This window comes from Hirundo rustica, chromosome 27 (assembly GCF_015227805.2).
Source record: "Hirundo rustica isolate bHirRus1 chromosome 27, bHirRus1.pri.v3, whole genome shotgun sequence".
Classification (NCBI taxonomy): domain Eukaryota; kingdom Metazoa; phylum Chordata; class Aves; order Passeriformes; family Hirundinidae; genus Hirundo; species Hirundo rustica.
Window position 1 is genome coordinate 4,882,295 of NC_053476.1, and position 65,260 is coordinate 4,947,554.

A 65,260-nucleotide genomic window follows, 5' to 3' on the forward strand; every position below is an offset into this window, starting at 1 on the left:
GAGTCATTCCCAGCCCGTTCCCAGCCCCGTTCCCAGTCGTTCCCAGCCCCATTCCCAGTCATTCCCAGCCATTCCCAGTCGTTCCCAGCCCCATTCCCAGTCATTCCCAGCCCCGTTCCCAGCCCCATTCCCAGTCATTCCCAGCTGTTCCCAGCGCCGTTCCCAGCCCCATTCCCAGTCGTTCCCAGCCCCATTCCCAGCCCCGTTCCCAGCCCCGTTCCCAGTCGTTCCCAGCCCCATTCCCAGTCATTCCCAGCCATTCCCAGTCGTTCCCAGCCCCATTCCCAGTCATTCCCAGCCCCATTCCCAGTCATTCCCAGCCCCGTTCCCAGCCCCGTTCCCAGCCATTCCCAGCGCCGTTCCCTCGGTTGCAGGCGCGCTTTGACGCCGGCGAGCTGATCACGCAGCGGGAGCTGGTGTCCCGGCAGGTCAGCGAGGACCTCACCGAGCGAGCGGCCACCTTCGGCCTCATCCTGGACGACGTGTCCTTGGTGAGCCCTGCTCCCCGCTCCAGGGGATCCCGGCCCGAGGATGGCGCGCCGGACGCTCGGACGCTCGGACACATGTGTCCGTGTCGGGACGTCGTGCTCGCAGCTCTGCTTTTGTCCTGTGACCTTGGGCAGCCCTTGGTGGCCTCGGCCGTCCCTGCAGGGGTTTTCTGAGGGTGACCCATCGGGCTGCAGCTGCTTTTGGGGTTTGGCAGCAGCTCCGCAGGGGAAGAGGCGCCGGGAGGCGAAATTCCCGCTTGGGCAGCAGAAAACTCCCACTGGTTCCTCTGCTGAGGTGGAGGGGGCTCTGCGCTCCCACCTCCCTTGGCAAATGGAATTTATCCCTCGTAATTAAATTAAGAGTTGTAACCAGGCTGTGGGGCTGTCCTGGGATCCTGCCGGGAGCCTCCTCCGCGGGAGGGGGACTTTGTTTCTGCCACGCTGTGTCTGGAACTTTCCCACGGCGGTGGGAATCGTCCCTGCCCTGAGCCGCTCCGGTTTGTGTCCCCAGACGCACCTGACCTTCGGCAAGGAGTTCACCGAGGCGGTGGAGATGAAGCAGGTGGCGCAGCAGGAGGCGGAGCGGGCCAGGTTCATCGTGGAGAAGGTAACCCGGGCTCCCTCCTCCCCTCTCCAGGGCTTTCTCTGGGGTATCCTGTCCCAGCCTTCCTGGATGGAAAGGTTTTCCGCGATCCCAGCGGGAGGCTCCTCTGTTTGCTGCTGGATCCATGCTGGTTGATCTCTGGGAGCCCCCGTGGCGTTTCCATCTCTTGTGGCATCTCGGATTTCAGCTGAGCGGAGCCCTCTGGGCTTGGGAGCGTCCCCAGGGACCCACAAAACAATCGGGATCTCGGGGTGGGATGGGTGCGTCAAAACCCGGCAAAATTCACCTGGAAATTCTGGAAATCGCCTTTTTTTCCTTTTCCCACCGCAGGCGTATTAGCTATATTTTTTTTTCCCCACACAGTGGCAACAAACCAGTTTAAAGAACACCACCTTAACCCCCAAACACCTTTTTAATTTCTGTCCTGACCCTGGCTGGGTGGAACCCCGCGGGTCCCTCCATCCTTTCCCCTTCTCCCGGTGGATCCGGGCGTCGCTGTAGGACAGGAAAGAAAGATGAGAGACTCTAAACAAGGCAAAGAGCATAGGAAAAAAAGGCTTCATTGTCCAATTCTTATTACTTTCTATAAGGTGTTCTGATACAGGCCCAACGTAGGGAATAGGGAGGACACACCTCTAATTTCATTGGTGAAATTAAAGAAACGGCAAAGCACCTCCTGGAGAAAGACTGTTTTGGGGAGGGAGGGTTGTTTTGCCACGGTTGTCTAGAGGTACGAGGGTTGTTTTGCCACAGTTGTTTAGAGGTAGGAGGGTTGTTTTGCCACGGTTGTTTTGAGGAGGGAGGGTTGTTTTGCCACGGTTGTTTAGAGGAGGGAGGGTTGTTTTGCCAAGGTTGTTTTAAGGAGAACCTTTCCCGAGAAACTTTTCCTTGGGGAAGAAACCTGCCCGGAGGCTGAAGTCCCTGAGAGCCAGGAGCGTGCGCCCACACGCGGGTGTTGTTTGTTTGGTTTCCCCCCGCAGGCCGAGCAGCAGAAGAAGGCAGCGGTGATCTCTGCGGAGGGAGACTCCAAGGCTGCGGAGCTGATTGCCAACTCGCTGGCCACGGCCGGGGACGGGCTGATCGAGCTGCGCAAGCTGGAGGCGGCCGAGGACATCGCCTACCAGCTCTCGCGCTCCCGCAACATCACCTACCTGCCCTCGGGACAGTCCGTGCTGCTGCAGCTGCCCCAGTGAGGCTGCCGCGGGGGAAACCCCCGGGAAAGGAGGGGGAAAAAAGAGAAATCATCGCCGTTTCCTAGCGGAGGAAACGGAAATTTGGAGATCGGAGGGATTTTAGGGGGGCGTTTTTTTGGATGGGTGATCGAATAAAAGTGAACGCTGGCGACGCCCAGGCCTGAGGTTTGTGCCTGTGGGTGGCTTCAGTGAGGCGGGGTTTGGGGGAAAAAGGTGGGAATTCAGGGAGTGAGAGTTGGGGATCGCCCCATTCCGGGCTGCTGGAGCGCCAGGAGCGGACATGCCCTGGAGTGAAGGCCAGGTGAGTCCCTGCATCGACCTCAGAGCTGCCTCAGGGCCTTTTCCTCCTTTTCCAGGGGTGCCCTTTTCCCTCTTTTCCTCCTTTTTCCCCCTTTCCTCCCTTTTCCAGGGGTTCCCTTTTCCCTCTTTTCCCCTTTTCCCGGGGGACAGCAGAGCCCCGAGCCCCCCCTGCCCAGGGCTGGGGACAAAACAGCACAAAGCCAAGGCTAGCCAAAGGGAAATTTGATTTTTAATTTTTCATTTTTTGGTGGCTTTGTGCAGAGGCTGCTGGCTCTGATGGCACAGCCGTGTTCCCCAGGATCCCAAGGAAAAAAGGGAAGAGGCCGCAGCGCTCTCCAGCCCCGGGCGCCAGGAGCTGGGTGTGAGCCCTGCCCCGCTCCTCGAGGCAGTTAATCTTTAATTGTGCCTTTCAACCGGGAAAGGAGGAGAACGGGGACGGGAATTTCCTCTGCTGGAACTTCTCAGAGCCCCTGAGCTCGGCGCTGGCTCCCCAGGACAGCCGGGGCTTCCTGCGGCGGAATCCAGCAGGAAAATCCCTTTGTTTCCCTCCTGCTTCCTCTCCTGGTGCCCCGGGGCATCCTGAGCAGGAGATGTGGGAGACAAACCGGGGTGCTGGCAGAGCTGGAGGCGCCTCGGCTTCTCTTCCCAGGATCCCTGAGCAGCACCAGGCTCCAAGGGCTCTTCTCCCCTTTTCCCTCCAAGCTCCGAGGGCTCTTCTCTTTCAGGGAAGGACAAATTGTCCCAACGGTGTCAAATCCTGCCTGGTTCAATCCCTAAGGCATCTGGAGGCCTCAAAAATCGCCGGGCACAGGGAGAAGGGCCAGAGCTGCTCCAGGAGCTTTCCCAAGGATCCTGCTGTCAGGAATAGGGATGAGGCAGGGCTGGAGCTGCTCCAGGAGTTTTCCTGAGGATCCTGCTGTCAGGAATGGGGATGAGGCAGGGCCGGAGCTCTCTGCCAGCTCACGTGGGCCTGCAGGGCTCGGCACTGCCAGAGCATTCCAGCCATAAATCCCTGTGGAACAGCCAGAGCAGGGTCCCTTGATTCCACAGGGATATCTGATTGATCCCCTCGGTGCCAGGAATCCAGGGATGTCTGATTGATCCCTTCGGTGGTGGCCGTGCCTGTGGCTCTGCCCCTCCTCTGTGCCCCTTTGCTGCACGTCCCTCAGATCCCAATTTTGGGAAAGGGGCTCCGCGGCTGCTTCTTGTGCAGTCACCTCCCAAGGAACAACAACAAAAAAACTCCGCTCTCCTTCTCCCTTCCCTCTCCAAGGCAGGAAATTCCAGCACATCCTCACGCACTGAGTTATCCAGCACCTCCCTGATTTTCCTTCAGGAGCTGCGCTGCTCCAGGGGCGTTGGGATGGCACGCAGCAGTGCCCAGGCACTCCGAGGGTTTTCTTTTCCCAGGTGAGCACATCCAGCCGCCATGGGGACAGCTCTGGAGCGGCTCAGGCAGCAGCAGCTCCCCGCGGGGCTGGGTCAGTGTGCTCTCTTCTGCTCCGGGAGCAGCCGGGGCGAGGAGGAGAACGGGGAGCATCGCTCCGATCCCACCGCGGGCCTTCCCCAGCTCACCCTGCCCTTTTCGCTCCCTCCTGGACTTTGCCTCCGTGAGCCCAGCTCAGCTCCGGGGTTTTTACGCTCAGGAACCCAGAGCAGGGTCAAACACTCCAGATTTTGGCATTTGTAACTCCGGGCGAGCCGGGGCGCCAAGATTTTTTTTGGCAGAATCTCAAATCCGGTGCCCTCCGCAAACGGTGCCGGCGTTTGCCAGGTGAGGGAACAAAGCACTGGCAGAGGTCGCGTCCCGAAGGATTTCGGAAAGGACCGCGAAGCTGAGGGCAGCGCTCGGTGCCCTTCCCCATTCTCGGTTTGTTCTCGCTCGATGCCTTCAGGGCTTTGCCAAAGGCAGACCGCAGCAGCGCCCTGCCCTCCCACACAGCGGTTCCGGGGCCGCGGCCGAGGCTCCGCAGCTGCCCGGGGCAGGCGGCGGCAGCTCCGCACAGCCGGCACCTGCCCAAGGCGCCGCTCCCGCGGCTGCCGTCCATCGGGGCGGCACGGCCAAGCCGCGGCTTAACCCGGGTTAAGTTTGGTTAAAAGGAGAGGAATGTCGGAGCGAGCTTTGGGAGGCGGGCTTTGGCACCGAGCGGCTGCTGAGGAGGATCTGGGGCTTTACCGGGGCGGCCCCGAGGGCACGCGAGTCCCGGGGGCTCCGTGAGGGCTCAGCCCGGGGCCGCCTCAGCCTCGCCTGCGCTAATCAGGGCGGGCTCGCTAATTCCCCGCGCGGAGCAACGTGCGGCCCTGCCGAGGCCCCTCACCCTCGCGCATCCCTCGCTCACCTGCCCGCGCTAATTAGGGCACGGGCGTTAATTATCGGCGGTGGTTAACGAGCCCCTTCCCCTCCCCGCCGCGCATGCGCACACGCCCCCGTCTCACCTGCGCCCCGCGCGCCGCCGCCTCAGGTGAAGCAGCGGCGGGAAAGGGGCGGGCGCGCGGGAACGGCCCCCGGCGGCGCATGCGCACAGCACCGCCCCCCTTCCCGCACGGCCTGTGGGCGCCCCGTGCGCGACCCCGCTGCGGCCGTGCGCGCTCCCGCGCTCCGCTCCCTCTGTGTGTGTAACTCCCCCCAGGTTATCCGTGCGCGCACTCGCCGTGCGCGCTCCCCTCGGCCTGTGGGGTGTGTTTTGTTGTTGTTTTTTTTTTTTTTCCCCACCCCCCCGCCTAGCACGGTCCGTTCCCTCCCCGCCTCCGCGCGCGCTCCCGCACACGCGCACTTATTACACGCTCACCCCCCCCCCCACACCCCCCCCCCGCTCCCGCACCTTCCCGGCCCTTCAGACCGCGGCCCGGGCGCGCTCCCGCCGCCAGGGCGCGCATCCCCCCTCCGCCTCCCACCGCGCACCGGGGCGCGCCCCCGCCGCCCCTTCACCCGAGCCCCGCGCGCGCGCGCCCCGCGATGACCGGCGGCGGCTGCGGCGGGCGGCCACGTAGCGCTGGCGGCGGCCCAGGGGCAGCGGAGCGCTTCCGCCCCCCCGCCCGCGCCGGCAGCGCCTGGGCCTTGAGCGCCGGCCCCCTGCCGAGGCGGCGGCGGCGGCGGCGGCCACCGGAGCGCGGGGGCCGAGCGGAGGGGCCGGAGCGAAGGCGGCTGGAGGGAGGGGCCCCGGCCGCCGCTGCCCTCCGCCCTCCGCCGCCGCGCCCGCCCGCGCCCCCCCTCCCCGCGCCGCCCGGCATGGACGGCGGCGGGGGCGGCCCCGAGGGCACCGGCCTGGGTGAGTGCGGGGCCGGCCGCGCGGCCGCCGAGCCCCTTCCCCCTTCCTTCCTTCCCCCCGGGGCCTGGCGGCGCAGCCGAGCGGAGCTAGGCCCGGCCCGGCGGTGGGCGGCGCGGGGAGCGGGGCACGGGCGCCTCAGGGCCCGGAGCGGAGCGGGGACAGCGGGGGAACCGCGGGCGGGCGGGCAGCGGTGAGGCCGAGGGGCTCCGCTCGGGGTCGGGGGGTTCCCCTGGGGCTGGAGGCTCTGCCCGGGGTCCGGGTGCTGCTCAGGGTCCGGGGGCTCTGTTCGGGGTTTGGAGGCTCGGTCCGGGGGCTCTGCCCCAGGTCGGGGGGCTGTGCCCGGGGTTGGAGGCTGTGCCCGGGGTCTGGGGGGTGTCTGCCCCGATTCGAGCCCCAAGTCCCGGGGGCTCTGCCCGGGGTCCGGGGCTCTCTCCGGAGCTCTGCCCGGGGTCCGGGGCTCTGCCCGGGGCTCTGTGTCCCATCCCCGCGGGCACCGGGCAGTGTCACCTGCCTGGGGGAGGGGAGGGCAGGTGAGTTCCCGGAGCAAAGCCGAGGGCAGACAGCATTCCTGCGGGCTCGGGGCTGGGGTTTGCGCTTGGAGCGTGTCCCCTCGGGCCCTGCCCTGTCCCGGTCCGTGTCACCCGCGCACGGGGGCCCCGGGACAGGCGGCGGTGCCCGGTACCCGCGCTCTGGGTGTAAAATCGGGGCTGTTCCTCTCGTTCGCAGCCTTTCCCTTCAGGCGTTCTCCCCTTCCCTGCGCTCCCGGCTGGCGTGGCGGTGCGTGCGCCCCGGGGTTGGGATTTTTTTTCGGCTGTGATTTTTGAGCGCGGCTTTGGGTGTCCCGGTGCAGGGGAAGAGCCGAGGGTGGCATCTCCCCGGCTTTACCAGAACGACGCCAAAACCTTCAGTCGCAGGGGGGAAGCGATGGAAGGGGGAAGCCCCGGAGGTCCCGCGGGCAGCGGGGATGTGAGGAAGGAGTTTTTTATCCTCCCGGCTCTGCTGGCAGCGCTGTGGGCAGGGGATGGAGGAGAAGAGGATTGGGAAGCACCTGGGTTGTTCCCAGCTGGAAGTTTTATCCTGTTTCTCTCCCTCTTTCTGCCTGGTCTGTGCTAAAAAATTGAAATTTTTTAAGGTGGTTTTGAAAGGGTTGTGGCGTTGCCAAGCGGGGTTTTAAAAGGGCTTTGTGTGCCTGTGATATCTGATAATCTCCCTCGTGTTTATCATATCTGATAATTCACCTCCCAGCGCTCTCCCCCCGCTTTTCCCCCTGCACCTCCCTACCTGTGTGCCAGGTGCGTTCCTCCGCTGCTTGTGTGGATTTTAATTTCCACCTCCTGCGCTCCGGAGGGATGCAGAGCCCCGGGCGGGCAGCGCTGGAATTCCAGATGTGATCGCAGCGTTTGGGTACACGCTCGGCAGCAGGGACAGAAATTCTGAGAGCTTTTGCGGAGGCTGCGTGAAAGAAAAGTGCAAATTCATGAGGGCTTTTATTTTAATTTTTTTTCCAGATAAAGCAGTTGCGTTTCCTGGGCTGCCAGGGGGGGTTGAGGGTTGGGTTTTGATTTTTATTTTTATTTTCTGCGAGGGGAAGCTCAGAGCTGCAGGAATGGGGGTTTGGGGCCATGCCTGGGTGTTTTGTGGCTCGGGGTTTATTTGTTAAAACACCTTTGGAATTCTGATTCTGACATTCTGATCAGAAGAGGCGTTGGAGATTGTTGTGAGTTGCGAAGGGTTTGATTGACTTTATTATTTAATAATGATCTGAGGGATCTTTTCAGTGATGTTTTCAGAGGAAAGTGATGTTTTCGGGTGGATTTCAGAGGAGATCGTGCTGTAGGAAGGGTGGGAATAGGGGGAGAATCATCCCCAAATAGAAGATATCGGGGTGCTGTGCTTTCCTCCTCTCTGCCAGAGTCACGGAATGCAGCGATTTTACCCCGAGAGCTGCAGCCTCACCGAAAAAGGGGAAGTTTTTATCTATCCCAGGGCTTTTTTGGGGCTCAGCACAGCAGATTCCAGGTGGGAACACCTTGGGAAGGATTGCCAGGTTCCGAGATGCATTTTTGCAGTAAACAGGAAGAGCAGGGACGTGCCCAGAGCGCACCTGAGATGGCACAGGTGGATTTCTGAGGCTTACAAAACTCCTCTCCTCACTGACCTATTTATTTCTGTGTCGCTCTCAGGGGGCCTGGCCAAAAAGGAAATAAAAATTAAATTTATTCCTGGTTCCATTAAAAAAAAATAAAGAGGCAGAACTGAAAGGAAGCTGAAGAGAGGGAGATTTCTCTAGTGTTCTGTGAATAATTATGATATTAGAATATTTTATACCTCTGTTTATTTTATTGATAGTATATAATCGTTATATATATATAGGCTTTATAATAGTTTAGTTATAGTATATAATATAATATATAATATATAGTATTTTATATATATTATGTGTTGCATATAATATATTAACATATGATTTAATATATATAGAAAATATATATAAAATTATATATGCTATACATTATATTATCTATAGCATATAAAATACTTTATTTTTCTAAACTTCTGCCTGCTCTGCTCCCCCCCCTGCAAGATCCAGGCCTTCTAAAAGGGATTTTTAAAGATAATTTTACTTTTCAGAACGGCATTCATTTGCATTTTGCTGAATCTGTGCCATTTGCCCTTTCACAGATTTGTTATGTGAATATTCGGGGGTTTTCTCCCTCAGTAATTAGGGAGAAAATGTGGATTTTTCTGCAAAGTTCATTTGACTCTCGGGAAGTTTTGCACTTTGAATATTAGAGCAGATCCAGGTGAGACCCCCCTGCCCTGTCCTGAGCTCCCTCATGGGAACGTGGTTCCGTTTTTCCAGTGTTTTCCACCAAAAATGTGCATTTTCAACCCGTTCCTCCTTGGATCCCAGTGCCTCATCCCCAGCTGCTCCCGCTGTAAACACAAGGCCTTAAAAACCTTTCCAGCAGCTCCTGGGTTGGAGCAAAATTTAAGGAATCTCTCGGCCCCAGGGGGTGTTTGGGGTGGATTTGGCACCTCAAAGAGCATTTTAATTTTTTAAAATTTTTAAAATTTGTTTTTAAACAATTCCCCATAGCAATGATGCAAGCTCCATCCCAAGCTGTGCCTTTTCGGGGAGTGTTCCCCGGATTTGGGCGCAGGATTCCTGTCCTTCTCCCAAGGTTTCTGTAAAACCCCCGAGCCCGCAGTGCCCCATTCCCAAATCCCAGCTGTTTTCCGGGTGATTTTGGACCTGGAATTCTGTGGGCTGCTCCTCCCTCCTGGCAAACAGGGAGTGAAACTGGCAGGGCCCCGGGTGCCAGGAGGAGATTCCTGCCCTTCCCGACACCCTTCCCTCGGGAGGTTTCACACTGGGACTTTTCCCAGGATTTCCCAGCAGCTTTTCCAGCACCTTCTGCTGGGCCCTGCTCTCTTTGGGATTTTTTTTTTCCCCTGGAAATGGGAGTTTCCCCCCCTTGGAAATGTTTTCTTTTCCCCCCCCTGGAAATGTGGGTTTTAGGGAGGCGATGGGAGAGGCGGGGGAGCTGCTGGGATTGGGAAAAAACTGGGATAAAATACAGAGGATCAGTGGGGAGAGGGTTTAAGCTTGAGATTTGTAAAACCTAGGAAGGTTTTTTTGGGATCAGCCAAGGAATTTTGGGTCTCCAAGCCCAGCCCTGGCACCCTTAGGGACTCGAAGAGGTGCAGTCCCTGCCCAGAGGAGTTTTATTGGGATCTCATTCCCAGTAAATCCATGTGGGGCTGGAATTTTGTTGGGAACTCATTCCAAATAATCCCTGTGGGGCTGGAGTTTTGGTGGGATTTCATTCCCAGTAAATCCATGTGGGGCTGGAGTTTTGTTGGGATCTCATTCCCGATAAATCTGAATGGAGCTGGAGTTTTGGTGGGATCTCATTCCCAATAAATCGCTGTGGGGCTGGAGTTTTGTTGGGATCTCATTCCCAATAAATTGCTGTGGGGCTGGAGTTTTGTTGGGATCTCATTCCCGATAAATCCCTGTGGGGCTGGAGTTTTGTTGGGATCTCATTCCCGATAAATCACTGTGGGGCTGGAGTTTTGTTGGGATCTCATTCCCGATAAATCCCTGTGGGGCTGGAGTTTTGTTGGGATCTCATTCCCGATAAATCCCTGTGGAGCCGGACGTGCTCGGCCGCATCCTGTCAATATCACAAAAGCCAGATTCGTGTTTTTGCCCCAAAGGTGACGTTTTGCTCCCAGAACAAACGCTGTGGGAACGTCTCCGGAGCCTCGGGAAGAGCGGGAATTGCCGGAGATAAATCGGGAATTGGGAGACGCCAGGGCAGGTCGGGGATGGGCGCGCGGAGCTTTGGCAACGCCCGGTGGAATTTGGGTCACGCCAGGATGGAGCAGCCCGGAGGATCCCGGAGAATTCGGGAATTCCGCGGTGAAATCCCACCGGGAGGTGTGAAACCGGACCCGCCGCGGGTGGATTTTTTAAATGGGATTTTGGCTGGAGAGCCCAAAAATTTCCAGGTAAAGACACCTGAGAAAGCTCCTGGTGCTGATTTTTCCATCAGCACTGAGGAGAATTTGGGAATTCAGCTGCTAAAATCCCACTAAAAGATACAAACCCGGAGTTTTCAGGGGTGTTCTTGTGGGATTTTGGAGGGAAATCCCAAAAAGGTCAAGGTGAAAACGCCAAGGAAAGCCGTGTTCCCCATTCTACCCACTGCAAAAGTCTAATTTAGGAGGCTGGGCGTAAAAATGTCTTAATTTTTGCCAAAATCCTGCTGAAGTTGAGATTTTTGCTGCCGGGGAGCGTCCAGGTGGGAATTCCAAGGTGGCTTTGGGGCAGGATATTCACACTTCGTTTGCTCTTCTGCATTTCCAAGGACACTGAGACATTTCCAGGGCCTCTTTGGGGGGAAAAATGCTAATTTTGGGTAAGAGGTCTTGATGACAAATTTCCTTTTTGAGGCTTCCACCGTTCCTGCACCTCGGGGTCAGTGATGCTTAATGGGAAGTGCCATAACTGAAATAAAATCTGAATAAAAATCTTAGCACAGCTTTAATTTTCATCAAGATACATCGGCAGAGAGGGGTGAGAAAAAGAGGTTTTAAAGGAAAAAAGGGAATTTTGGCACCTGTTTGGACACTTTTACAAATTTAAGGGGTCAAAAAGAGCTTTTTCTTTTTGTCTAAAAATGACCAAATAATGATTAAAAAGTGATAAATGGAAACGCGATCCAGGGTTGTTTTAATCTTATTTTCAGTGTGGTTTTTTTGGCATTAAAAGATGCAGGAATAGATGGGAATACCTGGAATTTCCTACTTCAGCCACAGCTTTTTGATTTTTAGGTATTTCAGGTGGTGGGAAGGGCCTGGAGTTGTGATTTGAGGGGTAAAGAACTTAGTTATTTAAAATTCTTTTTCTGCTTCAAACAAAACCCGTTGACTTTGTGGCTGTAAAATCTCAAACTCCATTAGATTCAATTAAAAAACCCCACCTAATTTATTGCAAAATCCGAGGGATTTTAATGCTGAATTCCCAAATGGAAACCTCTGGAATGGATCTTTTCATGGAGATAATGCTTGGAAAAAAAATCCAGGAATCGCTGGTTGGAAAAGCTTTTTGTCTCCCAAAAATCTGGATGCAGCCAGATCATTCCTCTTGAAAAAAAAACGGGAAAAGCCTGAAGCTTCTTCCTCACGGTATTTTTTGGTTATGGGTTTTTGGGTTTTTTTTTTTTCTGTTTTAGTGGCAGGATTTTGAAGATGTTTTTTTCCTGGGATTTGGGAATCTGGTTTTCCAGGAGCCTGTGGAACACTTTGGGGGTAAATTCCCAGCTCCAGACAGGAGAAAAAAAAAAGAAATGAAATAAAGTTCTGCTTGCTGAGTTAGCAAAATACCCACCCCTGGTTATTTTGGGGAATGGCCAAAAAAGCAGCTGGAAAAGCAGCGGGATGAGGTGGGAGCTGCATCCTGAGGAACACGCTCTGGAATTCCGGGATTTGCAGGATTTACCCTCTCCCGGACCTACCCTTGGATCATTTCAGGAACACACAACAAAAAAAGCTGGGGAAAAAAGCGTCAGATGAGGCCTGGAATTCCAGAATTTACAGGATTGACCCGCTCCTCTCCTCCTGTGTCCCCGACCCAGGCTCTTTGGAATTGGAAAAGCTGTTCCCAGGGAATTCGGGGCTGGCAGAGTTCAGATTTCCCCGTTTTTCCCAGAAATTGGGAATGCCGCTCCCAAACTCCCTCCTGCCGCCGTGCCCCGTTCCCGAATTGCGGCAGGTGGGTGCAGTAAATGGGATTTCTCTTCCCCGTTTCCCTTTCAGGATTATTTTCCTGATGGTTTCCGCTCTGCTCTTGCAGCTCAGGTGGGTCCCGAGGTTTGGGAATAAGGTCGTTGGCAGCACGCAGCGCTTTGTTTTGCATTTATTTTGCATTTGTTTTGCATTTCCATGGGCTCGGGCAGCTCCAGCACTTCCCATGGAAATGCAAAAGCACCGGGGTGTGGTCCTGGAGATAAAACTTCCCCACTTTAAAACAGATTTTCAGGGCGTTTTTAGCACCTAAAGCAGCGGGGATGCACAAAGAAAGAAGGGATTGGGGGCTGAGAGAAATAATGGAAATAATTCCCTTCAGACGTGTTTTCCCACTGTTTGGGAATGGCTGGGCCTGTTCCCGGCACCTGTGCTTCCAACCGGGAAAGTTTATTGAGTTTTTTTTTATTGCAATGTTGCGAATTTATTGAGCTGTTTATGGAATCGTGGAATATCCTGAAAAAGGGACCCTTAAGGATTGAGTCCAGTTCCTGCACAGGACACCCCAAAAATGCAATTTTAGCCCTCACCTGGTGTTTTCCTGGTGCAGTCTGAGGTTTTTCCCTCCAGAATTCACATGACCTGTAGATTTCACAGTTTCAGTGGGAAAACTTCCTCACGCCCTCAGCTTTTCCTGAAATCCTCAGTTTTTCCTCACATCCTCAATTTTCCTCACACCCTCAATCAGTTTTTCGTTAAATTTTCCCTCACACCCTCAGCTTTTCCTAATTTTTTTCTCACACTCTCAGTTTTTCCTCAACCTTGCCTGAAATTCTAAGTTCTCCTCACATCCTCAGTCAGTTTTTCATTAAGTTTTCCCTCACACCCTCAGTCAGTTTCCCCCCTCACACCCTCAGTTTTTCCTCATATTTCTCCTCACACCCTCAGTCAGTTTCCCCCCTCACACCCTCAGTTTTTCCTCAGTTTTTCCTCACACCCTCATTTTTCCTCCAATTCTGTTTCCCTCACATCCTCACCTTCTCCGAAAATCCTGGTTTTCCTCAGTTTTCTCCCACTTTTCCCTCAGTTTTTCCTGGTTTTCCTTCGGGCCGGGCCCGAGGCCTCCCCAGCCGAGCCCAAATCTCTCTATTTTTAGTGTCGATAACACCAAAAATTGCGGTTTTTCTTCAGAAGCTCGTGTGAAGTTGCTCCCACACACTCACCAGCTTCCTCCACCCACTCTTTTGTCTGCAAATTGTGCTCTTTTTTCTCCAGAGTTCGAGCTTTTCATGTCGGATGCTTTGCAAACCTTTGATTGCTCGCTTTCGTTCTGTAGATATTCCCCAGGTTTGGGGCTTGATAAGCATCAAAAATCGCTTTGAAACTCTGTTTCCTTTTTGCATCTTAATCAGGGCCTGCATCTCTCCTTTGGCAGCGTGACTGGAATTTGTTCTGTGGAAAAATCTGCCTTGATAGAGTTAAAATCACCTTTAAAACAACAACAAAAAAAGTTCGGGTGTTTTGGGATTAAAAATACTCAAATGCTGCTTTGGGATTAGAAATTTAAAAGGGGAGGAGGGGGAAATGTTTTAAGAGCGTTTTTAGGGCACTATTTCAGAGCTGCTGTTTGTACTAAATGGCCAAGGAGGGCTTTGCTTTTTATTTAAATAATGGTTTTGAAAGTTGTGGGTCCCTCGAGGGCGGCAGTGAAAGGTTCAAAGCCACAGCATCCGCTGATGCTGCAGAGTGAAGTGGTTTTTGCAGCAAACAGCTTTGATAACTCAGAACAAACCCCTCTGTGGGCTTGCTTTCAGCTGGTACCTGTTGATGAAAAGGTTTGTTTGGGTTTTTCTTTCTTAATTTTTTCCATAAAATCCCTTCAGTGAGCAGAGGCGAAATGTTGGCAGGAATAGTTTGGAAAACCCGGAGGATTGCTCAAGAAGTTGTTTTGATGAAGTTCGTAATCAAACTGGTTATTTTTCCTTTCTTCCCCTTTCATTGTGGCGCTTCACAAAGATTCTCTTTATTCTTGTGAATAATTAATGTTAATTATTCAGGTGCTGGCTGGTTCACCTCCTGCCCAGTTAAAATTCACTCCAGAGGGGGTGAAATTCTGGTGGAACGGAAATGATAATACAGGAATCTCTGGAAGAGAGGAGCGTTGGGTGGGATATTGGGAAGCAATTCCTGGTAGGGATGGAATTCCCAGGGAAGCTGTGACTGCTGCATCCCTGGAAGTGTCCCGGGCCAGGCTGGAGCACTCTGGGATCATGGAAGGTGTCCCTGGATGGGATTTGGTGTCCCTGGATGGGATTTGGTGTCCCTTCCATCCCATTCTGGGATATCTCCATCCTCAATTCTCCTTCCCTGCCCCCTCTGATCCCAAGTTTAGCTCAGGAATTCCCAGGGTGTTCCTGATGGCATCAGCCCAGCCCGAAAACCTTGGGCTTGCTGTTGCCATCCCCGAGCTCCCAAACTGGAATTGTCCCGGTGGAAAAAAATCAAAAAACCATTAAAAACGAATGTGAGGGATTGATTGCTTTGTGTCCGTGCGGGACCACGTGGCTCTTCCTGCAGGAGGAAGTGGCGGCGTCCCGGGCAAATTCCAGCTTGGAAAACCCGCGGGAGGGAAAAAGTGGATGGGCAAACAGATATTGTGGGGATTAAAGAGCTGGGGAAAGGGAGAGAGAGACAAAGGAAGAATTCCTCAACCCCCTCGAAATCCAGCATCCCCTGGGTTGTTCCCGGCCTGGTGGAGGATCTTCCTTGGATTCCTGGATTTCCTCTCCTTGGGAATCCGCTGCCAGTCCCGACCCCTGTTGTTCGTGGGGCCGTCAGTGCTCCCACAAAAATCCAAGAGAAAGGGTTGTGTCCCAGCGTGGAGGCAGCTGGAGGTGATCTGTGCCAGCTGGAGAATATTCCACTCCTCGGGAATCTGCTGCCAGTGCCGACCCCTGATATTTGTGGGGGTTTCCCAATTCCCGTGATTTTTTCCTGCTTCCAGCGCTGATCTCCTGCTTCCAGCGCTGATTCCCCGATCCCAGCACAGATTCCCCGATCCCAGCACGGATTCCCAATCCCATTGCGGATTCCCCGATCCCATTGCAGATTCCCCGATCCCATTGCGGATTCCCCAATCCCATTGCCTATTCCCCAATCCCATTGCGGATTCCCCGATCCCATTGCGGATTCCCCGATCCCATTGCGGATTCCCCGATCCCATTGCGGATTCCCCAATCCCATTGCAGATTCCCCGATCCCATCGCCTGTTCCCCGATCCCAGCACCGCTTTCCTGACCCTTTTCCCCGGTTCTCTCTCGCAGATAAGATGCTCGAGGGCTCCGCTTCCTGCAGAAGATCCCTGTCCCGGCCGTGATCCCCAGCCCAGCCCAGCCAGGACTGCCGCGACGCCGCCGGGCTCCGATGGAAGAGGCGCCGGGCCGGAGCAGCCGCCCCGCGCCCGAGGGAGCCCCATGAGCCCCCCCAGATGAGCCAGGCAGCCGAGGGGGAGCCCCCCGGGGCCGGCATGGCGCAGGAGGGGCCGCCCGCCTTCTACCCCGGCCAGGAGCTGGACCTGTCCACCAAGGCGTACAAGAGGGAGTCCGGGAGCCCCTTCCCGGCGCTGGCGGACGGCAAAGGCCGCCTCCACGAGAGGGAGGAGCAGCCCTTCTTCAGGGAGGGCAGAGCCGCAGGAGAGGTGCGGGCCGTGAAGGAGGACAGGGAAAACTCGGACGACTCCGAGGAGGAGGAGGACGAGGAGGAGGAGGAAGATGAAGTGACTTACAAAAGGGAGCAGATAATAGTGGAGGTAAACCTTAACAACCAAACCTTAAATGTGTCCAAAGGGGAGAAGGGCGTCCCCTCGCAGTCCAAAGAGACCGCTGTCCTCAAGAGCAGCAGCAGCGAGGAGGAGGAGGAGGAGGAGGAGGGCGACAGCGGCGGGGAGGCCACGGAGGACAGCAACGATTACGAGGAGATCGAGAGGCAGAAGAAGAAGGAGAAGAGGGCGGAGAAGGTCAGCGTTGGCCAGAGGAGAAGCAGGAGAGCGGCCGCGGCCGCCGCCGCCTCCCCGGCGCCCCGAGCGACGCGGGGCCGCAGGAAGAGCGCCGAGCCCCCCCGGCGCAAGAAGAAAGCCGCCAAGGAGCCCAAGGCGCCCGTGCAGAAATCCAAGTGCGAGGAGAAGGAGACTCTGACCTGTGAGAAGTGCCCCAGGGTGTTCAACACGCGCTGGTACCTGGAGAAGCACATGAACGTCACCCACAGGCGGATGCAGATCTGCGACAAGTGTGGGAAGAAGTTTGTGCTGGAGAGCGAGCTGTCCCTCCACCAGCAAACTGACTGTGAGAAAAACATCCAGGTAGGTCCTGCTCGCCCTGGATCCGGCTGGCGGACGCTTCACGGGGGAAAAAATAAAAAAATGCTGTTTTTTCACGCCCCAGGCGCTGAGCCGGGCCCGGGCTCTGCCTTATCCCGCGTTTTGGGGTCTCCCAAAAGGAGGGAGTGGCAGGGAAAAGAGCGCTCAGCTGCTCTGAGCAGTTACTCCAGGAGTAAGCTGCGAGTTGGGAGCACGGAGCTCCGTTAGCAGGGTCAGAATCCAGAGTGAGCGGTCCCGAAATCCTGAATTCTGTGGTAAATCCTCCTCCTCCTGCTGCTGAGCACCCGCAGCTCTTGCTGAGTTTAGAATTCCTGGGGTCCCGGTGTTGGGGGACGCAGTCCCACAGCGTGGCCAGGCGAGGTTTCCAGGGGCAGCAGAATTCCAGGGGCTCCCTGGAATGGGAAATCTCTGAGATCCCAGAGAGGCAGGATCGGAGCTGGGCTTAAAACAGGATTTAAACCCCGCTGAGACCACGAGACAAAGGGAATTCCCAGAGCGCTTCTGAAGGGCTGGAATTCAGCAGCTGCACCCCGAGCCTGCCAGGAAACCCCAGCAAATTTCCCTGGAGACACAAAAATCTCTGGGTTTTCTTTTCCTCCCCGGCAGCTCTAGTTTCCCCCAGCTCTGCAGGGAAGTTTTGGGAGCTGTGGGAAGAGCTCCGGAGTTTCTGATCCCTCTGGGGTTTGTGCCGGGGACCTGGGCACCCCAAAATCTGCTTTTTTTGGCCTCCTTTTCACCCACCTCCCCCTGAATCCTCCCAGCAGCGGCGGCTCCGGTTGGATTTTTGGGCAGCTGGAATTTGCAGGGTGAGGAGGGGTTTTTTTTGTGTGTGTGTGTGAGAGTTTGAGCACAATAATTGAAGATTTTTTGTAGTTTGTTTGCTTTCAGTGCTGAACTGGGTTGATCCTGAGCTCCCACTGTGTGGGAGATGTGGGATATTTATTGTAATTTCTCTTTTCCCAGCTCAGTGTAACTCTGGGCTGGTTTTGGTTTTGTTTTTTGTTTTTTTTTTTTCCTTGTGGTTCAGCTCAAGGAAGGATTTTTTTAATACAAAGTTAATTTTTTGCAGCTTTTGAAAGAAATCTTTTTAAAGTTCAGTGCAGCAGGGATCATTTAAATGGGAATTTAAGAGATGCCCCAGCACGCAGGGCGTTCGTTCACTGCATAAAATCTTGGCAGGAATTAAAAAATAAAGGCATTAAAGTAGGAATTAAAATGTAAGCGTGAATTCCTGAGTATTTTGAACACATCAGATGGAGAAATATGTGTCCAAAAGTGATAGGAAAAGGAGAAACTATAGAAATAATGGTTTAAATCCAGAGGAATCTGGTGCAGAAACTTCCCAGTGCCAGCAGCACTGAGAGCCACCTTCAAGTCCTCAACATCCAAGAACAAATCCAGCAATTCCCGTTCTGTCCCGACCTTTGGGATGCATTTTCCAGCTGCCTGTTGATGTGTTTTTATTCCAGCTGCCAATAGGATTGAGGGGAAAACTAAAATTTTCCTTAATTCAGGGTTAAATGCCCCAAGGGGGAGCTTTGTCCTGGAATAAAAAACCTTTAATATTGGATAGAAACGAAAATCAAGGCTGGCTGCTCCCAGTTTTTCATCCCGGGGGTGGAATAAATCCGTTTTTCCAGGTAATTCCTGCTTTTCCCTCCGTCACAGTCAGCACCGGATCTCCGTCGTCGCCTCGGGCTCTGTGTGGTTCCTCTCAGTGCCGGTGTTTTATTTATTTTATCCTCAATTCTGTTGTGGACTCCAAGGGCTCCTTTCACTGTAAATCCCAGGGTTTGGGCTCATTCCCTGGGATTTCTCTGCACCCTAGGAATTATTTCTTCCCCCCTCCCAAGAGGGGAATCCCAGCAGGTGCTGTGGGGGCAGAGCCTGCGCTGGGTGCCTGCGCCGGAATTCCCAAACCTGCGGAGATTCCAGTCCCAATTCCCAGACCTGCGGAGATTCCAGCCCCAGTTCCCAAACCTGCGGAGATTCCAGCCCCAATTCCCAAACCTGCAGAGATTCCAGCCCCAATTCCCAGACCTGTGGAGATTCCAGCCCCAATTCCCAAACCTGTGGAGATTCCAGCCCCAGTTCCCAGACCTGCGGAGATTCCAGCCCCAATTCCCAGACCTGGGGAGATTCCAGCCCCAATTCCCAAACCTGCAGAGATTCCAGCCCCAATTCCCAAACATGCGGAGATTCCAGCCCCAATTCCCAAACCTGCGGAGATTCCAGCCCCAATTCCCAGACCTGTGGAGATTCCAGCCCCTTGGAAGCGGAGGAGAAACGACCCAAATGAGCAGAATTGGTTAATTTGTAATTAATCAGCACCTGGCCCTTCTGACTGATGGGGACGGTGTGGGAATTGATGCGGCCGGGAAGTGGAGATATCCCCAAAAAACTCCCAAACATCCAAAACACCTCCCCAAACGAGGCACGATTCCTCCCTGTGCCCTCCGAGGTGAAGATGATTTGGTTTCCAGCTGGAATTCCCACAGTGGGCACGGATTTTTTAAATGAAGATTTTGGGAAGAGCTGCTGGGAAAAGGAGGAGCTGCCTGAAATCCTCGGGGTGGGGCTGCTGATTTCCTGGACATTCCACAGGAGTTTTGGGAAGGAATCCTCACATTCCAGTGTCACTTTGGACCTCCAGTGGTACCGTTAACGAAGAATGAAGTAATTAATTTATCAATTAATGAAGAGAGCACCGCGGGGGGAGCTGATGGCTGGATTTGCTCCAGGAGCTGATCCCGGAGTGTCCAATGGGATGGGAGCTGCTTTTCATGAAGATCCCATGGGATGGGAGCTGCTTTCCATGGAGATCCAGCTTTCCATGGAGATCCCACGGGATGGGAGCTGCTTTCCATGGAGATCCCATGGGATGGGAGCTGCTTTCCATGGAGATCCCATGGGATGGGAGCTGCTTTCCATGGAGATCCCATGGGATGGGAGAGCCTGGACTGGCCACACCTGGATTTGGGGGCAGGAAGGGCTGGATGAGGCTTTGGGATTTTAAGTTTCTGCCTCTTCCAGCTCTGCTGGGTTCTTCCCTCTCCAGGAGTTTGGATTTTCCCGTTCTGAGTGTCTGGGTTCTTTCTGCGTCAAGGGTTTGGATCCTTCTCACTGAAAATGTTTGGATTTTTCCCTCTCCAAGGGTTTGGATTTTTCCTGCACCACGGGTTTGGATCCTTCCCTCTCCAAGAGTTTGGATTCTTTCCACTCCAAGGGTCTGGATTCTTTCCACTCCAAGGGTCTGGATGCTTTCTGCTCCAAGGGTTTGGATCCTTCTCACTGAAGACATTTGGATCCTTCCCTCTCCAAGGGTTTGGATCCTTCCCTTTCCAAGGCTTTGGCTTTTTCCCACTCCAAGGCTTTGGGTCCTTCCCTCTCCAAGGCTTTGGGTCCTTCCCTCTCCAGGGTTTGGATTTTTCCCTCTCCAGGGTTTGGATCCTCCCAGCCCAGCAGCTCCAGGGCCTGTGCTGTGCCCTCGTGCTGTTGGATTTTTGGGATCAGGAGGCACCGGCACACCGGCGGTGCCTCCGCTCCCTTCCCCTCAGCAGCAAATCCCAAAATCCTCATTCCCGGGCCCCTTTTCCACCTTTTCCACCTTTTCCACCTCTTCCACCTTTTCCACCTGTTCCTGCTGGGGCCAAACCGGATCTGCCAAACCCCACCCCGGTCCCGCTCACGCCGGTCCCGCTCTGTGTCCATCCCAGTGCGTGTCCTGCAACAAATCCTTCAAGAAGCTCTGGTCCCTCCACGAGCACATCAAGATCGTGCACGGCTACGCCGAGAAGAAGTTCTCCTGCGAGATCTGCGAGAAGAAGTTCTACACCATGGCCCACGTGCGCAAACACATGGTCGGTGAGTGGCCGCAGGGGACCCAGGGCCGGGCTTCGGCTGGGGGAATCTGGGACTGGGAAAAGTGAAAGAGTCAGGGGAATCTGGGATAGGGAAATCTGGGATGGTCAGGGGAATCTGAAATAGGGAAAAGTGAAATAGGGAAATCCAGAATAGTCAGGGGAATCTGGGATTGGGGAAAAGTGAAATAGTCAGGGAAAAGTGAAAGAGTCAGGGGAATCTGGAATAGGGAGAAGTGAAATAGGGAAAAGTGAAATAGGGAAAAGTGAAATAGTCAGGGGAATCTGGGACAGGGAAAAGTGAAATAATCAGGGGAATCTGGAATAGTTAGGGAAAAGTGAAATAGGGGAATCTGGGACGGGGAAAAGTGAAATAGGGAAATGTGGAACAGGGAAATCTGGGATAGTCAGGGAACTCTGAAATAGGGAAAAGTGAAATAGTCAGGGAAATGTGGAATAGTCAGGGAAATCTGAAATAGGGAAAAGTTAAATAGTCAGGGGAATCTGGGATAGGGAAAAGTGAAATAGGGAAATGTGGAATAGTCAGGGAACTCTGAAATAGGGAAAAATGAAATAGTTAGGGAAGTCTGGAACAGTCAGGGAAAAGTGAAATAGTCAGGGAAAAGTAAAATAATCAGGAGAAATTGAAATAGGTAGGGGAAACCCCCATTTTCCCTGGATTGCTCCCAAAATTTTGGGATCCCATGAGAGCCAGCCAATCCCAGAGCTCATTCTTGGCACAAAATCCGCGGTGTTGAGCAGCGAGAAGCTCCGAGTGTGAGCACGGCACCAGCCAGGAACCGTTTCTTTCCCCACCTGGAATTTCCGGGAACGTCTCTCCCAAGCCCCGTTTTCCCTGGATTTCCCCTCTCTGCGACACTCCCCCCTCAATTTTTATTTTTATTTTTATTTTTATTTTTATTTTTATTTTTATTTTTATTTTTATTTTTACTATTTCTGCTGCAGCCCACACGAAGGACATGCCCTTCACCTGCGAGACCTGCGGCAAGTCCTTCAAGCGCAGCATGTCCCTCAAGGTGCATTCCCTGCAGCACTCCGGGGAGAAGCCCTTCCGCTGCGAGGTGAGGCGGCGGCTCCCGGGAGAATCCACGGGATAAATCCATGGGAACGCTCCCGGGATAGCGGGAATGGCCTGGGACGGGCTGGGCATGGGGGGCAGCTGATCAGAGTTTGGGAGTCGGAATCGCCCAGGGGCGATCCCAGGACAGATCCCTCCTCAGGGGTTTCTGGAGGGACTGAGGGGTTAAATCCCTGGGATAAATCCCTGGGATAAATCCATGGGAACACTCGCAGGATAGCAGGAATGGCCTTGGATGGGCTGGGGATGAGGCGCGGTTTCAGCGGAGTTTGGGAATTTGTGATCCCAGCACAGATCCCTCCTCAGGGGGAATCCTCAGGGCTCTGTGGAAGTATTGAGGGGGTAAATCCATGAGATAAATCCATGGGAATGTTCTCGGGATAGTGGGAATGGGATTGGGCTGGTGTGGAAATTAAAGGCAATTTTGTCAGATGTTGGGAATTCTCCGTGCGGAGCAATAGGCGAGCGCTGATCCCAGCACAGATGGATTTACTTGTGTTCCTCCCACTGGAAAAGGGATCTCAGTCCCAGTTTTCCCTCCACACCAAAGCCTGATCCAAATCTAAATTCCTGGGAGTTTGGGGCTGTGATTCCCCTGGGAAGGGGCTGGCACAGACTCCCAGTACCTGGAGCAGAGAAGCTCTCCCCACCCGTTGGGGAAATTTTTGGGAATCCTGAGGGGAATCGGGGCTGGGAGAGGAAACCGTGGCGGTGCAGGCTTGGGAACGAGAATTCCAAGGATAGAAATTCCCTAAAAGAGCCGGGAAGGGCCGTGAGGAGCTGGTTTGGAGGGAGGCAGAGTCCTCTAGTGGAGAGAGAGCGGGCAGCTCCACGTCCACAGAAACCCTTTTCTGCTGGGATAACCCCAGCAATTCCAGCTTTCCCCAGCAATTCCAGCTTCCCCTCCCTCCAGTTTCATCTTTCCCCATGTAATTCCAGCTTTCCCTCCCTCCAATTGCAGCTTTTCCCACCCAATTGCAGCTTTTCCCACCCAATTCCAGCTCTCCCCACGCGGTCCCATCTTTCCCCACCCAATTCCAGCCGTTTCCAACCCTCACTAAATCATCCCAATCCCTCCTTTTCTCGAGGTCTTTCCGCCCATCCCCTCCGGGGCTCGCTCCCAGCTCCCCGAATCCCCAAAATTCCCGGGTTTTTTCCGGTTTTTTCTCCCGGCAGAACTGCGACGAGAGGTTCCAGTACAAGTACCAGCTGCGCTCGCACATGAGCATCCACATCGGGCACAAGCAGTTCATGTGCCAGTGGTGCGGCAAGGACTTCAACATGAAGCAGTATTTCGACGAGCACATGAAAACCCACACCGGTAAGGGGCCGGAGAGGGGATTCCCTCGGGATTCCCTCGGGATTCCCACGGGATTCCCACGGGATTTGGGGTCAGGGGTGTTCTCCAGCTGGAAAATCGGCCGGGAGAAGTCGATTCCTTGCCTTGGATCTGTTCCTTTGTGGTGTAAAAATCTTCACTGGGGTTCCCCTGTGGGGGGAAATGGGAATGATTTCCGGGAGGTTTTGGGGTCTGGAGGAGCTCCTGGCTGGAATCTCCTGCCCCGGATCCCGAGGGGAGCCAGGATTTCCTGAGCACCCCTCGATCCCCAAGGGCAGGCGTGTTTCCCCAGGGACGAGGGGATTTCTCCAGGGGTTCTCCATGGATAAGGGAACTTTTCCAAGGGTTCTCCATGGATGAAGGGATTTTTCCAGGGTTTCTCCCAGGGATGAAGGGATTTTTCCAGGGTTTCTCCCAGGGATGAAGGGATTTTTCCAAGGGTTCTCCCAGGGATGAAGGGATTTTTCCAGGGTTTCTCCCATGGATGAAGGGATTTTTCCAGGGGTTCCCCCGGGAATCAGGAGATTCTTCCAAGGGTTTCCCCCAGGGATCAGGGGATTTTCCCAGGGTTTCCCCCAGGGATCAGGGGATGTTTCCAAGGATTCCCCCAGGGATCAGGGGATGTTTCCAAGGATTCCCCCAGGGATCAGGGGATTTTCCCAGGGTTTCCCCCAGGGATCAGGGGATTTTCCCGCGTCCTCTCCGCGGCTGAGGGATCCTCTCCTCCGTGCGCTCCGGGCAGGGGAGAAGCCGTTCATCTGCGAGATCTGCGGCAAGAGCTTCACCAGCCGGCCCAACATGAAGCGGCACCGGCGCACGCACACGGGCGAGAAGCCGTACCCGTGCGACGTGTGCGGGCAGCGCTTCCGCTTCTCCAACATGCTCAAGGCGCACAAGGAGAAATGCTTCCGCCTCACCGGGCCCGGCCCCGCGCCGCCGCCTCCCGGCCCCTCGGCCGCGCCCTGCCCGTGCCCGTGCCCCCCGCCCGCGCCGCGCCCTGTCCCGCACCCCTACGGCCCCCTGGCGCTGCCGCCCCACGGGCACCCCGGGCACCACGCGCAGCACCTGCCCGCGCCGCACCTGCCGCCGCCGCCCGCCCTCTTCAAGAGCGAGCCGCCCAACCACCGCGGGCACCACGGGCACGGCGCCGCCGACGGCTTCCTGCGGCACCTGGACAAGGGCGGCGCGGCGCAGCCACACTGACGGAAAGGGTTTGGGAATCCGGGATCCGGGATGGGAGCGACGCCCTGAGCCCCACGGCACCGCCAATGGATTCCTGCGGCACCTGGACAAGGGCGGCGCAGCCACACTGACAGAGAGAGTTTGGGAATCTGGGATCCAGGAGCGATGCCCTGAGCCCCACGGCACCGCCAATGGATTCCTGCGGCACCTGGACAAGGGCGGCGCGGCGCAGCCGCACTGACAGAGAGAGCTTGGGAATCCGGGATCCGGGATGGGAGCGACGCCCTGAGCCCCACGGCACCGCCAATGGATTCCTGCGACACCTGGACAAGGGCGGCACGGCCACACTGACAGAGAGAGCTTGGGAATCTGGGATCCAGGAGCGATGCCCTGAGCCCCACGGCACCGCCAATGGCTCCCTGCAGCACCTGGACAAGGGCGGCGCAGCCACACTGACGGAGCAGGTTTGGGAATCCGGGATCCGGGATGGGAGCGACGCCCTGAGCCACGGTGGCACCGACAGATTCCTGCGGCACCTGGACAAGGGCAGCGCAGCCACACTGGCGGAGCGGCTTTGGGAATCCGGGATCCAGGGGCGATGCCCTGAGCCCCACGGCTGCACCGACGGCTCCCGGACGAGGAAAGGGACAGCCGCTGAGTGACGCGGCCTGGGATCCAGGTTTGGGGGCTGGGATCCAGGTTTGGGGGCTGGGATCGGATCTGGGACCCAGGTTTGGGATCTGGGATCGGATCTGGGACCCAGGTTTGGGGTCTGGGATCTGATCTGGGACCCAGGTTTGGGGTCTGGGACCTGGGACCCAGGTTTGGATGTAGGATCTGATCTGGGACCCAGGTTTGGGGTCTGGGATCCGATCTGGGACCCAGGTTTGGGGTCTGGGATCTGATCTGGGACCCAGGTTTGGGATGTGGGATGGGATCCAGCCCCTGAACCACGGCGATGGCTCCCGGTGGCCCCAGGACAAGGCCGGCACAGCCACAGTGACTGACACACGCTCCGGGGTCTGGGATCCGATCTGGGAGCCAGCTTTGGGATCTGGGTCTGGGATCCAGGATCCCCCTTTGGGATCCCCCTTTGGGATCCAGGATCCCCCTTTGGATCCGCCCTCTCCCCGCTCCTGCCCCAGCCCCTCCCCAGGAGCCCCCAGGACTGAAATCCCCCAAATTTGTGTTTTCCCGGTGACTTTTTCTAAAGCCCAGCTCCCGAGCCCGCTGGAATTTTCTAATTTCCTATCAGCTGACGAGGTTTGCTTGGCTTTTATATCCCGGCCCCCTCCTCAAAGAGGAGGCGGGCGCGGGGCTCTTTGTACTAATGGGAAAGGCTGTGAGTTAATTAATACAGAGCATTAATGATCACTGTGTACGTAATGATTCCTTTCAGCACCCCGAGCCCGGAGCGTTCCTCCAGAAAAGAAAAATAAAAAAAGCGGAAAAAAAAGGAAAAAAAAAAAAAACCCAAAAAACTTTTTTTTTTTTTTTGTGTAGCTCTCCTAACACACTTCTTTATTTTACTACAGAAATTATTTTAGAGGGTTTTTTTGTATAGATCCTATTTAGTAGAGTCTGTTTCTAAAACAAAACAAAACCGAAAAAAAGGCAAAAAAATTTGATGATAATAATTAATAATAATAATAATAATAATTGTATTTCCATAAACGGTGTAATTTTTTTCAGTGTAGCTGCACCTCTGTTGTACAATAGAGAAATTTTTATAATCAGCCCGAATGTGATTCCTCGGAGATGCTTTTCCCAAATTCCCCAATCCCCACTCCAAGGTGCTTCGGAGAAGAGAGGAAAAAAAAAAACAAAACAACAAAACCAACCCAGAATTCTCTGGAAAATCTGGAAAATCCTCCCAGACCCGGAGGCGATCCCTGGATTTGATCCCTGGATTTGATCCCTGGATTTGATCCCTGGATTTGGTTTCTTTTTTAGGCCTTTTTTGTTGTTATTTTTGTGATTTTTTTTTAAATTTATTCCCCTTTTCCCGGTTTCTCTTTGGCCCGGGGTCAGATATTCCTGCGGGATGTGAGTTCAGGAAGGAACGGGCGGGAATTTTACTGGGATGGAGATCTCGCTCCGGGAAATTCCAGAAATTCGGGAATGGGGAGTCCAGGAAAAAATCAGGATCTGCCAGCAGCGGGAAGGGAAGGAGTCAGCCAGGATTTGGTTTGGTGGCTTTCCATGGGATCGGGGAATTCGGGGGTGAATCCGGATTTGGGGAATTCCTGGAGAGGGGAATGCAGTGGGATCAGAGAATTCCCGGAATTCCTGGGAGCTCCTGCCCGGTTTTTGGGATGCAGCCGTTCCCCGGCCCTGGCTGTTCCATCCCAGCGATCCAGGAGGGTTTTTAGGGCCAGAATCGCGGATTTTGGGCCAGTCCAGGTGCAGGGTGAGAGGCTGGAGCCGCTCCCGTGGGAATGGCCCCATTCCAAGGGCTGCGATTCCACGGAGCTCCCTCAGGTTGCATCCAGGAATTCTCCCCGGCGGCTCCCGTTTTCCTGGGAATTCCTCCTCTTCCCGCAGCTCTTCCCACCCCAATCCCAGGAAATTCCGCACCCGGAGATCCCCGAGGGGGGAATTCCAGCCCGGTCCTGGAGTTCTGGGATTCATTTTTAGCCAGAAAAGGCGGAATTCTCCCCTGGGACAAAGCTGGCTTTTTCTCCTCCCTGGATGTTTCCCTAATCCTGGAGTTGGGTTTTCCATGGAATTGGAAACTTTGGGGCAATTTTGGGCTCAAACTCCTCGTTTTTGGCTGAGCCAAAGGCCCCTCCTGAGGAAGGAAATGACATTTTTAAAACAGTTCTCTCCAGAATATTTAAATCCCCCTCTTCCCTCCTGGCAGGGGAAAATCCCAATCCCGAATTCCCGATTCCCTGGAGCTCTCTGCGTTCCGCCCCTGCCCCAATTCCCTGCTCAGGGAAAAATCTGATTTTTAAACGCTGAAAACAAACCCCAAAATGAACCATCCACAATTTATACTCCAGGTCTCACAAAACCATTTTCCCGCCCCCCCCCCCCCAAATAAATTCTCCGCTCGAGATTTCCAGGGCTGCTCTTCCAAGAATTCCAGGATCTGGGATGGGTTTCCTCTTTTTAAATTTTATTTTATTTTTTTTTTTTCCTGCTCTTCAGCTCCGCTCTGTATCGGATCATTCTGAGAATTTTATGAACTTCCTTTCTGTGGAAGAAGATTAAAAATTCCAACCCCTCGTTCCCGGTCTGGCCGTGATGTGAGGCTGCGAGGGGGGCGGGATCCTCTCCCGGGGATTTATTCCAGGGAAAAAAACGGGAGAAATGGGGTTTAAAACGCAGGGAGCTCGAGGCTGGGATCTGTTGTGGTTTCCTGGTCGATTCCCGTTCTTGCTGCACCCACGGAATTCCGCAGGGATGGGAAACTCCAGGGGATTTGTCCGGGCGTTCCCTCCTGCCTGCACCTCTCACTTCTGCTTTTCCCATTTTATTTTCCTTTCTTTCCCCATTTTACTTTGCCTTTCCCCTATTTTATTTTGCCTTATTCTCCCGTTTTAGTCTGCCTTATTTTGCCGTTTCACTTTGCCTTATTTTCCCATTTTACTTTGATTTTCCCCTCTTTTATTTTGCTTTATTTTCCCATTTCATTTTGCTTTTCCCCCATTTTATTTTGCTGCTTTTCCCATTTCATTTTGCCTTATTTCCCATTTTATTTTGCCTTATTTCCCGTTTAATTTTGCTTTTCCCTTATTTTATTCTGCCTCATTTCCCTATTTTATTTTCCCTTTTCCCCCCATTTATTTTGCTTTTTCCCCATTTTATTTCGCTGCTTTTTCCCATTTTATTCCTCCATGGAGCCCGGGCTCGGCGCCCCAAATAATCCCTAAAGAAATAATCCCTAAAAAATATTTCCCTAAAGAAAGAATTCCCTAAAGAAGGAATTTCCTGAAGGAATAATCCCGAAATTGGTGATTCCTCCTCACGGAATCCCAGGATGTTTGGGTGGGAAGGGACCTCAATTCCCACCCCTGCCCAATCCCGGGACAATTCCATGGTTTCCCTGGGAAATCCATCCCAGGCAGGACTCTCTCCGATTTTCCCATTTTTAAGTTTTTTTTTTTTTTAATTGGCTTTTCCTCTGGGAATCCGGGAAAGCCTGGGGGGGGGACCAGGGGTCATCCCATGGGATAAATGGAATTTTCGGCCTCGTTTGTCAGTTCCAGAGGGTTTTCCACTCAAAACGATCGTGGAATTTTATCCAACCACCGGGAATGTGTTGCTCCAGTGGAAATCCCGGATTTTGGAGCCGTTAGGCGGGGAGTGGCTGCAGCTGGAATTCCCTTGGGAAGCCTCCGTTCCCCAAACTCCGGGAGCTCTGATCCCACGGATCTGCCAGGGGTTCCCGACCTTCGGGCTGCCGCAATCCCGAAATTCCAGGACAAACCTGGAGCCCCAGGAGCCGGGATTGGAAAAGGCTCCCGTGGTTTTCCAGTAGCAGCCAGGAGCTCCCGGCTCTGTCCTCGGCTGCTCCCGGGATTCCGCAGTGGAAAATCACCGGGAGCGTCCCTGCCAAAGTCCCGGGGCCGGGATGGAGCCGGGAGGATCCCGGGACGGGTCTGGGATGGATCCGGGATGATCCCGGGGTGCTCTCCGCCCCGTGGATCCCGCTGGGAAGGGGCAGGACGAGCCCTTTGGAATTCCAGAATCTCCCAAAGATCCCAGTCTCCCCGGGGCTGGGGCGGCTCCAGAGCTGGGAAATGTCCGGGAGGAGCGGGAGAGGATCCCAGAGCCGGAGTGTCCCGGGCTGGGCAGGGATCAAAGGATTCCCTGCCAGAATTCCCTGCCAGAATTCCCTACCATTCCCTGGGACGCTCCGAGCTCTGCTCCGCGGCAGAATTCCACCAAAACGAGCAAAAACAACCCCAGCAATCCCACCCGAATCCCACCCGAATCCCACCCGAATCCCGTCCGAATGGCTCCCGAATGCCACCCGAATGCCTCCCGAATCCCACCCGATTCCCACCCGAATGCCTCCCGAATGCCTCCCGAACCCCACCCGAATCCCACCCGAATCCCGTCCGAATCCCACCCGAATCCCACCCGAATCCCACCCGAATCCCGTCCGAATGGCTCCCGAATCCCACCCGAATCCCATCCGAATCCCACCCGAATCCCGTCCGAATGCCTCCCGAATCCCACCCGAATGCCACCCGAATCCCATCCGAATGCCTCCCGAACCCGTCCGAATCCCACCCGAATCCCACCCGAATCCCACCCGAATCCCGCCCGATTCGCCCGGGGACCGCGTGGCGCTGCCGGGAGCGAAACGCGGCGGCTTTTCCCGACCTTTGGAATCCCGGCCGCGCCTTCCCATTCCTGGACGCTTTTAATTAAAATAAAACAAAACCCCAAACCCGCAGAGAGCCAGGGCCGGGTTCCTGCCCCCGGTATTTTTATCTGGCGGCTCCTGCGGTCCCGGCGATAGCGGCGGAGCCCGGGCGGGGCTCGGAGCCTGCGGGCGCTGCCCTGGCACCCAACCCTGCAATTCCCCCGTCCCGGCTCCCAGAATTAACTCCCGGGCCCCGCCCGGTTGCGGCCGGGCACGGAGAAACCTCCCCGAGCGTCCCCGGCTTTATTTTGGGCACAATTCCGGCGTTTTTCTCTCTCGGAGCTTCGGCGCCGAGCTGGGCGTTGAGGGCAGAACCGCCCCCCCGCCCCGCCCTCCGCCGCTCCCGGCCGGCGTCGGTCACACGAGGACGCAGCGGGGTTTGGGGAGGTTTTTGGGATTTTTGTTGTTTTTTTTTTCCCGATTTGGTAACTTTTGGCAGCGGCGCGCGAGCGGGGCGCCCCCGCCCCTCGGGAAGGAGGCGTGTCCGGGCCGGGCCACGCCCCCGCGCGCCGGGAACGCTGCGCCGCCATTGGCTGCGCGCGTGGTGACGTCAGAGCACTGCGGCGGCGCCGGCGGCGGCGCTTTAAAGGGGCCGCGCACGCGGCGGCGGCGGCTCCGAGCGGCTCCGAACCGACCCCGAGCGGCTCCGAACCGGCCCCGAACCGGCCCCGAGCGGCTCCGAACCGGCCCCGAGCGGCTCCAACTGGCCCCGAGCCCGGGCCGCCCCCGCACACTCCCGCACCGGGGCGGACCGGGCGCTCCCGGCAGGTTCCGACCCGGTAAGGAGGCGAGAGGCGGCACCGCGGCGGTACCGGGAGGTGCCGGATCCGCCACGGCTGCTGCCGGTACCGGAGGGTCCCCCCCGGTTGGACCCTGCCGGGAAGGGACGGCGCCGGTACCGGGGGGAGCCCGGGAGGGGCTGCGCCGGTGCCGGTACCGGGGAGCCGGGGCCGAACCGGGCGCTTTGCGGAGCCCCGGGGCTGCGGTAACGCCGCGGATCCCGGCAGGAAACAAAACACCGGGAGAAACCGGAGCGGCTCCGGCGCCCGGGGTGACCCGGAGCGGTCCGCCCGTGCCCGGGAATTCGGGGGGAAAGCGGAGCCCGGGACGGGCCGAGGGGATCCCGGGGCTCCGAGCGCTCCTTCCCAGGGAATTCCCGTCAATTCCCGCATTTTCTCCTCCTCCGGAGCCGCCGCCGTTGCGACCGGGTCGGGTTTAATTCCCCCGGTGCCTTTGGGATTCCCCCGGCAATTCCCGGGAATTCCGGGATCCGCGCCAGGGCAGGAGTTGGGTTTGAGTTAAAAAACCCCGAATTTGGGGTTCAAAACCTCCAAACCCGGCACGATCAGAGCGCGGCGGGGGGACGCGGCGCTGTCCCGGGATTCTCCCGGTATCCCGGGATTTCCAGGCTCGGCTCTCCCGGTCCCGGTTCTCCCGGTCCGAGCCCGGCGGTGCCGATTTCTGGGACCCCGCGGCTCTGCGGGACAGAGACCCCAAAAACCCCGGGACTGGGGTCGCAAACCGCGCCGGGAAACGATTCCCAGCGATTCCCAGGCGTCTCCCGACCCTCACCCCAAACCCGGGGAGTCGAAACCTTTACTGCCGAGCAATTATCCCGGTAATTTCCCCTCCCGACCCCTCCCGCCGCGCGTTTTTTGGAGTTTTTTTAAAATTATTATTATTTTTTCGGTGGGGTTTTTTTTGTGGGTTGGTTTTTTTTTTTTTTCGGAGATGCTCCCCCCGGGATTTCCCTTCCCTTTATCCCATCCCGAGGCAGAATTCGGGATTTCCCTTCCCTTTATCCCATCCCGGAGCAGAATTCGGGATTTCCCTTCCCTTTATCCCATCCCGAGGCAGAATTCGGGATTTCCCTTCCCTTTATCCCATCCCGGAGCAGAATTTGGGATCCTCTCCCGCCGGGATTTCCCTTCCCACACCCGCCCGGGTGTGTCCGCTGATTAATTTAAATCCAGGAGATTTCCTAAATTCTTTTTTCCCGACCCCGCAGGGGGAATTCGGGATTTCCAGACCCCGGGCGGGCTCAGCTCTGCTTCACCGCCTCGGGATTTCCGTATCCCGAGGATCTGGGATTTGGGGGGTGCCGGGTGCCCGCAGCCCGCCGAGGATTTCAATCCCCAAATTTCGCAGCCGGGGCTCGGCGCGGCTCCGTCTCCCTGCGCCGTCCGCGGTTGGATTTTGATTCCCGCGGATCGCGGCCGTGCCCGGAATTACCGGGAACCGGCTCCAGCCCCGTCCCCGCGAATCCCCGCAAACTCCAGCTCCGTCCCGCCGCCGCCGCCCACCCACCGCAACCCTCCGGGCCCGGCCGCGATTCCCGGCGGGAAATCCCCCCATTTCCAGCGCCCGGAGCGCTTTTTGGGCAGAATTCCGGCCTCGGCGTCGTTCCAGGAGAATTTCTCCGTCCAAAGGAACGCCCCGAATTAAGTGCAAGAAAATCCGGGGGCGTTTGGAGCAGGGCCGCTCTTCCCGGTTGGGTTTTTTTTTCCTGTTTTCACCGTTTTTCACCATTTCTTTTTGGGTTTTTTTTTGGTTTTTTTCCCTTTCTGTCCCTAGGGATTTTCGCTGTTCCCGGGTTTTTTTTGCTATTCCTGGTTTTGTTTCGGCCGTTCCTGTTTTTTGGGGGGTTTTGTGCGTGTTTTGTTTTATTGTGGTTTTTTGTTTGTCAGTTTTTTTAGGTTTTGTTGGGGTTTTTTTGTTTGTTTTTTTGTTTTGTTTTGTTGGTTTTTTGTTTTCCCTGTTCCCTTTTTTTTTTTTTTTCTCTTCCCGTTTTTTTGTTCTTCCCGTTTGTTTTTCGGTTTTCCTTGCTCTCCCCTCGCGGGGAACCCAGGAGCGCTCGGAGCCTCCACACGGGCTCCGCCCTCCTTTAATCCCCCCCGGAACAGGAAAACCCGGGGAAATCCAAGGAAAGCGCCCAGGATTGACGGAATTCCCTGTTCTCTGTGCCCTGCAGCGCCGTGCCGGGGATGGTGCCAGCATGAGGCGGTGCTGCCGGGCGCTGGGGCTGCCGTGCCTCCGGAAGGTCAGTGCCACCCTCGGTGCCACCCTCGGTGTCACCGTCAGTGCCACCCTCAGTGCCACCCTCGGTGCCACCATCAGTGTCACCCTCGGTGTCACCCTCGGTGTCACCCTCGGTGTCACCCTCAGTGCCACCATCAGTGTCACCCTCGGTGCCACCCTCGGTGTCACCATCCCGGTCACCTCCCGTGCCCTCGGCATTGGCTCCCAAACCGGGGACCCTTTGGGATTTGGGATTGGCTGAGGGGAGCCGGGGGGATTTGGGGTTTTAGGGAATATCCTGAGCTGGGAGGGGTCCCCAAGGATCCATCCAGGGCACCCCAAAATCCCAGCCCGGGCCCCGCCTTGGGAAGGCGCCAATTCCCTGGGGAGCTGTTCCAGAACATTCCAGCCCCTGCGGGAAGGACTCGGCCCCAAAATCCCAGCTGGGGCTGTCACCCCCTGTCCCAAATGTCACCCCCTGTCCCCGAGGTGGCACAAGGGCACCTGGGCTGTCACCCCCTGTCCCAGCTGTCACCCCCTGTCCCAGCTGTGCCGTTCCAAGGCCGCCCTCGCTGATCCCGGGGCTCTTTCCTGATCCCGGAACTTCCCGGGTCCCGCTGTCCCCTCCCGGGCAGGCTCGGTGACCTCGGGCCGGGATTAACGATCCCGGATCAGCGCCGGGGCCGGGCCTGGCACGGGGGATTAACCCCTCCCGGCCCGGCTGGGCTGAGGGCGGCCAGCAGAGCCCAGGGACAGTGACACCCCAGTGACAGTGACACAGGGACAGTGACAGCCCAGTGACAGTGACACAGGGACAGCGGGGTCTGTCCTGTCCTCCCTGCGCATGGCCGGTGCCACCAGAGCCCAGGGACAGTGACCCACCAGTGACAGTGACTCCCCAATGACACCCTAATGACAATGGCAGCCCAATGACGTCAGTCTCTCTCCCGGCAGGGCTCGGCCACGGCAGGTGACACCCAGTGACACCCCAGTGACAGTGACACCCCAGTGACAGTGACACCCCAGTGACACCCCAGTGACCCCCCAGTGACAGTGACCCCGGTCCCTCCCCCGGCAGGGCTCGGCCATGGCAGGTGACACCCAATGACACCCAGTGACCCCCCAGTGACCCCGGTCTCTCCCCCGGCAGGGCTCGGCCATGGCGGGCGCGCGGGCGGCTCCGCGCTTCCTGCTGGTGTTCGACTTTGACGAGACCATCGTGGACGAGAACAGCGACGACTCGGTGCAGCGGGGCCGGGCGCTGCCGGAGGAGCTGCGGCTCGGCGCCCGCGGCCGCCCCTACAACGAGCACATGCGGCGCGTGCTGGCCTGGCTGGGCGAGCAGGGCGTGCGCCCCGCCGACCTCAGGGCCGTCTACGAGAACCTGCCGCTGTCCCCCGGCGTGCCCGAGCTCTTCCAGTTCCTCTCCAAGCACCGCCAGCTCTTCGAGGTCGTGCTCATCTCCGACGCCAACGTCTACGGCGTGGAGGCCAAGCTGCGGGCGGCCGGCGCGCGCTCGCTCTTCCGCAAGGTCTTCAGCAACCCGGCCAGCTTCGACCGCCGCGGCTTCCTGCTGCTGGGGCCCTACCACAGCCACAAGTGCCTCCAGTGCCCGGCCAACATGTGCAAGAGGAAGATCCTGGGCGAGTACCTGGCGGAGCGGGCGCGGGAAGGCGCCGAGTTCCAGCGCGTCTTCTACGTGGGCGACGGCGCCAACGACTTCTGCCCCGCCGGGATGCTGCGGGCGGCGGACGTGGCTTTTCCCAGGAGGGGGTACCCCATGCACAGGCTGATCCAGGAGCGGCAGGAGGAGCAGCCCGGAGCGTTCCAGGCCGCCGTGGTGCCCTGGGAGTCGGCGGCGGAGGTGGCGCGGTACCTGCAGGAGCTGCTCAGGAGGAAATGCTGAGGGCAGGGCTGGGGGCTCCAGGGGTCTCAGCCCCACTCCTGCTCAGGCCCCGCTCCCGGGGATTCTCCCGCCTCTCCCAGCTCCGGACCCTGCGCCCTTTTGCTGGCGCTGACGGGGATTTTTCTTATTTTTCTTTTTTTTTTCTTTTTTTTTTTCTTTTTTTTTTTGGTTGGAGTTGTTGCTTCCTTTCCATTTTGGCCTTGAAAGAGAAATTCCTAAAAATCCTGGAGCCGGCTCCCGGTGGGCTGGGCACGTCCTTGCTCCTGCCATCCTCCCCCTGGGCTGCCTGGGGGGCTCCTTCCCCTTCCTGATCCCACCGGGAATTCCAGCAGGGAAATAAATCCCCTCTCCCTGCGCTCCTTCCCTTTCCTGACCCCGCTGGGAATTCCCTGGGCTCTTTCCCCTTTTCCTGACCCCACTGGGAATTCCAGCAGGGAATTCCCCTCTCCCTGGCCCATCCCAACCCTCGCGCTGGGGTTCGCCGTCCCCTGGGATTTTACTCTCCCGGTAAAACCCGCCGGGAGCATCAGGAAAGCCTCGGGAAGGAGCCGGAGCCTCCCCGGCCCCATAAACCCGGGCAGAGGAACCCGGGTGTCCCCGTTGTGTCCCCACAGTGTCCCCATGGTGTCCTGGTGTCCCCATGGTGTCCCGGTGTCCCCATGGTGTCCCCACGGTGTCCTGGCATCCCCACGGTGTCCCCACGGTGTCCCCACGGTGTCCCCGTTGTGTCCCAGTGTCCCCTCCCTGCCCGGAGCCGTTTCCCGGATCTCGTGAATTCCCTCGGACCCCAGGGAGGGACACTTCCCCCCCGGAGCTCCCGTGGTGCTGTGACGCCGCTGCCACCGCGTCCCCAGAGGCCAAACCCCCCCCCCCCACCACCACCGCAGTGTTAATGAAGTAATTAATGACCCCTTCTAATTGCACTCGCCGCTCTCCGGGGTTGGCTCCTCCCGGGTTTATCCCGGGTTTATCCCGGATTGATCCGCAGCCTTACCGGCCCCGAGGGCGGCCCGGCCTCCCCCGAGCCCTGGAGCCCCAAACCCCGCAGGACACAGCCAAAGCCCCCCGAGTTCCTCCTCTTCCTCCTCCTCCTCCTGCTCCCGCTCCCGTCCCGCCGCCTGGAGCTCGAAGCCATGGAATTAAAGACTGGGATCTGTGGCTGCTCTCTGTATTTGCAGGAAGCGCCAGCCCCGGCCCGAGCTGCTCTGCGTCCCTGGGGCTGCCGGGGCTCGGGAACGGCGCTGGAGCGTGCCGTGGGGGCAGGGGAGGGGCAGGGCTGGGGAGTCGGGGCTCCAAAAGCTGAAATTCCCGGCTCCAAAAGCCAAAATTCCTGGGTCCAAAAGCTGAAATTGCCAGCGCTGCAAAAGCTGAAATTCCCAGCTCCAAAAGCCCAAATTCCCAGGTCCAAAAGCCGAAATTCCCAGCACTGCAAAAGCCCAAATTCCCAGTGCTGCAAAAGCTGAAATTCCCAGCTCCAAAATCCCAAATTCCCAGCACTGCAAAAGCCAAAATTCCTGACTCCAAAAGCCCAAATTCCCGGCTCCAAAAGCTGAAATTCCTGACTCCAAAAGCCAAAATTGCCGGGTCCAAAAGCTGAAATTCCCAGCGCTGCAAAAGCTGAAATTCCCAGCGCTGCAAAAGCCCAAATTCCCAGCTCCAAAAGCCAAAATTCCCGACTCCAAAAGCCCAAATTCCCAGTGCTGCAAAAGCCCAAATTCCCGGCTCCGAAGCCTGCCAAGGACGCTCCGGAAGCCGAGGGTGCGCAGGGCTCCGGGCGGGCCGGGGCTCAGACGGGCTCCACGTAATTCCCGGGGAAGATTCCGGACTCGTGGCCCAGCACCCCCTGGCACCAGCCGTCCGAGAAGCGGCGCGTGACGAAGAGCAGCGCGCCCGGCTCCAGCGAGAGCTCGTTGTCCTTCTGCCGCTCGTAGGGGTACAGGGCCACCACTGCGGGACGGGACACGGGACGTGGAGGGGGACAGGGGACAGGGGACAGGGGACAGGGGACGGGACACGGGACATGGTACATGGGACATGGAGGGGACGGGACACGGGACACGGGACAGGAACGTGGAGGGGACAGGACGTGGGACACAGGACGTGGGACACAGGACATGGGACATGGAGGGGACATGGGACAAGGGACACGGGACACAGGACAGGCACATGGAGGGCACAGGGGCGGCCACGGCACCGCCGGGCTGCTGGGCAGGGGCTGAGCCGGGAGATCCAGGGGGTTTGGGATCCTCCCTGCCTTTTTTCAGGGATTTTGGGGTGCTCTGTATCTTTCTCAGGGATTTGGGGTGCTCCAGGGGGTTTTGGGGTGCCCTGTACCTTTCTCCAGGGGGTTTTGGGGTGCCCCGTACCCTTCTCCAGGTGGGTTGGGGTGCTCCCGGGGATTTTGGGGTGCTCTGTACCTTTCTCCAGGTAGCTCTCCGGGGCCCAGGGCGGTTCCTCTGCCGCCGGTGGCGGTGGCAGGGCCAGGTCCCCGAGGTCGGGCACGGCCGGGGGCGGCGGCAGCGGCTCGGGGTCGCCGGGGGCTGCGAAAGCCCCAGGGGTGAGGGGTGAAGGGGCCGAAACCCCCCGGGACGGGCGGGGACGGGCCCCGTGTCCCTGTGACACCCCCGGGGCTCCGCACACTCACCTGGGGCCGGGAGGTGCCCGGGGAGGGGCGGCGGGGGCGGGATGGCGGCGGCGGGTGGCCCCGGCAGCGGTGGCCCCGGCAGCGGTGGCCCCGGCAGCGGTGGCCCCGGCAGCGGTGGCGGGGCAGGAATCCCGTCCCCTGCCCCGGGAGCCGCCCCGCCGGAGCTGCGGTGGAGCAGCGGCAGCGTCAGGGCGGCACCGGAGCCCGCGGCTGTGCCAACCCTTCCCCACGCCGTGCCCCATCTCCTCCCGCCCGCCCTGGGCCCCATCTCCCACCAGTTCCCACCATCTCCCACCATCTCCCATCACTTCCCACCATCTCCCACCAGTTCCCACCATCTCCCATCACTTCCCCTCTCCCTAAAGGATATTTTTGCTCCGGACACGAGGGCAGTGAATCCCCCAGAACCCTTTTGTGGGGTTGGTTTTTCCCAAAGCCCCGAGCTCCCGGTACCTGAGGGGGGGCTCGGAGCTGCCAGGGGCTGCCGGGAGCTTCCCCTCGGGAACCACGGGCGGCTGCACGGGCTCGGGGACGCGGCTGCTCCTCCTGCGGGGACGGGAGGGGGTCAGCGGGGTCAGCGGGGTCAGCGGGGTCAGTGGGGTCAATGGGGTCAGCAGGGTCAGCGGGGTCAATGGGGTCAATGGGGTCAGCGGGGTCAATGGGGTCAGTGGGGTCAGCGGGGTCAATGGGGTCAGTGGGGTCAGCGGGGGCAGTGGGGGCAGTGGGTTGGGATGGGATCAATTGGTTGGGATCCATGGGGTCAATGGGGACAATGGGATAAATTGGTTGGGATCAATGGGATCAGTTGGATGGGATCAGTGGGACAATGGGATCAATTGGTTGGGATCAATGGGATCAGTGGGACAATGGGATCAATTGGTTGGGATCAATGGGATCAGTGGGACAATGGGATCAATTGGTTGGGATCCATGGGATCAATGGGATGGGATCAGTGGGTTGAGATGGGATCAGTTGGTTGGGATCCATGGGTTCAATTGGTTGGGATCATTGGGATCAATGGGATCAGTTGGTTGGGATCCATGGGATCCCTGGGACAGGATGGGACCCCGACCGAGCCCACTCCCCGTGCCACCCCCGTTGGTGGCACACCAGGGCCGCTCCCCAGGGCCCGGCCCGGCTCACCCCAGCGTTCCCGCAGCCTGTGCCGAGGAGGATTTGGTGCTTTTCCGAGCCAGCGTGCCGGTGCGGGACAGCTGCGTGCTGGTGTCCTGCGCACGGGGACACACGGACACGGCCGGGGGTCACCCTGCCCCGGGGGTCACCCTGCCCCGGGGGTCACCCTGCCCCGGGACACCCCCGGGAACGGGACGGGACACCCCCGGGAACGGGACGGGACACCCCCGGGAAAGGGACGGGACACCCCCGGGAACGGGACGGGACACCCCCGGGGCCCCGGGGAGCGGAAGGAGCCGCGGCTGCGGGGGCGGCCACGAGGAACCGGCACCGTGGGAACGGCGGCCGCCACTTCCCCCCGGCCCCGCCGGGGCTGTGTGTGCTCGGAACCTGCCCGTGGGGGATTTCCGGAGTGGGGAGCGCTCCGTGGGGCTGGGAGCGCTCTGAACCCCACACACGGGGGATTTCCGGAGTGGGGAGCGCTCCGTGGGGCTGGGAGCGCTCTGAACCCCACACACGGGGGATTTCCGGAGTGGGGAGCGCTCCGTGGGGCTGGGAGCGCTCTGAACCTTCCCCTGGGGGATTTCCGGAGTGGGGAGCGCTCCGTGGGGCTGGGAGCGCTCTGAACCCCACACACGGGGGATTTCCGGAGTGGGGAGCGCTCCGTGGGGCTGGGAGCGCTCTGAACCCCGCACATGGGGGATTTCCAGAGCGAGGAACGTTCTGTGGGGCTCCAAAACCCCTGCTGTGGGGGATTTCTGCAGTGAGGAACGCTCTGTGGGGCTGAGAGGTCTCCAAAACGCTTTTGTGGGCAGCTTTCAGAGCTGGGAAAGGCTCCGCGGGGCTGTGAGGATTCCAGCCCCCTCCAGTGGGGTTTTCCAGGGCTGGGAAAGGCTCCGCGGGGCTGTGAGGATTCCAACCCCCTCCAGTGGGGTTTTCCAGAGCTGGGAAAGGCTCCGTGGGGCTCAGACCCCCAGAGCCGAGTGGGCTGCACCCCACTGCTCCACGCAGGAGGGCTCTGAGCCCCCCCTGCGCCCCTCAGGGTGACACTGGGGACACTGGGGACCGAAAAGCGCCGCCCCCGCCCCGCCCCGGGACCCCTGCTGACCTTGACGCCGTGGCCGACGTGGTCCAGGACGCTGAAGTTGAGGGGTTTCCTGTAATAGGGCTCCAGCACGGGGGGCTCCGGGGGGGCCACGACCTTGTGGCAGCTCGGGATCGTCCTGGTGACGGTCAGCGCGCCGATCTCGCGCCGCGACACCTTCTCCTTGTGGATGTCCACCCACTGCCGAGGGGACACCCACTGTCCCCAGAGCCCCGTGCCAGGCCCTGCAGCACCCCCGGGCGCCCCCAGGTCCCTGCCCCGGAGGGAGGGGATTTGGGATGGGATGGGATCGATGGGATGGAGAGGATCGGGAGAGGGCGGGTGGCTCTGCAGAGTGTCCCCAAGCTGCGGGGGGACAAGGCCAGCCTCCGGCACGGGGACAGTGTGGCAGCCAGGCCAAGGCTCTGAGCTCCCACGTGGAGGTTTTGGGGCAGTTTGGGATTGGTGGATGTGACAGGAAAACAGCCCCGAGCCCAGGGAGGAGCTGGATCTGCATTCCCATGGCACAGGAAGGGTCTGGATCTGCATTCCCATGGCACAGGGAGGGTCTGGATCTGCATTCCCATGGCACAGGGAGGGTCTGGATCTGCATTCCCATGGCACAGGGAGGGTCTGGATCTGCATTCCCATGGCACAGGGAGGGTCTGGATCTGCATTCCCATGGCACAGGGAGGGTCTGGATCTGCATTCCAATGGCACTGGAAGGGTCTGGATCTGCATTCCCATGGCACAGGGAGGGTCTCTGATCTGCATTCCCATGGCACAGGAAGGGTCTGGATCTGCATTCCCATGGCACAGGAAGGGTCTGGATCTGCATTCCCATGGCACAGGAAGGGTCTGGATCTGCATTCCCATGGCACAGGGAGGGTCTGGATCTGCATTCCCATGGCACAGGGAGGGTCTGGATCTGCATTCCCATGGCACAGGGAGGGTCTGGATCTGCATTCCCATGGCACAGGGAGGGTCTGGATCTGCATTCCCATGGCACAGGAAGGGTCTGGATCTGCATTCCCATGGCACAGGGAGGGTCTGGATCTGCATTCCCATGGCACTGGGAGGGTCTGGATCTGCATTCCCATGGCACAGGGAGGGTCTGGATCTGCATTCCCATGGCACAGGGAGGGTCTCCGGCCCCTCGGAGCTGCCCAAACCCCTTTTCCCGACCCCGCTCCCCCCGGGACGATCCCACCTGTGCCACGCAGGTGATGTCGGCCTCCACCTGGCGCAGCTGGGCCGCCTGCAGGTCCAGCAGGCGCAGGAAGGCGCTGGCCAGGCTGCTGACCTGGTAGGTGACGCTGGCCAGGGACTGCGTGCTCAGGGCCATCGTCTCCTCCAACGCCTTCCTCTTGTCGCCGGCCTGCGGGGGACAGAGCGGCGTGTGGCACCGGCACCGGCGCCTTTCCTTCTGCTTTCCAAATGCCTCACACTTCCCCCGGCGCGCCGGCGGGAGGGGGGATCCAGGGATTCACCGGCATTCCTGCCGGGAATTCCCGCCTCACGCCTCCCCCGGCCCCCAGCACACCAGGGATTCACCGGCATTCCTGCCGGGAGTGATGCTCTGGAAGCTTCCAGAGCTCACTGAGCGCCCGGCTCGGGCTGGTGGCCACCCCTGGGGACAGCTGGCCACGTGTGGGACACCTGGCGGTGCCAGCGGCGCGCAGGGACGCGGCGTCAGCGCCCGGAATAGCTCAGAGCATTTCCCCTCGGTTCTGCCCCGCTGGCTCCCGGCCCTCGGGGCTGCCAGGGACGGCAGGGACAGGGGGGACAGGGGGGACAGGAGGGACAGGAGGGGACAGGAGGGACAGGGGGGACAGGGGGGATGGCAGGGACAGCAGAGACAGCAGGGACAGCAGGGACAGGTGCCACCTCCCAGCCCCTGTGACAGCCCAGGACACGCTGCTGGCCCCGGCGCTCTCCCACGGCTTCTCCAGAGAAACCAATCCCCTGGAGAGCCCTCCCTGCATCCCGAGTCCTCCCTGCATCCCAAACCCTGCATCCTACACCCTCTCTGCATCCCGAACCCTCCATCCCGAACCCTCCATCCCGAACCCTCCATCCCGAACCCTCCATCCCGAACCCTCGCCAGAGCTGCTGGGGAGCAGGAGCAGAACCCGAACGCGGCAGAGGGCGGCAGGGGAAGCCGGGCCGGGAGGCAGCGGCGATGCTCAGGGGCAAAACCTCCCCGGACCCCCGGGACCCCCAGGACCCCCAGGACCCCCCCGACCTGCAGGTAGTTGCTGTGGCAGTACTCGGCCACCCGCAGCAGGTTTCCGTGCTGCTCCCGCAGCAGCCGCCGGCCCTCGGGGATGCGGCTGAGGCGGAGCTGCTCCAGCTCCGACATCGCTCTCCGGGCTCGGCTCTCGCTTCCTCCCCGCCGCCGCGGAGTTTTGAGGCGCCGGCGGTGCTGACGCAGGGCCCGAGGGCGCCGCGGTGTCCCCGTCCCGTCCGGGACACGCCGCCCCGCCCGGGGCAGGCACGGGGCCCGGCCCCACGGGGAACGGCGGAGGGGCAGCGCCGGGAGGGGACAGGGGAAGGATGTGAGTCACGGGAGCTGGAGGCTCGGGGAGGGACCCCCAGAGGATCCCGACCCTAAAAGGATCCTGACCCCAAAATCGTCCCGACTGCCAAAGGATCCTGGCACTAAAATCGTCCTGGCCCCAAAAGGATCCTGGCCCCAAAGGGATCCCAGCCCCAGAAGGATCCTGGCCCCAAAGGGATCCCAGCCCCAAAAGGATCCTGGCCCCAAAGGGATCCCAGCCCCAGAAGGATCCTGGCCCCAAAGGGATCCTGGCCCCAAAGGGATCCCAGCCCCAAAGGGATCCTGGCCCCAGAAGGATCCCAGCCCCAAAGGGATCCCGGCCCCCATCTGTGCCCCCTGTGCCCACGTCCCCGAGGCACCGCCGTCCTCCCGACAGCAATCCCGGGAATTCTCGCTGCCCTCGGCTGGCACGGGCCAAGGGAAGGGAGCGTTCCTGGACGCTCCCGGTGCCCGTCCCTGGCACAGCGCTCAGGGCACGGTGGGACAGGCCCGGTGCCCCCCCGGCCGGGGACAGCGCGTCCTTGGCCGGGCGCGTTTCACATCCCCGCAGGAAATTCCCACTTCCCCGTGCTTGGAGAGCGCTTCCAGCCCGTCCCGCTGCTCCTCCCGCGGCCCCGGGCTGTGTCCCCGGCCAGGGGGGGACAGGAGAACCCCCGGGCTGGGCCGGGCCTTCCTGAGCCCATCCCGAGCCCATCCCGAGCCCATCCCGAGCCCAGCCCGAGGGAAGTGATGGATTTCCTGCGGGAAAATCTCCGCCTCGGCACCGGGACAGAGCCGCGGCTGCTCGCACAGCCCCGCGGCGCCGGGGCCGCACGCACCGGGGGGAGGCGGCGGGACCCCCGGGGTCAGTCCGGGTCAGTCCTGGGGTCAGTCCTGGGGTCAGTCCTGGGATCAGTCCTGGGGTCATTCCCGGGGTCATTCCCAGGGGTCAGTCCCAGAGGTCATTGACAGGGATCATTCCCGGGGGTCACCTCCAGGGGTCACTCCCAGTGATCATTCCCAGGAATTACTCCCAGAGATCACTCCTAGGGGTCACTCCCCGTCGTCATTCCCAGTGATCATTCCTAGTGATCATTCCCAGTGATCATTCCTAGGGTCACCCCCGGGGTCACTCCCAGTGATCATTCCCGGGGTCACTCCGGGGTCACTCCGGGGTCACTCCCGCCGCTCCGGACAGGATCCCCACTTCTCCCCACCCATGGCGCAGTGCCCGGGGCTCTCCGGGGCATTCCAGCCCCTGGTGGGGTTTGGGGTGCTCCAGCAGTGGGTGGGGTTTGGGGTGTCCCAGCCCCTGGTGGAGTTTGGGATATTTCAGCCCCAGGTGGGGTTTGGGCTGTCCCAGGTGGGGTTTGGGATGTCCCAGGTGGGGTCTGGGCTGTCCCAGGTGGGGTTTGGGATGTCACAGGTGGGGTTTGGGATGTCCCAGGTGGGGTTTGGAATGTCCCAGGTGGGGTCTGGGATGTCCCAGGTGGGGTTTGGGATGTCCCAGGTGGGGTTTGGGGTGCTCCAGCAGCCCCTCCCCGCGATTATCCAGGGCTAATTCCCGACACCTGACCGGCTTAGGCTGCTGAGCCCTTAATCACCGGCTTAGGCACAAAGACATCTGCAGCCAGCCCCGGCCCCAGCCCCAGCCCCGGCCCCGGCCCCGCGCTCCGCGGGCTCCGAGCGCACAGGTGAGTGCTGCCGGCCTCGGGAGGAAAATCCCGGGAGAGCTCGGGCTCCCGGCGGAGCTCCCGGGGTCCCCGAGCAGCCCTGGGGGGTTTTGGGGAGGGGGGGGAAGGGTTGGGTCCCAAAAACTTTCAGAGGTGTGGAAATATTCCCAGGGACCATTCCCGGGGTCATTCCCAAGGGTCAGGAACAGTGGAGGAGCCGCGCTGTAAAAACCCGGAGGAAATAAAAAAATTTTTTAAACGTCTTGAATTCCTTAGAAAAGCCAGGAAGGCGTCCCAAGACGCCGGTCAGGGGCAGCGGGGAGGGTCCCGATCCCGTGGGATAACCCCGATAATCCCAATAATCAGCCACTCCCTCGGCTCCAGGGCAAAATGGCTCAGGACATGACGGAGAAGGAGCTGCTGAAGATGGAGCTGGACCAGCTGAAGAAGGAGGTGAAGAACGAGAGGCAGATGGTGAGCTGGGCACCCGAGGGGGGATTTTCCTGAAATGGGGAGAAGGAGGTGAACCCCAGGCCCTGAAATGGATCCCCCAAATCCAGGCAGGAGCACCCCAGACTCTGTCCCCCGGGAAATGCTCCCATCCCAGCCCCACAGCTGGACAGGCTCTAGGACACCCCAGGAATGCTCTGGGACACCCCAGGGATCCTTTGGGACACCCCGGAGTTACCAGGACACCCCAGGGATTATCTGGGATCCTTTGGAATACCCAAGAAATGGTTTTAGGACACCCCAAGGATGCTCTGAGTCGCCCCGGGGATGGTTTTGGGACACCCCAGGGGTTATTTGGGATGCTCTGGCACACCCCAGGGGTGGTTTTGGGATGCCCCAGGGGTGATTTTGGGATGCCGCATGCCAGGTGGATCCCCCAGGGGTGGTTTTGGGATGCCCCAGAGGTGGTTTTGGGATGCCCGATGCCAGGTGGATGCCCCAGGGGTGATTTTGGAATGCCTCATCCTGGGTGGATCCCCCAGGGGTGGTTTTGGGACGCCCCAGGGGTGGTTTTGGGACGCCCCAGGGGTGGTTTTGGGATGCCCCAGGGGTGGTTTTGGGATGCCCCAGGGGTGGTTTTGGGATGCCCCAGGGATGGTTTTGGGATGCCCCAGGGGTGGTTTTGGGATGCCCGATGCCCTGCTCCCCTCTCCCGGCGGCACGGGCGGCTCCGTGGGCACCGGGAACGTCCGGGCACTGGGAATTCCTCCCTCCCGGCAGGTCTCCAAGACGGGCAAGGAGATCAAGGAGTACATCGAGTCCATGGCGGGCGAGGACCCGCTGCTCAAGGGCGTCCCCGAGGACAAGAACCCCTTCAAGGAGAAGGGCGGCTGCACCATCAGCTGACCCCAGGACTGGCATCGCCCCGCTCCCCCCTTGCCAGCCCCGAACCCGACCCCAGCGCAGTTAAAGGGCAGCAAAAAGGAGAAAAAGGAGAAAAAACTCCACCCCGAACCCCCAAATCCTCCCCACCCGCCGCCGCCGCTCGCGGCTGAGCTTTGGCTCCCCGCGAGCAGAAGGAAAAGAGCGAAATTTCTGCGTTGTTTAATGCAGCTGGGGGCGGTGGAAACAGCGAGCTGAGTCTGCTCCGAGCCTCTGAGCTCATCCCCGCTGGCCCAAAGGTCCCGGAGCCCTCCCTTCCCTGGGGATTCCATGTGGGATCAGCATGGGATGGAGGGAGATGCCACCAGCCCCCCTCCTCCTCCTCCAGGTCTCGCTTCCTCCTCTGGAAAAGCCCTGGAAAATCAGATTTGTGACCGTGCTGTCACCTGGAGCCATCCCTGAGCTGCGCCCTGGGGTTTTGGGGTTTTTTTTAGCACAAATTTAATCTTCTGCTTGACCAAAAAAAACCCCAAAACCCCAGGGCGCAGCCAGCTCCCGAATGCAGTGGGCTTTGCTGTTGGGAGCTCTTCTGCTTTTTCTTTCCTTTTTTATTTTATTTTATTTTTTTAATCCAGCTCCGTTTTAATCTTGGGGAAAACTCTCCCAGAACTGCCCCAAACCCCAAAAGAGAAGTGGCAGCAGTTTGAATTCAGGAGTCTCTCGGGGCTCTGTCTCCATCCCAGAGGAACAACCGGTTCAAATCCAAGGAAATCCCTCTGGATCCCTGCTTTCCTGCCCGCTGGATCTCGGCTCACCCGCGGGGCAAAGGCACTGCAGACACCCTAAAAACAGGAGGAGACAGAAAAAGCGGATTTTTCTCAAGCAGGGGGGAAAAAAAAGTGGATTTTCCTCAAGCCCCCTCCCTCCCCTGCAGCCGTCCCTGCACCCCCTGGCCCCTAAAACACCCCAAAATCGAGTTTTGTTCTTTCTGGCAGATGCTCAATAAACCCTCCAGCACCGCCGCGGCCTCTGTCTCTCTTGCAGGAGAATTTGGGATTTTCTTGCAGGAGAATTCCCAGGATTTTGGGGCTTTATTTTTGCTCGAAGTGGCTTTTATTTGCCACAGCGGCTGACCTCGCCCTCTCAAATGTTGGCTTGTGACCGATGCCACGCTCCATCTTTCAGTGCTTTTTTTTTTTTTTTAAACTCTGGATGCACGGTGGGGCTGAATTTTGCTTTGTGGTGGAGTTTTTGAAGGTTCTGAGGGTGGGTTTTTTTTTTTTTTTGGGGGGGGGGGAATGCAGAATCCTATTTTTTGATGGAGTTGGTGGGGTTTTTTAGGGGGACTGATGGAGCTGGATGTGAGACGCTCCTTAATTAATTTGGGGCGCACTCAAAAACGCTGCTTCTTATCCTGGCCACGGCGCCAAGATAATTTCAGGCTATTCAGGCTGAAAAAAAATAAAACCCATATATTCGTGGCATGGACTTGCGGCGATCGGCTCGACCTGGGTCTGAGCTGCCCCTAATCCGGGGCGATAACCGGGCCGTGGCCGGAGGGGATTGACCCGTTAATCGCCGGGAACGTGCGTCAGAGCCGGCTGAGCCGCCTCGGAGGGGATTCGGGCCGCGGCCGGCCCCAGAGCGGCTTAGGGCAGCGCCGGAGGAGCCCGCGGCGTCGTGAGGGCTCGAACCCGCCATGAGGGCTCCGGGGCGTTGAGGGGGAGCCGGGGCAAAGAGCGCGCCCAGCCAATAGCAAGGCGGGAGTGGTAGAGTGACAGCCGGCTCGGCCAATCAGCGGTGGAGAAGAGAGAGCCCGAAACCTCGCCCGGAGAAACGGATGGCTGAAGGGGGAGGAGGTTCAAAGAGACATTACAGCCAATAAAAACAGGCTATTTCCAGAGTGACAGACCAAAGAGCCAATCAGCCATGGGAAACGGAGACCGCGATTCTCCCCGGGGGGCTCCGGGGCGCGCCCGTGGGAGGCGGGGCGTAGCGGGAGGCCAGCCAATAGAAACACAGAAATGCCAGAGTGACGTCGTACTCAGCCAATCAGCGGCGGAACACGGCGAGAGCCCTCCGGCTCCCGTCCTCAGCCTTTCCCCCGCGCCTGCGCCGTGAAGCGCCGGCGCCCACGCACAAAATGGAGCGCGGCGGGCGCCGGTGCGGGCCCGGCGCTCCCGGCGCGGCCCCCGCGGCCTCTCAGCCCAGCCCGGTCCTTTCCGCTTCCCCGCCCGGCCCCGGCGCGGCGGCGGCGTCAGGCAAAAAGAAACGCGAGGTCCCACCGAGATTTGAACTCGGATCGCTGGATTCAAAGTCCAGAGTGCTAACCATTACACCATGGGACCGCTGGGTGTACCGGGACGCGCCGCGCGCCCTCCCTATCCCTCCGCCCGCGGGAAATAGTCCCGGCGCCGTCCGCGGGAATTCCGGGAATTGCGGGAATTGCGGGAATTCCGGCCCTGAACGCCTCCTGCAGCCCCGGCACCGCCGCTGGCAGCCTCGTGCCCGCCACTCTCTTTTCCACTTTTATTTCTGATTTTTTTTTTTTTTTTTACTTATTTCTGCCTTTGTCATCTGGGTTTTCCCCCTTATTTTCTCCCTTTCTTTCTCTGTTTCCCACTTAATTTTTTTTCCCACTCCATTTTCCATTTATTCCTCTGTTCCCCCTTTCTTTCTTCGCTGTTTATTTCTCCTTTTCCCACTTGTTTCCCCTCATTTCCCTATTTTATTTATCCAGTTTTATTTTCCCATCCGTTTCCCTTTTTTTCCCTCCCCAATCCCACAAATCCACGCAAACACTTGAATTTTTTTTTTTGGTTCTTCCTTCTCTGTTTTTGCTCTTTTATTTTTCACAACAAAACAGTGGAAATAAAGCGATTTGTGACCAAAAAAAAAAAAAAATTGGAAAAGGAAAAAGGAAAACAAAGAAAAGGCAAAACAACATCCCAGAAATCACAATTCTTACCTAAAGAGCCTGAGATTTCCTGGGAAAAGCAGCACCTTTGGATGCTCCCAAAATTCGGCTGCATCCCCCTCCCTTCCCTGAAAAAAAAACCCCAAAACCTTTGGAAAAATAATCAAAAAACCAGGTTGGATTTTCCGGGATGGGAATTCCAGGGCTTGGGAATGACCCCTGGGAAGGAGCCGGGCACGGCGCTGGGGCGAGGTTTGGATTTGGGACAATTCCCGCTTTTCTGGGAGTTCCTGGAATCCCCAGCCACATTCCCACCCCTGGAATCGCTGCCACATCCCACAGTCCCACCTTTCCCGAGCTCCCTGGATTGGGATATCCCGGGATAAACCGGGAATTCTGCTGCTTCCCGCAGGAGCGGCGCCCGGAGCTGCCAGCCCGGGATAAACCGGGAACGAATCCAGCTGGAAATTCCTCTCACCCGATTAATCCCCGCCTTAATGAGAGGGAAAAAATGGGAATTACTGCAGGCGGGAGCCCAGAGCACACATCGTAAAGATAGCGGGATAAAAATTCCCGCTTTTCCACCGGGAACGGCTCCCGGGCGGATTTTTATGGCCGGGAAAAGCTTCCAGCTTTGGGAGGCTCCGGAGCGGAGCCGGGGAAGGGAGCGGGGTTAATTGGCTGGCGGGGGGGGTTAATTAATCCCTAATTAATCCCTAATAGCTTTAACCACCCCCTAATCCCTCCTGGAGATCACGGGGTATCCATGGAGCCGCTCCCGGGATGGGACCCGGAACGGGAGCGGTGCTTGGGATCGCTCCCAAAAAAGAGAGGGAAACTCTTTTCTTAGGGAAAAAACGAAGCGGGAGGAGGTTGGATGGGATGGGGAGAGCTCATCATTCATTCCCGAATTCCCGAATTCCCAGACAACTCCACCCAGGAGTCGCTCCCTGCCCGGCCCTGCCGGCCGGAATTCCCACGTTTTCTCCTCGGAAATTCCACGTTTTTGGGATCCTTTGGATGGGGAGGAACCCTGGGCATCAATCCCGGTGGGAATTCTGGGATCCGAGCAGGAGGGAGCGTCGGGAGTGCTGCTCTGATCCCGAGGCTGGATCCCTGCTGCGATCCAGAGCGGGGCTGGGAATGCCAGGGAGGATTTGGGAATGCCAAAATGGGATCTGAGGATGCCAAAATGACATCTGGGAATGCCAGAGAGGATTTGGGAATCCCAGACCAGGATTTGACAATCCCAGATCAGGATTTGGGAGCCTCAACCCGGGATTTGGGAATCCCAGACTGGATCTGCCCCTCTCCATCCCAACTTTTCTCTTGGAGGTTCCCCATTTTTGGGGAATAAATGCTGGATTTGGGGCTGGCAGTGACCGAACCAAAAGCGACAGAATCCAAGGATTTCACCAGAAAGGAGCAGGCTGGGGTTTTTCCATGGCAGAAAACCCGGGAATTCGGGGTGGTTTTTCCATGGAATTAGGGCAGGAGCAGCCCCACGGACGCCCTGATGTGGAAATGGTTAATTGCCATTAATGTCAATATTTTCCAAGGTGATTTCCCGCTCGGAATTGCCCCCAATTCCCGGCTGGATTTCCTGGTTACCATTGGGGATCGGGATAAAAACCCCCCGGGAGGCTCCGGGGTCCAGAACCGACGGGAGCTCCGCGGGGAGAGGTGAGGAATTCCGGGAAAAATGGGAAAAACGGGAAAAACAGGAATTCTGGCTCTCTTGGTGGGGCTTGGGAGGGGAATTTTCCCCAGGAGGATTCGGGATTGGGGGAATCCCTGCGTAGGAAAATCGGGATTTGGGTTCTATCTGGGATCTCACAGCTGTGGATAAAACGGGATAACGCTCCTCAGTTGCAGGGGGCTGGAAAAATTCCCAAATTCCCACCAGATGCTCCCTCTTTTTTTGTGGAGAATTCCAAATTTTTGGATGAAAACTGGGCAAGGAGAGCTCAGCACACGTTCTGGGTTTCCTTCCTGGAAAATCCAGAGAAGAGCTGCGATTCCTTTGGGAATTTATTCCTTTATTTGTTCTCTCCCAAGTGAGAGTTTTAGGGAGGGGGAGGATCTGGAAGTTGGAATTTTGGGAGTTTTTAATCTCGGGGAAATCAACCTCAGACCAAACCCAAACTCAAATCCAAACCCATTCCCACGGGAATTCCATGGTCCTGATCAAAATTCCGGGAGCAGCACAGGAGAAGTCGGGAAGGAGCTTTGGGACGGAGGGCGGGATTTGGCTGGGAAGGTTTGTGGGATGCAGGGAACATTCCCAGCCCCATCCCTCCGGAATTCACATCCCGCTCCCCGGCGTGTGGCAGGTGTTCCCGGTGTTCCCGGTGTTCCCGGTGTTCCCGTTTTTCCCGGCCGGTTTTCCCGGGCTCCAGGCGGGAGGATGTCGCTGAGGTGGCTGCGGGCGCTGCCGCTGCTGCTGGCCTGGCTGGGCCTGGTGTGCACGGAGGGGAGCGGCCCGGGGTGAGATCCCGAAATTCCCGAGGCTTGGGAGCCTCTCCCGGCCCCCGGGGAGGAACCCGTGGATGGGGGGATTCCATGGGCTGGGGGGGATTCCATGGGCTGGGGGGGATTTCATGGATGGGGGGGGATTCCATGGATTCTGGGCAGATTCCATAGCCTGGGGAAGGAATCCATGGATTTGGGGAGGATTCCATGGATTGGGGGATGGATTTCATTGGATCAGCAGTGACCACATCCTGAATCCCAGTGGGATCAGTGCTCCCTGTACCCCGTTATCCCACTGGGATCAGCACTGCCCGTATCCCATTATCCCAGTGGGATCAGCGCTCCCCTTATCCCGTTATCCCAGTGGGATCAGCGCTCCCCATATCCCGTTATCCCAGTGGGATCAGCGCTCCCCATATCCCATTATCCCAGTGGGATCAGCACTGCCCATATCCAGAATCCCAGTGGGATCAGTGCTCCCTGTACCCCGTTATCCCAGTGGGATCAGCACTGCCCATATCCCATTATCCCAGTGGGATCAGCACTGCCCATATCCAGAATCCCAGTGGGATCAGCGCTCCCCGTATCCCGTTATCCCAGTGGGATCAGGGCTCCCCATATCCCGTTATCCCAGTGGGATCAGCGCTCCCCATGTCCCATTATCCCAGTGGGATCAGCGCTCCCCATATCCCATTATCCCAGTGGGATCAGCGCTCCCCATATCCCGTTATCCCAGTGGAATCAGCACTGCCCGTATCCCATTTTCCCCACTTCTCCCGACTGTTTTTCCCGATGGGCTCAGCGCTCCCCGTACCCTGTTTCTCCCGTCGGTTTCTCCCGTCGGTTTCTCCCGTTGTTCCCGACGTTTTTCCCGCTGTTTTCCCAGGCCGGAGCCTCTCCCGCCGCAGCGCCGTTACTCCGAGGCCACGCTGGCCAGCGACTACAGCCGCACCATGGACCACGTGCTCCGGAAGAACTTCGTGGAATGGCTGCTGGCCAGGAGGGAGAAGAAGAGCCCGTGAGTCTCCAAATAATCCCTAAATCCCAGAGTTCCTGGATCCCCAGATTTCTAAGTGCCCAAATTCCGGAATTCTAAGTTTCTAAATTCACAAATTCCTGGATTCCTGAATTGGCAAATCCCCCAGATTCCCAACCTCCTAAATCCCCGAATTCCCCCGAATTCCCAGATTCCTAAATTCCCAACCCCCCAAATCCCTGGATTTCCAGATCCCCAAATCGTCAAATCCCAAATCCCCGGATTCCCAAATCCCCAACTCCCAAATCCCCCAATCGCCAAATCCCCGGATTCCCAAATCCTCAAATCCCCAAACTCCCAAATCCCCCAATCGTCAAATCCCCGGATTCCCAAATCCCCCAATCACTAAATCCCCAAATCCCTAAATCCCCAAATCCCAAATCCCAAAATCCCCCAATCCCCAAATCCCGAATCCCCCAATCCCCCAATCCCGACTCCCCGCCGCCCGCGTGTCTTCCCCTCGGAGCACATCGAGCTTTTCCCATCTTTTCCCCCCAAACCCTCGGGAATTTCCCAGCCATCCTAAAGCTCCGGGATTCCCGGGAAAGCGCAGCCCTGGCCCCTTTCCTGTGGAATTTCGGGATGAGCCGGGCTCGGGTTTTTCCCGATTTTCCCTCTCGCAGCGACACCGTGGAGCCCTTCAGGAGAGAGGCCGAGCCCGCGGAGGGGCAAAAATCGGATTTGGGAGCTCCGGGAGCCAAAGAGCTCCTGGGCTGGATTGGGAAAATCCGGGAAAAGCCGAGGTGAGGCGGGCAGGGAAAGCGGGAATTTGTACAGAACCGGGGCATTCTGAGGGGTTTAAAATGAAATTCGGGGATTTTTGAGGGGTTTAAAATGAAATTCGGGGGATTTTTGAGGGGTTTAAAATGAAATTTGGGGGATTTTTGAGGGGTTTAAAAATGAAATTTGGGAATTTTTTTACTGTTTTTTTAAGAGAATTTGGGGGTTTGTTGGGGATTTTAAATGAAATTTGGGGATTTTTTTTGTCTTTTTTAACAGAATCCGGAGGGTTTGTTGGGGTTTTTATGGAAATTGGGGATTTTCTTTTATTTTGAATTGTTTTTATTTTTTCCCCCAGTTTTCCAGCTCTGGAGGGCTCCGAGGGCCTGAGGGAATTTTTGGAGCAGGAATTGCTGCTGTGGCTGATGTCGGGAGAGCTCTGTGGGGCCACGTGAGTTCCTGGCACCTCCAAAAATCCCCCCAAAAAATCCCTTTATCCCCCCAGAATTTGAGGGTTTTTTTGGGGATCAGGTTCCCAGGGAATCCCCGGCTGCCCCATCCCTGGAAGTGCCCAGGGTCAGGGAGTAGAACTGGATGGGATTTGAGATTTCTGGGATTCCCAGCCAGGATTCTGGGATTCGATCGATTTTCCAAAATTATTTCGGGTAAATCCCCCCCCAAAAAACGGAAAAAAAAAAAAAAAATTAAAAAAAGGGGGGGAAAAAGGGAAAAGGCAATTTCCCAGCCATTTCCCCCTTCTTTTGACTGGAAAATCTGCAATTCCTGGGATAAAACAGAGACGAGAATCTCTGGAAAGAGCTGCTGGCAAAAATTGGCAATGGGGAGGGGAAAAAAAGGGGGTAAAAATAAAACAAAGGGATTAAAATAAAACAAAATGAAATATTAAAGGGATAAATCCAAGTTGGGAATAAGATAATTGGGATACGGATGATCCTGTGGAATTGGGTCAGGAAATGGGAGGCAAGGAGAAGAATCCCAGGAAAATCGAGCTCCTTTTCCTGCAGGAAAACCCTTTCCTAAAAATCCCTTTCCCCTCCGAATTCCCAGGAATTCTCCCCACTGGAAATCCCTTTGGATGCTCACGGACTGGTGGCTTCCATGGGGGGAAAAAAATGGGATTTAAAAAAGGGTTTGGAATAACTGAAGCCTCACCCCCCACAGGGATAAAATGACATTCTTTAAAGTGCAATTCTGCAGGAATTTGTGGGGATTTTTGTGCTTTTTCTCTTTTCCCTGCCAGGACCACGTAGCTGCAGGAATTTCCCTGGAATTCCCTCCTCATCCCCCGGGAGGAGGAGCAGGATTTTTGCCTGAAATAAAAAAGTTTCCTTCCAAGCTGGGAAACAAGATTCGGGTGAAGCTGATGTGGGGAGGGGGTTTTGAACATCACGTAATTCCGAAATAAATGCGGTGGGAATCCTGGAATGGCTTGGAAGGGATCCTAAACAGCTCCCAGGGGTGCTCCAGCCTGGATCTGGACATTCCCGGGGATCCAGGGAGGAATTCCAGCCCGATTTCCCGAGGGGGTTTCAATCTGTGCCCCTGGCTCCGTGTGCTGTCCCTAAATCTCCTGAGGAAATGTCCCTGTCCTGCTCCGGGAGCCTTCCAGGCGCTGGGAGCTGCTGGGAGGTCCCAAAAACCTTCTCTGGTCCCCAAAAAAACTTCTCTGGTCCCCAAAAACCTTCTCTGGTCCCACAGAACCTTCTCTGATCCCCAAAAATCTTCTCTGGTCCCCAAAAACCCTCTCTGATCCTCAAAAACTCTCTCTGGTCCCAAAAAACCCTCTCTGATCCTCATAAAACAGATCGTGTCCCGGTCCCACAGATCCTGTCCCGCTCCCACAGCCCTGCCCCGGTCACATAAATCTCTGCCCGGTCACATAAATCCCTCCCCGCTCCCACAGCCCTGTCCTTGTCCCATAAATCCCAGTCCGATCCCATAAATTCCTGTCCGATCCCATAAATCCCTGCCCGGTCCCACAGCCCTTCCCTTCTCCCGCTGGATTTTCCTTCATCCCAAACTCTCCCTCAGGACCGCCACGGACCCCGCCCTTTCCCGCCCACCTCCAGATTGACAGCTGCCTCGCCCAATCGGCGAGCGCCCAGCGTCCAAATCCAACTAATCACTGCCCGTCTTCCCGCCCCACCCTCCCGCCCTCCTCCTTCCCGCCGTCCCCCGGATGCGGCCGGACGGGGTTCGCCGGGGGCTCCGCCAATGGGGAGGGCGGGCGCGGGCACGCGGGAGAGGCGGCAGCCAATGGGGAGGGCGGGCGCGGGCGCGCGCGCGCGGCGGCAGCCAATGGGCGCGGAGGACGCCGGGGGGGACACGGCCAAGGTGACGCTCCCCACAGAGCCGCTGCCGCCGCCGGCCCGAGCGGACCCCGCGCAGGTGGGAGCCGAGCCCGGCCCGGCCCCGCGCCCGCCGGGGCTCCCGGACATCCTGGGCACGGCCTCGGGCACGGCCGCTGCTCCGTGGGGCCGTGCTCTTCGCTGCCGGGCGGGCGGTGGGGCCTGCCGTCCCCTCCGGGCGGTCGTGAGGGTGCCGGTGTGGGAGGGAAGGAGGGAGGGAGGAGCTGCGAGCGGGGATTAACGGCGGAGGGAGGGCGCGGAGCCTGGCAGGGCTGAGGGGACGGAGGGGCAAAGCCTTGGGGACAGCCGGGGACACGGCGGGGTTAAAGCCTTGGGGGCAATCTGGGTCAGTGGGACAAAGCCGTGGGGACACAGAGGCGCACTGGGGTCAGAGTCCTGTGGGGTCACAACCCTGGGGACACAGGACCCTGTGGGGACACAACCCTGGGGTCACAGAACCTTATGGGGACACAAGCCTGGGGTCACAGAACCCTGTGGGGACACAACCCTGGGGACCCTGGGGCTGCAGATGAGCTCGGGTGTGTGCCCGACCCGGGCGGGGTTGGCTGGGGACGCCGACAGCGATAATCCCGCTAGCCTTCGGTTCATTTTGCTCTCTATTTGTCGTAGATCCAGCAAAATGCACGCTCCCGTGGCGCTGCTCAGCTCCCCGGCGCTGGTGGGTGCCCTTCCCTGGCGGGGCCGGGCTCATTCCCACTGGGAATGTGCTGGGATTGCTCCCTGGGTCTGCGGGGATCCCGGCTGCTGAGAGCCGGGGTTTAAGGAGGGACAGAGGGAGGGAGGGGACAAGGTGACCTCTGGTGACACCATGTGAGTGGCTGGCAGCTCGGGCTGCAGCCTCCCGGCAGGAACTCCCGGGTTCTCCACGGGCTAATTCCGGAATGCCGTTCTTCCCAGGAAGAGAATGGGTGGAAATGTGGGAATAACAGGGAATTCCTGGGGCTGACACCTCGCTGTGCTCAGCCTGGGGTGCTCGAGGACGCACTGCAAGAGGCTGAAATAGAGACAACCTGCGCTGATAACCTTTGGTTTCCCAGCCTTGTGTCATGCTTGGGGCGTTTTTGGGGATGTTTTTGGGGGATTTCAGTACTCCATAGAACAGCTGGCTTTTCCTGAGGGTTGGTGCTGGGTGGGAACGCCCGTCTCCGCTCCCTGGGAGTGTCTGCATGGGTTTGGGTTGGAATTTAGGGAAAACTCCCCATCCTGAGGGCGCTGGGAATGGACCCAGCCTGGGGACGTTTGGGCAGGGTGGGATGGAGGATGCTGAGGGTGTCATGGGAGGATGATGAGGGTGTCCCTGTGAGGATGCTGAGGGTGTCTCTGTCAGGATGATGAGGGTGCCCCTGTCCCTGTGAGGATGGTGAGGGTATCTCTGTGAGGATCGTGACGGTGTCCCTGTCCCCACAGTTCCGCTGCTGCTCCAGGGCTCTGGCCAGGCCCGTGTCCGTGGCTGTGCTGGGCAGGCCTGAGGCTCAGAGCGCACAGGTGAGGCTGGGGCTGCGCTTGGGGCTCATCCCCCTCCTGGTCCTTCATCCTCATCCTGAGCCCTCATCTTCATCCTGATCCTTCCTCTTCCATCCTCATCCTGTTGATCAGGACCAAACCCCCCCTTCCTATACTGGGTGCCAGCCCTGAGGTATCACTGAGTGTCCCCACTACCCCTGAGTGTCCCTGAGTGTCCCCCCTGTCCCGCAGGTGTCCCTGCCTGTCCCCTGCCTGTCCCCTGTCCTGCAGGTGTCCCCTGAGTGTCCCCTGAGTGTCCCCTGTCCCGCAGGTGTCCCCGCCTGTCCCCTGTCCCTCGCGGCAGTTCCGCAGCAGCGCCCTGGCCCGGGACATCGACACGGCCGCCAAGTTCATCGGCGCCGGCGCTGCCACCGTGGGCGTGGCGGGCTCGGGCGCCGGCATCGGCACCGTGTTCGGGAGCCTCATCATCGGCTACGCCAGGTCAGGGGATCCCGGGGGATTCCAGGGGATCCCGGGGGTTTGGAGGTGTGCAGGGGATGTGGTTCAGGGAGTGTCCGATGGGCGTGCTGGAACAGCATTCCCGTGAAAAGGGTTCTTGGAAATGGTCCCTTCTTCCCTAAAAATCATCCCTGGAAATGGTCCCTCCCTCCCTCCCTTAGAAATGGTCCCTTCTTCCTTTAATATTGGCCCTTTCTTCCCTAAAAATGATCCTTTGAAATGGTTTGGGGGATTCCCTGGGTTTATTCCCCGGGTTTATTCCTTGGTTTTATTCCCTGATTTGGGGCACCGTTCCCTGTTTTCATTCCCACCCCCGTGACGCCATTCCCCGGTTTTGTTCCCTGTTTTGGGGCACCGTTCCCTGTTTTTATTCCCACCCCTGTGACACCATTCCCTGCTGTCATTCCCTGTTTTGGGGCACCATTCCCTGTTTCTAGTCCCTGTTTTGGGGCACCAGTCCCTGGTTTTATTCCCTGTTTTGGGGCACCATTCCCTGTTTCTATTCCCACCCCTGTGACGCCGGTCCCTGTTTCTAGTCCCTGTTTTGGGACTCCGTTCCCTGTTGTCATTCCCACCCCCGTGACGCCGTTCCCCGGTTTTGTTCCCCGCGGCAGGAACCCCTCCCTGAAGCAGCAGCTCTTCTCCTACGCCATCCTGGGCTTCGCGCTGTCCGAGGCCATGGGGCTCTTCTGCCTGATGGTGGCATTCCTGATCCTCTTCGCCATGTGACGGCTCCGGGCGCCGCCCGCGCTCCCCTCCCGCCAGTAAAGGAAGCGTTTCTCTACGGAAATCCCGCTGTGGGAGTCTCTTACTGGCACCTCCTGCGCGGATCTGCGGGCGGGAAGGGGGCGAGATCCCGGCTGGGAGGGGAAGGGAGCTGGGGTCGGCTCAAATCCGCAGAAATCCACCCAAAACGGGGCCCTGGGAAGGCAGGGGTTGGGGTTGGACGCTGGGGAGAATCCTGATGGAATTCCCAGAGGGAGGGAAGGATTTCCCTATGGAAATCGCTGCCTGGGGGGTTTCTCACTGTCATTCCTCGGTTATCCTGGGGGAGATTTGGGGCTGGGTCGGTGTGGGGGAGGCTGAAGGGTGGAAGATGCACACTTCCCGTGGGACATGGGACACTCCAGGGAATGGGACACGGGGATGGGGTTGGGGACACTCCAGGGAATGGGACACGGGGATGGGTTTGGGGACACTCCAGGGAATGGGACACTGGGATGGGTTTGGGGACACCTCAGGGAACGGGACACTGGGATGGGTTTGGGGACACTCCAGGGAATGGGACACGGGGATGGGTTTGGGGACACTCCAGGGAACGGGACACGGGGATGAGTTTGGGGACACTCCAGGGAATGGGACACGGGGATGGGTTTGGGGACACTCCAGGGAACGGAACACGGGGCTGGGTGGGATTCCTGCGTGGGGGCTGAGGGGAACTCGGCTCGGGAAGCTCCGAGGTTTGGAGGAATCGCAGAGAGCCTGGCTGAGCTGGAGAGGGAGAATTCCCCAGGTTCTGGATCTGGGAATGTGCGAGCCCAAAGCGGGGACAGTGCTGTGGGAATCCCCCCAGGGAGAACAACACTGATCCTGACCGGGGAAACACGGAATTCCCAAATCCCTGGGAAGAGAAACTTCCTGGGAGCTGGGAAAGCATCCAGAGGGATCATCCCAGCAAATTCCTGAGTGGGAAAGGATCCTATCCTAAGGAATATCCCAGTGGGAAAGGCTCCAGCGGGACCATCCTGTCCAACCCCCGCCTCCCTCAGAGCGTTGTCCAACCCCTCCTCGAGCTCTGGCAGCGCTGGGCCGTGCCCGTTCCCTGCCGAGTGCCGATCCCGGGGGTCTTTCCCACCCTTTTTTAGCTCCATGATTTCTCCATTCTTCAAACTCCCAAAAACCCCAAACCCCCGTTTTCCGCCAGACCTCCCGTCCACCAGGGGGCGCCGTGGCGGCTCCGCCCTCCCGTATTTCCCCCTGCTGAAGAGCCGCTCCTCCCTCCTCTCTATGGTGCCGGGGGCGGGCAGCGTGGGCGGCGCGGGGCCGCTCTGGCCGCGCGCCTCGGTGGTGCGGAGTCCCGGAAGCGGCGCGGGCCGAGGCCGCAATGGCGGAGAGCCCGGCGGCCGAGGACGCGGCCCCGGCCCCGGGCGGCGGCAGCGCCTCCCCCAGCGCCGCCGGCTCCGCGGGCACCCCCGGCGTCTTCATCCCCGCCGAGCTCTGGGCGGCGGCGGGTTTCGGCGCGGCCGCGGCGCCCGGCGGCGGAGCGGCTCCCGGTAGCGGCGGAGCCCCCGATGGCGGCGGCGGCGGCGGCGGGGGCCGCGCTCCTCACGCACTCCGCCTTCTGGGACCCCACGGTCAGCGGCGACTGGGACAGCGAGCGGCCCAGCCCGGCCTGCCTGCTGCGGATCAAACGGTGAGCCGAGACACCGGAACCGGCAGCGCTCTCGGTCCCGGAACCGCGCACGGGGAGCGGCCCGAGAGCGGCGGGGGCGTTGGGCTCGGCACCCGGCCGGTAACGGGCGCTGCGCAGCGCCGGACACCGGGACACAGGGACACCGGCCTGGGGACAGGTCCCGGTCCCTCTCCCTGTCCCGGAGCTCTCCCGGTCCGTTCTCGTTTCCTGCTCTATTCCCGGTGTCCCGGCCCCTCCCGGGCACAGCCCCTGGTTCCCCTGGAATTCCTGCCCGGCTTCCCCTGGAATTCCTGCCCGGCTTCCCCTGGAATTCCTGCCTGGAATCCGCTGCCCGGGTGTTGGGGTCTGCCTGTGTTGCCCCAGGATTCCCGAGGGTTCTGGGCAGGATTCCCGAGGATTCCAGGAGCACTCCGGAATTCCTCGTCTGCCCTTGGGGATAAATCCGAGGAGCTCACCCCAAACCCTTCCCGAGCCAGGACAGAACCTCCCAAATCCCAAACCCCGATTCCCGGGCGGATCCCGGCTTATTCTCGCTCCCTTTTCCAGGGATATCATGTCCATTTACAAGGAGCCGCCACCGGGAATGTTCGTTGTGCCTGATCCCCACGACATGACCAAGGTGAGGAAGGGCTGGGATCCTCCTCATCCTCCTCTTCATCCTCATCCTCCTCATCCTCGGGAGCGTTTCCCGGCTGGAACATTCCCTGAGCTTTCCTGGGGTTGTTGGGATGGGATTCGGTGCAGGGAGGCTTTGGGAACGCTGGAAGGTTTGGGAATGCTGGAGGATCCAGGAGTGCTCCAGGCTTTGGGAATGCTGCAGGCTTTGGGAACTTTGGAAGGTTTAGGAACACAGCAGGATTCGGGAACACTGTGGGATTTGGGAACTTTGGAAGGTTTGGGAGCGCCGCAGGATTCAGGAGCGCTGCAGCTTTGGGAACACTGGAGAATTTGGGAACTTTGGAAGGTTTGGGAGTGCTGTGGGATTTGGGAACTTTGGAAGGTTTGGGAACACTCTGGGCTTTGGGAACGCCGCGGGATCCGGGAACGCCGCGGGCGGTGCGGACGCTCCACGCAGCGTTTTCCCCGCAGATCCACGCGCTGATCACGGGCCCCTTCGACACCCCCTACGAGGGCGGCTTCTTCCTGTTCCTGTTCCGCTGCCCCCCGGATTATCCCATCCACCCGCCCCGCGTCAAGCTCATCACCACGGGCAACAACAGCGTGCGCTTCAACCCCAACTTCTACCGCAACGGCAAAGTCTGCCTCAGCATCCTGGGGTGAGCTGGGCCTGGGGTGAGCTGGGCCTGGGGTGAGCTGGGCCTGGGGTGAGCCAGGCCTAAGGCCTGCCTCAGCATCCTGGGGTGAGCCGGGCCTGGGGTGAGCCGGGCCCAAAGGGCTGAGCTGGGCCTAAGGCCTGCCTCAGCATCCTGGGGTGAGCCTGGCCTGGGGTGAGCCGGGCCTGGGGTGGGCCGGGCCCAAAGGGCTGCCTGAGCCGGGCCTGAGGGGCTGCCTCAGCATCCTGGGGTGAGCCGGGCCTAAGGGGCTGGGGTGAGCTGGGCCTGGGGTGAGCTGGGCCTGAGGGGCTGCCTCAGCATCCTGGGCTGAGCCGGGCCTGGGGTGAGCCGGGCCCAAAGGGCTGAGCCGGGCCTAAGGCCTGCCTCAGCATCCTGGGGTGAGCTGGGCCTGGGGTGAGCTGGGCCTGGGGTGAGCCGGGCCTGGGGTGAGCTGGGCCTGAGGGGCTGCCTCAGCATCCTGGGGTGAGCCGGGCCTAAGGCCTGCCTCAGCCTGGCCTGGGGTGAGCCTGGCCTGGTGTCAGGCTGCGCTCCCGGGTGAGCACGGACAGAAGGACCGGCCCAGAGCATCTCCTCGGTGCTGATGTTTATAAATGAATTAATGAGTTAATGAGTGAATTAATTAATTGCTGTACACGCAGCACGTGGACAGGCCCAGCCTGGAGCCCGGCCCAGAGCATCTCCTCGGTGCTGATCTCCATCCAGTCCCTGATGACAGAGAACCCGTACCACAACGAGCCCGGCTTCGAGCAGGTGAGAGAGAGAGAGAGCGAGCCTCGCTGCCGGACTGGGATTGACCGGGATTGACTGGGATCACAGACTGGGATTGACTGCGATTGACCGGGATTGACTGGGATCACAGACTGGGATTGACTGCGATTGACCGGGATTGACTGGGATAGACTGGGATCACACTCTGGGATTGACTGGGATCCAGCCTGGGATCGGCTGGGATCCAGCCTGGGATCAGCTGGGATCCCTGCAGGAGCCCCAGGGCTCCGCTGCTCCTGTGCTCAGGGCTGGGGAGCTGGGATTGGGGTGCTCAGGGACTGGGCTCTGCGCTCCCATTGTCCCCCTGTCCCATTGTCCCCCTGTCTGTCTGTCCCCAGGAGCGGCACCCCGGGGACAGCAAGAACTACAACGAGTGCATCCGGCACGAGACGATCCGTGTGGCCGTGTGCGACATGCTGGAGGGGAAATGTCCCTGCCCCGAGCCCCTGCGGTACGGGGGACACGGGGGGACACCAGGGGGGACACCAGGGGGACACCAGGATCCATTTCCTGGCCGTCATTCCCGAAATCCCGGGGCTGGTGCTGCCCAGGGAACGTGCGAGAGGAGCTGTGGGGGCTCCCTGGGAGAGAAATAAAATTCCCAGGAGATGTTTGGGAGGAGGGAGGGGAGAGCTGCTGCTTGCTGTGACAGTCCCACGGGCTGTGTCCCCTCACAGGGGGTGGCAGTGCCAGGGGCACGCGGTGACGCCCTTGTCCCTCTGTCCCCAGGGGCGTGATGGAGAAATCCTTCATGGAGTACCTGGACTTCTACGAGGGCGTGTGCAAGGAGAGGCTGCACCTGCAGGGACAGACCATGCAGGTGAGCCGGGCTGGGGACAGCTGGGGACACGGCTGGAGACATGGGAACACGGCTGGGGACACAGCTGGGACACAGCTGGGGACACAGGGACACAGCCGGGGACAGATGTGCAGCACCAGGGGCAATTCCAGGATGCTCTCCAGGGGGATTTCGGGAGACAGGGGGAATTCCATCATCCTCCCCAGCGCAGCCTCGTTCCCGCCGTTCCCGGCCCCTGATCCCCGATTCCCGTTTCCCCAGGATCCCTTCGGGGAGAAGCGCGGCCACTTCGATTACCAGGCGCTGCTGGGGCGGCTGCAGGGGATCCGGGCGCGGCTGCAGGAGCGGCACCAGCAGCAGGACAGCGCCGAGATGGACTCGGAGAGCAGCTCCTCGGAGCCCGAGCCGGACACGCAGGGCTGCCCCCGGCCTTAGGCACGGCCGGCCCGGGGCCCGGGGCAGGGCCAGCGCCCGGGGCTGAACCGGGGCTGAACCGGGCCAGAGCTCAGAGCCTGAGACTGAACCAGGCCAGAGCTCAGAGCTCCAGGACTGAACCGGGCCAGAGCCCAGAGCTCCAGGACTGAACCGGGCCAGAGCCCAGAGCCTGAGACTGAACCGGGCCAGAGCCCAGAGCTCCAGGACTGAACCGGGCCAGAGCTCAGAGCCTGAGACTGAACCGGGCCAGAGCTCAGAGCCTGAGACTGAACCGGGCCAGAGCCCAGAGCTCCAGGACTGAACCGGGCCAGAGCTCAGAGCTCCAGGACTGAACCGGGCCAGAGCTCCAGGACTGAACCGGGCCAGAGCTCCAGGACTGCAGCTGGGCCGGCCCAGCACGGACGGGGACTGCAGGAGGGTCAGCCCAGCACGGACAGGGATTGCAGCACGGCCAGCCCAGGGCTCAGAACTGCGGCTGGGTCAGCCCAGCACAGCCAGGAACTGCAGCAGGACCAGCCCCAGGGCTCCAGAGTGCAGCAGGATCAGCCCAGGGCTCCAGGACTGCAGCAGGGTCAGCCCAGGGCTCCAGGGTCAGCCCAGCACATCCAGCCCAGGGCTCCAGGATTGCTCCAGGATTGCTCCAGGACCAGCCCAGGGCTCCAGGATTGCTCCAGGACCAGCCCAGGGCTCCAGGACTGCAGCAGGGTCAGCCCAGGGCTCCAGGGTCAGCCCAGCTCATCCAGCCCAGGCCCCGGCGCCGCAGCATTTTCAGCATTTTCCCCTCCCGGCTCCTTCTTTTTTTTTTTTTTTTTCCTTTTTTTTTGTGTTGTTGTTTTTCCTTCCCCTCCCTCCCTGCACCGATGGATTTCCCCGCCCGGATCCGCCAGGAGAATTTCACTGGGAATTCCCCTCAGAGAGAGAAAAAAAAAACAAAACCAAAACGCGAGAGGCAAAGGAGAGCTGGGGACGGCTCTTGGACAAAGGAACTTCCTGGAATGTGGCATCAGGTTGGTTTTTTGGGGTTATTTCGGACAACACCTGCACTGGTCGGGATTTTTTGGGATGGTTTTTTTTGTTGTTTTGGGGGTTTTTTTGTTTGTTTTTCTTTGGTTTTTCCAGGTTTTTTTTTTTCCCCCCTCCGTTTGATTAAAGATGAGCTCCAGACTGCAAAACCCTCCCGAGGTTTTTGTGCTCCTGAGCCAGGGGGAGCCTCTCCCCGGAATTCCGGCGGTGCCTGGACAACCCTGGATAATCCCAGGGTGGGATTTGGGGGCAGCTGGCGCCTCCCCGGAGTCGCTTCTCCGAGGCAGACCAAAGATAAAGAAAGGAATTCTCACCGCTGGAATTGGGGATCCTTCCCAAAAAAAGCTTTACTCGAGCCCTGGGGAATTCCTGTGGGAATTGGGAAGTGCAGGAATCCATGGATTCGTTCACCCTGGAGGTTTGGGGAGAGGGAGGAGGAGGAGCAGCTGAAGATCAGTTTCTGAAATTTCCTCCAGCGTCGCTTTCGGGAATTTCGTGGGTTTTTTTCGGGAATTTCGTGGTTTTTTTGGGGAGGGTTTTTTCTCTTTTTTTGGAGCCGGTTTTGTTTCCTCACCTGGAATTCTCTGATTCCCACCCTGGGTCCCCTCCTGTCCCCTCCCTGCCGCCCCAGGGCAGGAGGGACAATCCCACAGCGCCGGCCGGATTCCTGGGACAAATTCCCGGTAAAAATTCCGCGTTTTTGGGAGCTCCGGGTCGGTTTGTGCTGAGCAGTGACCCGGGGAGCTGGAGCCGGGAATTCCGCCTTTTCCAGGGAGGATCCTCTGGAGCAGGGGTTGGGCCCTCGGGTTTTTTTGGCCCCAATCCCGATGATTTTTCTTGGAGCACCGAGCTGCACGTTCTGCCCTCGCCCAGCTCGGATCGCTGCCGGCACTGGGAGAACTTCCCGGGATCCTCAGATCCCAGAACTTCCCGGGATCCTCAGATCCTAGAACTTCCCGGGATCCTCAGATCCCAGAACTTCCCGGGATCCTCAGATCCCAGAACTTCCCGGGATCCTCAGATCCCAGAACTTCCCGGGATTCTCAGATCCCAGAACTTCCCGGGATCCTCGATCCCAGAACTTCCCGGGATCCTCAGATCCCAGAACTTCCCGGGATCCTCGATCCCAGAATTTCCTGGGATTCTCAGATCCCAGAACTTCCCGGGATCCTCAGATCCCAGAACTTCCCGGGATCCTCAGATCCCAGAACTTCCCGGGATCCTCGATCCCAGAACTTGCCAGGATTCTCATCCCGAGGGGCCTAAAAAAAGCAACCCAAAACCCCCCAGGACCTGGGAGATCCCAGGCAGAGCAATCCCGGGGTTGCTCTCAGCAGGACAGTGGGAAATCCGGGAATTTGGGTGCCGTGGGAAGGAGGGTGGGAATCGTTCCCTTGGTCACCCCTGGTGACCCCAGCAGCCTCGGGGCTCTGGAGCTTTTCCAGCCTCCCAGGGGTGGGAATTGTTGCTTCTCCCGGCTCTGGATTCCCGAATTCCCTCCTGTGGTGGGGAGCAGTCACGGGAAATTCGGGAACTCTGCTCCCGGGATTTCGGGAATCCTGTCCCAGTGCCAATCCTCGAGCCACTGCCGGCGGCAGAGATGTTTTAGAACGGAATTTCAGACCTGGAGAGTTGGAATTGCACACGAGGGGCTGGGAGATCTCGGGTCTCTGCCCGGTTCCCTGGTTTCTGTTCGACAGAACGACGCCGATGATTTATTTTTGTTTGGTTGGGTATTTTTTCCTTTTTTTTTTCCTTTTTTTTTTCCTTTTTTTTTCCTTTTTTTTTCCCTTTTTTCCCCCCCCCCTTTGTGCAATAAAGTTTTGTTTCGGCAGAACGGAGCCCATGGTTTTCCGTAGTGGGAATAATTCCGGAGTGACGAATTCCTGGGGTGCTGCAGGCCGGCGTTCCCACTGCCGGCAGCCAGAATTCCAGAGGCAGAATCCCGCTTTTCCCGCTGCAAATCCCCTTTGCCTCCTCCTCCCTTTTTCTCCTCGTTTTCCCTAATTCGTGGCGTTTCCACCCAAAGCCGTGCAGGGAATCCAGCAGGGACGGATCCCACGGAAATTCCCAAGCTCAGGGAGTTTTTTACAAAACTTTTTATTCCCGATCCCGCCGTCGCTGGGATCGTGGGGAGAGGAGGGATCCCGAGGATCCCGGGGGGATTCCTGAGGATTCTGGGAGGGGTTCCAGGAGGGATCCCCGAGGGTTCCAGCCGGGATTCCCGGGATTCCCGCGGGTTCCCCGGCGCTCAGGGCGCGGCCGGGGGCTCCTCGAGCACGCGCAGCTCCGGGAAGAGCGCGGGCAGCCAGAACTGCGGCTCGGCCGGAGCCTGAGCGTCCAGCCAGGCCAGGCC

General features: G+C 58.6%; 8 protein-coding genes and 1 non-coding gene across 13 annotated transcripts in view; 6 read left to right on the forward strand and 3 right to left on the reverse strand.

The window, feature by feature from the left end:
* Window positions 1–2,436, forward strand: part of PHB1 (prohibitin 1) — a 5,947-nt gene extending 3,511 nt beyond the window's left edge. For all 3 annotated transcript variants that reach the window (XM_040087245.2, XM_040087243.2, XM_040087244.2), the window contains exons 5-7: window positions 375–491; window positions 1,000–1,095; window positions 2,073–2,436. In XM_040087245.2, coding sequence (XP_039943179.1) covers window positions 375–491; window positions 1,000–1,095; window positions 2,073–2,285 — 426 coding nt within the window. In that variant the 3' untranslated portion in view covers window positions 2,286–2,436. The remainder of the gene's footprint in view (window positions 1–374; window positions 492–999; window positions 1,096–2,072) is intronic.
* Window positions 2,437–5,791: 3,355 nt separating this feature from the next.
* ZNF652 (zinc finger protein 652) lies at window positions 5,792–25,493 on the forward strand. 2 transcript variants are annotated; one of them, XR_009208517.1, is made up of 7 exons: window positions 5,792–5,854; window positions 15,433–16,466; window positions 20,201–20,348; window positions 21,311–21,426; window positions 22,620–22,764; window positions 23,525–24,759; window positions 24,850–25,493. XR_009208517.1 is itself a non-coding variant. In XM_040087238.2 (6 exons), exons 2-6 carry the CDS (start codon window positions 15,597–15,599, stop codon window positions 23,983–23,985), a joined length of 1,740 nt encoding a protein of 579 aa, XP_039943172.1. In that variant the 5' UTR covers window positions 5,792–5,854; window positions 15,433–15,596; the 3' UTR covers window positions 23,986–25,493. The 2 variants fall into 2 exon arrangements, 1 of the variants encoding a protein (XP_039943172.1); XM_040087238.2 differs by having other exon boundaries at window positions 23,525–25,493.
* Window positions 25,494–33,520: 8,027 nt separating this feature from the next.
* PHOSPHO1 (phosphoethanolamine/phosphocholine phosphatase 1) lies at window positions 33,521–35,521 on the forward strand. The gene has a single exon (XM_040087503.2). The coding sequence runs from the start codon at window positions 33,522–33,524 to the stop codon at window positions 34,266–34,268; it is 747 nt and encodes a 248-aa protein (XP_039943437.1). The 5' UTR covers window position 33,521; the 3' UTR covers window positions 34,269–35,521.
* Window positions 35,360–41,500, reverse strand: ABI3 (ABI family member 3). Its single transcript, XM_058423689.1, has 8 exons — window positions 41,376–41,500; window positions 40,341–40,508; window positions 39,155–39,331; window positions 38,056–38,141; window positions 37,366–37,458; window positions 36,895–37,076; window positions 36,686–36,826; window positions 35,360–36,215 (listed from the first exon to the last, which is right to left on the reverse strand). The coding sequence occupies exons 1-8, from the start codon at window positions 41,490–41,492 to the stop codon at window positions 36,055–36,057; spliced, it is 1,125 nt and encodes a 374-aa protein (XP_058279672.1). The 5' UTR covers window positions 41,493–41,500; the 3' UTR covers window positions 35,360–36,054.
* Window positions 41,501–43,310: 1,810 nt separating this feature from the next.
* On the forward strand, window positions 43,311–45,856 carry GNGT2 (G protein subunit gamma transducin 2). Its single transcript, XM_040087382.2, has 3 exons — window positions 43,311–43,363; window positions 43,727–43,816; window positions 44,573–45,856. Exons 2-3 carry the CDS (start codon window positions 43,733–43,735, stop codon window positions 44,696–44,698), a joined length of 210 nt encoding a protein of 69 aa, XP_039943316.1. The 5' UTR covers window positions 43,311–43,363; window positions 43,727–43,732; the 3' UTR covers window positions 44,699–45,856.
* Window positions 45,857–46,950: 1,094 nt separating this feature from the next.
* On the reverse strand, window positions 46,951–47,022 carry TRNAQ-UUG (transfer RNA glutamine (anticodon UUG)). Its single transcript has one exon. It is a non-coding gene; the product is annotated as a tRNA-Gln (tRNA).
* Window positions 47,023–54,119: 7,097 nt separating this feature from the next.
* On the forward strand, window positions 54,120–56,961 carry ATP5MC1 (ATP synthase membrane subunit c locus 1). Its single transcript, XM_040087337.1, has 5 exons — window positions 54,120–54,228; window positions 54,819–54,867; window positions 55,617–55,694; window positions 55,984–56,153; window positions 56,786–56,961. The coding sequence occupies exons 2-5, from the start codon at window positions 54,829–54,831 to the stop codon at window positions 56,898–56,900; spliced, it is 402 nt and encodes a 133-aa protein (XP_039943271.1). The 5' UTR covers window positions 54,120–54,228; window positions 54,819–54,828; the 3' UTR covers window positions 56,901–56,961.
* A 1,314-nt stretch (window positions 56,962–58,275) lies between these two features.
* Window positions 58,276–63,934, forward strand: UBE2Z (ubiquitin conjugating enzyme E2 Z). The gene is given in 8 exon segments (XM_040087484.2): window positions 58,276–58,469; window positions 58,471–58,584; window positions 59,131–59,203; window positions 59,674–59,861; window positions 60,518–60,629; window positions 60,986–61,098; window positions 61,377–61,467; window positions 61,708–63,934. Coding segments are annotated over 8 exon segments (1,059 nt in total). The 3' UTR covers window positions 61,882–63,934.
* Window positions 63,935–64,709: 775 nt separating this feature from the next.
* Window positions 64,710–65,260, reverse strand: part of SNF8 (SNF8 subunit of ESCRT-II) — a 3,355-nt gene continuing 2,804 nt past the window's right edge. Inside the window, exon 8 of one of the 2 annotated variants that reach the window (XM_040087486.2) lies at window positions 64,710–65,260. This exon is cut by the window's right edge and continues 18 nt beyond it. In XM_040087486.2, coding sequence (XP_039943420.1) covers window positions 65,156–65,260 — 105 coding nt within the window. In that variant the 3' untranslated portion in view covers window positions 64,710–65,155. The other variant, XM_040087485.2, reaches the window with a different exon arrangement.

Excerpts from the sequence above, each read along its gene's own strand:
- ZNF652 (XM_040087238.2), top strand. The coding sequence starts at position 15,597 with ATGAGCCAGGCAGCCGAGGGGGAGCCCCCCGGGGCCGGCATGGCGCAG. Across the intron at positions 16,467-20,200 it reads ACTGTGAGAAAAACATCCAG|TGCGTGTCCTGCAACAAATC; the intron begins GTAGGTCCTGCT and ends TGTCCATCCCAG. Across the intron at positions 22,765-23,524 it reads GCACATGAAAACCCACACCG|GGGAGAAGCCGTTCATCTGC; the intron begins GTAAGGGGCCGG and ends CGCTCCGGGCAG.
- PHOSPHO1 (XM_040087503.2), top strand. The coding sequence starts at position 33,522 with ATGGCGGGCGCGCGGGCGGCTCCGCGCTTCCTGCTGGTGTTCGACTTT.
- ABI3 (XM_058423689.1), bottom strand. The coding sequence starts at position 41,492 with ATGTCGGAGCTGGAGCAGCTCCGCCTCAGCCGCATCCCCGAGGGCCGG. Across the intron at positions 40,509-41,375 it reads GCCACAGCAACTACCTGCAG|GCCGGCGACAAGAGGAAGGC; the intron begins GTCGGGGGGGTC and ends TGTCCCCCGCAG. Across the intron at positions 37,459-38,055 it reads CAGGCTGCGGGAACGCTGGG|GAGGAGCAGCCGCGTCCCCG; the intron begins GTGAGCCGGGCC and ends CCGTCCCCGCAG.
- GNGT2 (XM_040087382.2), top strand. The coding sequence starts at position 43,733 with ATGGCTCAGGACATGACGGAGAAGGAGCTGCTGAAGATGGAGCTGGAC. Across the intron at positions 43,817-44,572 it reads TGAAGAACGAGAGGCAGATG|GTCTCCAAGACGGGCAAGGA; the intron begins GTGAGCTGGGCA and ends CCCTCCCGGCAG.
- ATP5MC1 (XM_040087337.1), top strand. The coding sequence starts at position 54,829 with ATGCACGCTCCCGTGGCGCTGCTCAGCTCCCCGGCGCTG. Across the intron at positions 54,868-55,616 it reads TGCTCAGCTCCCCGGCGCTG|TTCCGCTGCTGCTCCAGGGC; the intron begins GTGGGTGCCCTT and ends CTGTCCCCACAG. Across the intron at positions 55,695-55,983 it reads CTGAGGCTCAGAGCGCACAG|GTGTCCCCGCCTGTCCCCTG; the intron begins GTGAGGCTGGGG and ends CCTGTCCCGCAG.